The sequence below is a fragment of the Cervus elaphus genome, chromosome 17, assembly GCF_910594005.1.
Source record: "Cervus elaphus chromosome 17, mCerEla1.1, whole genome shotgun sequence".
Taxonomy (NCBI): domain Eukaryota; kingdom Metazoa; phylum Chordata; class Mammalia; order Artiodactyla; family Cervidae; genus Cervus; species Cervus elaphus.
In genome coordinates this window covers 61,914,982-61,987,070 of record NC_057831.1, presented here as the reverse complement: position 1 = coordinate 61,987,070, position 72,089 = coordinate 61,914,982, and the positions used below count along the sequence as shown (strand labels likewise).

The following is a 72,089-nucleotide window of genomic DNA, read 5'->3' as shown; positions in this document are numbered from 1 at the left end:
CTCAATGGACATGAGTTTGAGTAATCTCTGGGAGTTAGTGATGGACAGGGAGGCCTGGCGTGCTGTGATTAATGGGGTCGCAAAGAGTCGGACACGACTGAGCGACTGCACTGAACTGAACTGATACACTTGCTATGTGCCAGGTGCTAGGCTGGGTGCTGAGTTCACATGTGTGGACAAGACTTATAAGGTCCCTATCCTCAAAGAGATTATTTAGAACTTTAATTATAATAAAATTTTACATCCCATTTGAAAATCTCTGTATGAAGATTAAGCACTTCCTTACATAGTACAAATAGTTTTATCAGCTTAAATAATATATATTGCCAAAATATATATATATATATATATATATTGCCATTAATTTCTTTAGTCTACAATCTCAAATCACTGATTCATCTTACACCTAAACTTTTGTCCTTAACTTCTAGTGGTAAAAATTTCATAATACACTGATTTAGTTTTATACCTATTATTTACAAAGATATAACCTTCAACACAATGATGCTATGATGTTTAATTCTAAAGCTCTTATTTCATCTCAGTGTTGTTGTCATTGAGAAGCCTCTGAAGCTATAATTTCATAGTTTATGATCCCAGAACAATTTTCCCTATTAAATTATAGACAAGAGTGCTTTAGTCTATGTTATTAAAATTGAAATTCCCTAAATCTTATTATATATTCTTACATCTGCAATTTTATGATTCTTATCTAAAGAAATCTGAAAATCTCAGAGCTCACATACATTTATCAAATCATACAGCTTAGTTTTTGTGGTTTTCAGACAGAAGTTGTTTTAATTTCAAGAAACAGGAACTTGACCGTGATTGCTGCAGACAGATGAGAAATCTTAAGGCGCAGAATGAAACCTTCTATAATAAAAGTAAATAAGAAAAGATATATACCATAGTAGGCAGATGTTGGAGAGTTTGATTTCAATGAAACATTTAAATAGACGATCACCCATACTAGCATTTTAATCTTTTACACAGAGACCACTGTTTCACCCTTAACCATTAAATCACCATATCTCTGTATCAGGAGGCTGTTTAAGTGTGATAACCATTGTGCATTTCTCATTCAACCAATTGCCCAAAGCCTTTAATTTTTATTCTAAGAGTATTCTCTTATTCTTTCTCAGTGTCTGGCAGTTGGGAACCTTCAATTAAAGTTAGTCTTATGCATGGTGACTTTAACCCCTCCTCCAAGTATATCAAATTCCAAGCAATCATAAATAAACCTAAAATTTGATTTAAAACAAACAGCCTGCTATGCAAAGGTAGCTTCAGGTTTCCCAGTCTTTCTCTACAGCCAAATGACTGACTGAAAACCTCACCTATATTAAAAATTTAACCCCCCCCGAACTGTCTCCTCAGACTATGTAAAAAAATGAAATTAGAATACTCCCTAACATTATAAAAATAAAAATGGATTAAACACCTAAACATAAGGCCAGAGATCATAAAACTCATAGAGGAAAACATAAGCAGAACACTCTGACACAAATCACAGCAAGATCTTTTTTGATCCACCTCTTAGAGTAATGAGGATAAAAACAAAAATAAGCAAATGGGACCTAGTTAAACTTAAAAACTTTTGCACAGCGAAGGAGACCATAAATAAAATGAAAAGATCTATGCCCAACCCACAGAATTTGAGAAAATATTTGCAAATGAAACAACCAACAAGGGATTGATCTCCAAAACATATAAACAGCTAACACAAAGCTAGTGGAGGTGATGGAATTCCCATTGAGCTATTTCAAATCCTGAAAGATGACACTCTGAAAGTGCTGCACTCAATATGCCAGCAAATTTAGAAACCTGAGCAGTAGCCACAGGACTGGAAAAGGTCAGTTTTCATTCCAATCCCAAAGAAAGGCAATCCCAAAGAATGCTCAAACTACCACACAGTTGCAGTCATCTCACACACTAGCAAAGTAATGCTCAGAATTCTCCAAGCCATGCTTCAATGGTATGTGAACCATAAACTTCCAGATGTTCAAGCTGGATTTAGAAAAGGCAGAGGAACCAGAGATCAAATTGCTAACATCCTCTGGATCATAGAAAAAGCAAGAGAGTTCCAGAAAAATATCTACTTCTGCTTTATTGACTACACCAAAGCCTTTGACTATGTGGATCACAAAAAACTATGGAAAATACTGAAAGAGACAGGAATACCAGACCACCTGACCTGCGTCCTGAGAAACCTGTATGTAGGTCAAGAAGTAACAGTTAAAACTGGACATGGAACAACAGACTGGTTCCAAATCAGGAAAGGAGTATGTCAAGGCTGCATACTGTCACCCTGCTTCTTTAACTTATATGCAGAGTGCATCATGAGAAATGCCAGAATGAAGCACAAGCTGGAATCAAGATTGCAGGGAGAAATATCAATAACTTCAGATATACATATGACACCACCCTTATGGCAGAAAGCAAAGAAGAACTAAAGAGCCTCTTGATGAAAGTGAAAGAGGCGAGTGAAAATGTTGGCTTAAAGCTCAATATTCAGAAAAGTAAAATCGTGGAATCTGGTCCCATCACTTCATGGCAAACAGATGGTGAAACAATGGAAACAGTGAGAGATGTCATTTGTTTGGGCTCCAAAATAACTGCAGATGGTGACTGCAGCCATGAAATTAAAAGACGCTTGTTCCTTGGAAGAACAGTTATGACCAACCTAGATAGCATATTAAAAAGCAGAGACATTACCTTGCCAACAAAGGTCTGTTTGGTCAAGGCCATGGTTTTTCCAGTGGTCATGTATGAATGTGAGAGTTGGAATATAAAGAAAGCTGAGCGCCTAAGAATTGATGCTTTTGAACTGTGGTGTTGGAGAAGACTCTTGAGAATCTCTTGGACTGCAAGGAGATCCAACCAACCCATCCTGAAGGAGACCAGTCCTGGGTGTTCATTGAAAGGACTGATGCTGAAGCTGAAACTCCAATACTTTGGCCACCTGATGCAAAGAACGGACTCACTGGAAAAGAACCTGACCCTGGGAAAGATTGAAGGCGAGAGGAGAAGGGGATGACAGAGGATGAGATGGTTGGATGGCATCACCGATTTGATGGACACAAGTTTGAGTAAGCTCCAGGAGTTGGTGATGGACAAGGAAGCCTGGTGTGCTGCAGTCCATGGGGTCACAAAGAGTTGGACACGACTGAGTGACTAAACTGAACTGAATGCAACTCAATATAAAAAAAAAAAATCAAAACATGTGCAGAAGATCCAAATATTATTTCTCCAAAGAAGGATACAGATAGCTAAAAAACACATGAAAAGATATTCAACATCACTATAAGAGATATGCAAATCAAAACCACAGTGAGGTATCACCTCACACATATCAGAATTTCCATCATTAAAAAATCTACAAAGAATGCTGGAGAGGGTATGGAGAAAAGGAAATTCTCCCACACTATTGGTGGGAAGGTAAAGTGGTACAAGCATTGTGGAGAACAGTATGGAGGTACCTTAAAAAACTAAATATAGAACTACTGTATGATCCAGCAAGCCCACTCCTGGGCGTGTATTTGGAGAAAACCACAATTCAAAAAAATGCATGCACTCCTTTGTTCTCTGCAGTACTATCGACAATAGCCAAGACATGGAAGAAACCTAAATGTCCATCAACAGAAACAGAGGAGTGGATAAAGATGCAGTATATGTATATATATACACATGCATACACACACACACATATATACACAAGCATGGTGGAATATTACTCAGCCATAAAAAAAACTGAGATCATGCTATCTGCAGCAACGTGGATGGATCTAGAGATTGTCTTATTGATTAAAGTAAGTCAGACAGAGAGAGACAAATATCATATATCACTTATATTCAGAATCTAAAAAATGGTACAAAATCAACTTATTTACAAAACAGAAATAGAGTCACAGAAGCAGAAAACACACAGGTTATCTAGGGGGTCGGTGGGGGAGGGATAAACCGTGAGGCTGGGACTGATACACACACGCGGCCGTGCATCAAACAGATAATTAACGATAACCTGCTGTGAACCCCAGGGAACTTCACTCAGGCACTGTAACGGCGCACGTGGGGAAAGACTGTTCTAAAGAACAGCAGTGAAGTCACAGGTGCAGAAAACAAGCGTGTGGTCAGCAGGGGCCGGGCTGGGGTGGGACAAATTCGCAGACTGAGACCGACGTATACACAGGGCGATGTATAAAGGAGATGACTCGTCCGGACCTTGGAAGGCAGGAGGAGCGGAGACGACAGAGGATGAGACGGTGGGATGGCCTCACCAACGCGATGGGCCTGAGTTTTAGCAAACAGGACAGGGAAGCCTGGCATACTACAGTCCACGGGTCACAAGGAGTTGGACATGATTTTGTGACTAAAAAACAAGAACCCACTGCGTGGCACAGGAACGCTCCTCAGTAATCTGTAAGGACCTACATGGGGAAAAAATCTAATAAAGGGTGGATATTTGTGTATGTGTGACAGATTCACTTTGATGTATACCTGGAAACAACACAAAATTGTAAATCTATGCCAATAAAAAATATCTTTAAAAGTTTATTAAAAGCAAGACCCAAGAGGGCATACTGTTTCTCAGTAGCTTAGCCATGTCCCAGAACAAAACCCAAATATTTTTAGAAAATAAGAATATCCAACACACGAAAAGGTAAAATATATGATGTGAAAATAAATAAAAAATTATCAGAAATGCAAATGAGCAGAAAAATATGAACCAGAATAAGGAGAAAAATCAATCAATTGAAAGAGAACCAGAAATAACACAAGTAAGAGACTTAGTAGACAAGAACATTAAAAAGTTTTCTTATCTGTATTCTATATGTTCAAGATGTTAAAGGAAAGAATGAAGGTATTAAGTAAAAATATAGAATCAAAAAACTCCAATCAAATTTTTGAAGGTGAAAACTATAGTGTTTGAGATGGAATATATCCTGTATTTGTATTAGGTCACAAAATATATTTTAACAAATTTAAGAAGAATAAAGTCATATCAAATATCATTTCTGACTCCATGGAGTGAAACTGGAAGTTATAGCAGAAGGAAATCCACAAATATGTAAGAATTAAACAACACTCCTAGCTCAAAATTAGGTCAAACAAGAGATAAAAAGGGAAATTATGAAATATATTGAAGCAAATATAAATGAAAATACAACAAAATTTAAAGGTTGAGAAAAACTCAGTTCTAAGAAGGAAGCTTTTAATGATAAATGCCCTCATTATAAAAAGAAAAGAGCTCAAATAAACAACCTAACTTTACAGCTCAAAGAACTGGACAAAGAGGAATAAAACAAACCCAAAGTCAGCAGAGAAAGAAATAATAAATATTAGAGTGTGAATAAACATAGGAGAAAACAAAAAGGTACAGGTCACTATTCCTGATGAACTACACACAAGAAAAACCTCAGCAAAATACTAGTAAACAATTCAACAGCATACTAAAAATCATGTCATGACCAAGTGGATTTATCCTTGAGATTCAAAGATGGTGCAGCATATGCCAATTAATTAACATAATACACTACAGTAACAGAATAAAGGATAATAATCACATGATTATCATCACAGATATAGAAAATACATTTAACAAAATTCGACACCTTTTCATGATGAAAAATTCTGAACAAAAAAGGTATAGAAAGAATTTACCTGCTGAGTCATCAAGAAAGCCAGAAATAATCTACCTCAATATAATAAAGACCATATATAACAAAACCCAAAGCTAACATCATATTAAATGGTGAAAAACAACAGCTTTTTTCCTAAAATCATAAACAGAGCAAGGATGTCTACCCTCGCCACTTCTAAACATAATATTAGAAGTTCCAGTGAGAGTAATGAGGTAAGAAAAAGAAATAAAGACGCACTGAGAATATCAAGAAAAAAGTAAATTATCGCTATTTGCTGATGATCTAATCCTATATGTAGTCTAAAGACTCCACAAACTGTTAGAACTAATAAATGAATTCACTGCAGTTGCAAGACATAAAATCAACATATAAAATAAAATAAAATCAATATGCAAAAATCAGTTGCATTTCACTACACTAACAAAGACCTCTCCTTACAGGGAAATTAAGAAAACAATCCCATTCACAATAGTACCAAAAAGAAAAAAATACTGAAGAATAAACTTAACCAAGCAGATGAAAGATGTAAACATTGAAAATTATAGAACACAGGTGAAAGAAATGAAAGAACACACAAATAAATGGAAAGACATCCCATGTTAATGGATTGAAAACTTGTTAACACATCTACACTGCTCAAAGCAATCTACAGATTTAATGCTATCCCCATCAAAATCTCCATGGTATTTTTAATAATATATATAGAAAAAACAATCCTAAAATTCATATTAAGCCAGAAAGACCCCAAATAGCAAAAGCAATCTGGAGGAAAAACAACAAAACTGGAGGCATCCTACCTCCCAATTTCAAAATATAATGTAAAACATAAAAATTAAAACAGTACGGAACTGGCATAGGCATACAGGCCAATGGAACAGAACAGAGAGCCCAGAGATAAACCCAAGCACAAGTAGTCAGCTGATCTTTGACAAGGGAGTCAAGCGTACACAATGGAGAAAGAACTGTCTTTTCAACAAGCCGATTTCCACACGTAAAATGATGAAACTGGACCCAAAAATCAATTCAAAATACATTGAAGACTTGAACAAAGGACCTGAAACTGTAAAACTCCTAGAAGAAACATATAGGAGAAGATTCTTGACCTTGCTTTAGCCGTGATTTCTTGAAGATAACACCAAGAGCCAGCACAGGCAGCAAAGGCAAAACAACAACAACAACAAAAATAAAAATAAGCAATTTGACATTAAAGGCAAGCTACAGAATGGGGGAAAATATTTGCAGACCATATGCCTGGTGAGGGACTACTATCCAAAATATATTAAGAATACCGACAACTCAATAGCAAAGTGACAAATGATGTACTTAAATAACTGGTAAAGGCCTTGAATAGATATTTTTCTCCAAAGAAGAGATAAAAATGACCAAAACGAACAGGTGCTCAACATCACTAACCAAGTGTGCGTGCTCACTTGCTCATTGTGTCTGACTCTTTGCGACTCCATTGACTCTGAGCAGCCCACCAGGCTCCCCTGTCCATGGGATTCTCCAGGCAAGAATACGGGAGTGGGTTGCCATTTCCTTCTCCACTCATCAAGAGGGAAATCCATAACAAAACCACAATGGATATTTGGTTGCACCAGTTAGGATGGCTATTATCCCCTTCAATTCCCCCAAAAAGATAACAAATATTGGTAAGAATGTGGAGAAACTGGAAACCTTGGACATTGCTGGTATGAATATAAAATGGTGTAACCACTATGTAAAACAGTATCAAAAGTCCTCAAAAAATTAAAATATAACTACTATACGATCCAGCAATCTCTCATCTGGGTATATATCCAGAAGAACTGGAATGAGATCTAGAGAAACCTGTACTCCCATGCTCAGTGAACTACTATTCACAATATCCAACATATGGAAACAATCCAAATGTTTGTCAACAGATGAATGGATTTTAAAAATGTGCTATGCTGGAGAGGCTGTGGAGAAAAGGGAACCCTCTTACACTGTTGGTGGGAATGCAAACTAGTACAGCCACTATGGAAGACAGTGTGGAGATTCCTTAAAAAACTGGAAATAGAACTGCCATATGACCCAGCAATACCACTTCTGGGCATACACACTGAGGAAACCAGATCTGAAAGAGACACGTGCACCCCAATGTTCATCGCAGCACTGTTTATAATAGCCAGGACATGGAAGCAACCTAGATGCCCATCAGCAGATGAATGGATAAGGAAGCTGTGGTACATATACACCATGGAATTTTACTCAGCCATCAAAAGGAATTCATTTGAACCAGTCCTAATGAGATGGATGAAACTGGAGCCCCTTATACAGAGTGAAGTAAGCCAGAAAGATAAAGAACATTACAGCATACTAACACATATATATGGAATTTAGAAAGATGGTAACGATAACCCTATATGCAAAACAGAAAAAGAGACACAGAAATACAGAACAGACTTTTGAACTCTGTGGGAGAAGGTGAGGGTGGGATGTTTCAAAAGAACAGCATGTATACTATCTATGGTGAAACAGATCACCAGCCCAGGTGGGATGCATGAGACAAGTGCTCCGGCCTGGTGCACTGGGAAGACCCAGAGGAATCGGGTGGAGAGGGAGGTGGGAGGGGGGATCGGGATGGGGAATAAGTGTAAATCTATGGCTGATTCATACCAATATATGACAAAACCCACTGAAATGTTGTGAAGTAATTAGCCTCCAACTAATAAAAAAATTTAAAAAAATAAAAAATAAAAAAAAATAAAACTACCATAAAAATGTGCTATGCACATACCGTAAAAGATTTTTTAAACTGTGCTATACATATACAGTAAAATATCACTGAACCTTAAATAAAGGAAATTCTGCCATATGAAACAACATGAATGAACCAGGAGCACATCATGCTAACTTGGACTAAGTCAGTCATAGAAGGACAAACAATGCATGATTCTACATATATGAGGCATCTCAAATTGCTGTTTAGTCACTAAGTCTTGTCCAACTCTTTGCGACCCCAGAGGCTGTAGCCCACCAGGCTCCTCTGTCCATGAGATTTCCCAGGCACGAATGCTGGAGTGGGTTGCCATTTCCTTCTCCAGGGGATCTTCCTGACCCAGGGATTGAACCCACGTCTCCTGCGTTGGCAGGCAGATTCCCCTGAGCCACCGTGGAAGCAGGATGTATCTAAAACAGACAAACTCACAGAAGCAGAGCATAGATTGCTGGTTGCCAGAGGTAAGGTGCAGGGAAAAATGGGGATTGCTATTCAATGTATATGAAGTTAAGTTCCAGAGATTTCCTAGGTAACACGGTGCCTATTACATTAACAATACTGTACTGTGCACTCAAAATTTTTGTTAAGAGGGTATATCTCATGTTAACTAAGGGCAGGGGTGGGGAACATATGGAAACTTTTGGAGGTGATAGGTATGTTTATTTCCTGGATTGTGATGATGGTTTCATAGGTGTATGCATATGCCCTAATTCATCAACTTGTACACATTAAATATATGCAATTTTGTTTATCAATCATACCTCAATATAACTGCTTTCAAAAAAAAACAATTTTAAGCATAAAAACATGAATAAACTAAGAGGAAAATAATAGAAAATTATTCCATTTAAACACTAATCAAAAATGTTTGAATGATGGTATCAATATCAAAGAAGACTGCAGAACAAAGAATACTACTAAGGATAAAGAAGATCCTTTCATAATGATAAAATGATTAATTCATCATAAGTAGGAAACAAACCTAAATGTTTATGTACCTAATAAGAGAACACCAGAAGCCATGAAATTAAAAGATGCTTACTCCTTGGAAAGAAAGTTATGACCAACTAGATAGCATATTAAAAAGCAAAGACATTACTTTGCCAACAAAGGTCTGTCTAGTCAAGGCTATGGTTTTTTCTGTGGTCATGTATGGATGTGAGAGTTGGACCATAAAGAAAGCTGAACACTGAAGAATTGATGCTTTTGAACTGTGGTGTTGGAGAAGACTCTTGAGAGTCCCTTGGACTGCAAGGAGATCCAACCAGTCCATCCTAAAGGAAGTCAGTCCTGGGTGTTCATTGGAAGGACTGATGCTGAAGCTGAAATTCCAGTACCTTGGCCACCTCATGTGAAGAGCTGACTCATTGGAAAAGACCCTGATGCTGGAAGGGATTGGGGGCAGGAGGAGAAGGGGACGACAGAGGATGAGATGGCTGGATGGCACCACTGACTCGATGGACATGAGCTTGAGTAAACTCCGGGAGCTGGTAATGGACAGGGAGGCCTGGCGTGCTGCGATTCATGGGGTCCCAACAAGTCGGACACAACTGAGTGACTGAACTGAACTGAACTGAAGAAGACATCAACCAAATATTTATAAAATGGCAACAAAAATAAAACCACAATAATTGTCTAATTTCAACACTACTATCTCATTAATTTATAAAATAATTAACATGAAATCAGTAAAGATATGAGACTTGAATACCATCAACCAACTTTATCTAATAGACAACCTAGGCCAAAATAGAAATCCCATTTTTTTCAAGTGCACATAAATATATACCATATTTTGGGCCACAAACAAGTCTTAACATATTTTAAAAGAATCAAGTCATACAAAGGATGTTCTTTGATCAAAAAAGAAGTAAAATAGAAATAAAAAACAGACAGCTTCTGGAAAATATGCAAATAAAAATATACTTGTAAATGACCTATAGGCCAAAAAGAAACAAACAAAAAAAAAAAATTAGAAAGAATTTTCTGCTGAAATAAAATGAAAAAAGAAGATATAAAAAATTATGGGATGTCACTAAAGCAGTTTTAAGAAGGGAAATACATAGAACTACAAGTTTATATGAGAAAGTAACAAAGGTTGCAAAACAGTGATTTCAACTTCCACCTAAAGAAACTAGGGGGAACAAAAGAGGGGGGGATTCAATCCTGAGTGAGTAGACCTTGGGAAATAATATAGATGGAAATAATAAAGATTAGAGTAGAAATCAATGATACAGAAATAAGAAAGCAATGCAAAACCCAATTAATCCAAAATTTAGTTCTTTGAAAAGATCAGTTAAACTAATAAACATCTAACCACAGTGATTAGAAAGAAAAAAAAATGAAGGTATAATTTACAGTATCAGATATGAGGGAGCTGAAATCACTATGGAATGCAGAGATAACAAGGTAATATTACAATCAACGCTATGCCAATAATTTTGGCAACATAAAATTTAAAATTCCTTGTAAGAGAAACCAACAATGCTCACTCAAAAAGTAATCAAGTGAGGATATCAGCAAAAATAGCAGGGTAAATATATCAAAAACTCTGCCCCTCCATATAAGCAAAAAAAAACCTGACAAACCATCAAAACCAACTTTCTGAGAACTTTGGAAACCAGTGACAGATTTTCAGTAACATGGGGAGGGCTTTTTTTTATGACAGGTAGCTGACTGTCAGGAAGAACAGTCGGTTTTGTGTGTTTTAATTTACCCTCATCCCATTCCCTGCTCTCAGATCAGTGACAGCCTTTGGAAAAACAAAAACAAAATCCTACATTCCCAGTACTATATGGAGCAAAAAGCAGACTGAAGCACTTTTATATCTCATTCCCAAGGAACAGCCACTATTATGTAATCTATTTAAGGTAGGACTTCCCTGGTGGCTCAGAAGGTAAAGAATCTGCTTGCAATGCAGAAGACCTGAGTTCGATCCCTGAGACAAGAAGATCCCCTGGAGAAGTCCATGGAAAGAGGAGACGATCCCAAAGAGTTGCACAAAACTGGGCAACAAATGCTTACTTTCACTTTCTGTTTAAGGCCGATGACTTCGGAAGAAGCCTCTGAAAGGCTTGTTTATTTTGTCCAACTCAAAAGTTTTTACCTAGTGCTAAAGCCACCACAGATCATGGTGGAGAGGTCTGACAGAATGTGGTCCACTGGAGAAGGGAATGGCAAACCACTTCAGTATTCTTGCCTTGAGAACCCCATGAACAGTATGAAAAGGCAGAAAGATAGGACACTGAGAGATGAACTCCACAGGTCGGTAGGTGCCCGATATGCTACTGGAGATCAGTGGAGAAATAACTCCAGAAAGAATGAAGAGATGGAGTCAAAGTAACAACAGCCAGTGATGGATGACTGGTGATGGAAGTAAAGTCCGATGCTATAAAGAGCAGTATTGCATAGGAACCTGGAATGTCAGGTCCCTGAATCAAGGCAAACTGTAAGTGGTCAAATAGGAGATGGCAGAAGTGAACATTGACATTTTAGGAATCAGCGAACTAAAATGGACTAGAATGGGTGAATTTAACTAAGATGACCATTATATCTAATACTGTGGGCAAGAATCCCTTAGAAGAAATGGGATAGCAATCACAGTCAACAAGAGTCCAAAATGCAGTACTTGGATGCAATCTCAAAAATGACAGAATGATCTCTGTTTGTTTCCAAGGCAAACCATTCAATATCATGGTAATCCAAGTCTATGCCCCAACCAGTAATGCTGAAGAAGCTGAAGTTGAACAATTCTATGAAGACCTACAAGATCTTCTAGAACTAACACCCAAAAAGGATGTCCTTTTCATTACAGGGGACTGGAAGGCAAAAGTAGGAAGCCAAGAAACACCTGGAGTAACAGGCAAATTTGGCCCTGGAGTACGGAATGAAGCAGGGCAAAGGCTAATAGAGTTTTGCCAAGAGAACGCACTGGTCATAGCAAACACCCGCTTCCAACAACACAAGAGAAGACTCTACACATGAATATCATCAGATTATCAATACCGAAATCATATTGACTATATTCTTTGCAGCCAAAGATGGAAAAGCTCTATACAGTCAGCAAAAACAAGACTGGGAGCTGACAGTGGCTCAGATCATAAAACCCTTATTGCCAAATTCAGACTTAAATTGAAGAAAGTAGGGAAAAAACTTCTAGGCCATTCAGGTATGACCTAAATCAAATTCCTTATGATTATACAGCGGAAGTGACAAATAGATTCAAGGGATTAGATCTGATAGAGTGCCTGAAGAACTATGGATGGAGGTTTGTGACATTATACAGGAGGCAGGGATCAAGACCATCTCCCAGCAAAAGAAATGCAAAAAGGTAAAATGATTATCTGAGGAGGCCTTACAAATATCTGGGAAAAGAAGAGAAGTGAAAGGCAAAGGAGAAAAGGAAAGACATACCTACTTGAATGCAGAGTTCCAAAGAATAGCAAAGAGAGACAAGAAAGCCTTCCTCAGTGATCAGTGCAAAGAAATAGAGGAAAACAATAGAATGGGAAAGACTGGAGATCTCTTCAAGAAAATTAGAGATACCAAGGGAACATTTCATGCAAAGGTGGGCACAATGAATGACAGAAATGGAAGGGACCTAACAGAAGCAGAAGATATTAAGAAGAGGTGGCAAGAATACACAGAAGTACTGTACTTTTAAAAAACATCTTCATGACCCAGATAATCATGATAGTGTGATCACTCACCTAAAGCCAGACATCCAGGATTGCAAACTCAAGTGGCCCTTAGGAAGCATCACTATGAACAAAGCTAGTGGGGCTGATGGAATTCCAGTTGAACTATTTCAAATCCTGAAAGATGATGTTGTGAAAGTGCTGCGCTCCATATACCAGCATATTTGGAAAACTCAGCAATGGCCATAGAACTGGAAAAGGTCAGTTTTCATTCCAATCCCAAAGAAAGGCAATGCCAAAGAATGTTCAAACTACCATACAATTGCATTCATCTCACACTCTAGCAAAGTAATGCTCAAAATTCTCCAAACCAGGCTTCAATAGAACGTGAACAGTGAACTTCCAGATGTTCAGGCTGGTTTTAGAAAAGGCAGAGGAACCAAAGATCAAATTGTCAACATCACTGGATCATGGAAAAGCAAGAGAGTTCCAGAAAAATATCTATTTCTGCTTTACTGACTACGCCAAAGCCTTTGACTGTATGGATCACAATAAACTGTGGAAAATTCTGAAAGAGATGGGGATACCAGACCACCTGACCTGCATCCTGAGGAATCTGTATGCAGGTCAGGAAGCAACAGTTAGAACTGGACTTGGAACAACAGGCTGGTTCCAAATCAGGAAAGGCTGTATATTGTCACCTGCCTCTTTAACTTATATGCAGAGTACAGCATGCAAAATGCCAGGCTGGATGAAGCACAAGCTGAAATCAAGATTGCAGGGAGAAATATCAATAACTGCAGATATGCAGATGACACCACCCTTATGGCAGAAAGAGAAGAACTAAAGAGCGTCTTGAAGAAAGTGAAAGAGGAGAGTGAAAAAGTTGGCTTAAAGCTCAAAATTCAGAAAACTAAGATCATGGCATCTGGGCCCATCACTTCCTGGGAAATAGATGGGGAAACAGTGGAAACAGTGACAGACTTTATTTTCTTGGGCTCCAAAATCACTGCAGATGATTGCTGCAGCCATGAAGTTAAAAGACACTTGCTCCTTGGAAGAAAAGTTATGACCAACCTAGACAGCATATTTAAAAGCAAAGACATTCCTTTGCCAACAAAGGTCCGTCTAGTCAAGGCTATGGTATTTCCAGTGGTCATGTATGGATGTGAGAGTTGGACTGTGAAGAAAGCTGAGCACCAAAGAATTGATGCTTTTGAACTCTGGTGTTGGAGAAGACTTTTGAGAGTCCCTTGGACTGCAAGGAGATCCAACCAGTCCACCCTAAAGGAGGTCAGTCCTGGGTGTACATTGGAAGGACTGATGCTGAAGCTGAAACTCCAATACTTTGGCCATCTCATGCGAAGAGCTGACTCATTGGAAAAGACTCTGATGCTGAGAAAGATTGGGGGCAGGAGGAGAAGGGGACGACAGAGGATGAGATGGCTGGATGGCATCACCGACTCAACGGGCATGAGTTTGAGTAAACCCCAGGAGCTGGTGATGGACAGGGAGGCCTGGCGTACTGTAGTCCATGGGGTTGCAATGATTTGGACATGGCTGAGCAACTGACCTTTTGTGGGGAAAGAGGCATTTGTTAAAAAAATCTTCACAGGTAAAAATTCAGCTGCTTCCATGACCGGGACCAAGAAAAGCCATGCCTGGTCCCGTTTATCTCAGCAATGCATGGTATATTTAACATTAACAAGTCAATCACCATAATTTACTAGCAGAGTAAAATGGTAAACCAAACTGTCATTTTAATAGATTCAGGTAGTGTCTGGCAAATATTATATTCTTGATAAAATAGCAAAACAAACAAAACTAAAAAGTATCAGTCATTATTGAAATGCCTAGTACCAGTGCCAGGGCAAAGAAAATACAAAAGGAGCCTAGAGTCTTTTTTGTGTCTGGATTTTTATGACTAAAATAGGATCCCCACCCATTCTATTTCCTTCTTCCTAACACACAATATTCTAGTCTCCTGTTACATTTCATAAAGCTTCAGTTGTTCTCCACTGCTTACAATATGAAGTCCAATTTCCATGCATAGCCTACAAGATACTTCATTTGTCTTCCATCTCTCTTTCCAGATTCATTTTTCTCTCGTGTTTGAAATACATCCTACTCTCAGCTACATGGAAGTTATTCGGAATTCCATATGCATGCCTTTTACTTTCCTGCCTGCAGACCTTTGTACAAATTATTTTCCGAGATTACAGGGTCCTTTTCTCTATGCTTCCTGGAAAAATCCAGATTTCCCTGATCTATTTCTGACCCAACTTTAAGCTGTTCTTTACAGGCATACAGGGTGACTGTTGTTTCACATACAAATCCGATCAGGGTACACACTGCTAAAACATTCTTTAGAATATAAAAATTTCATAGGCCATAAATTCCAATGTGCCATTTCTTATTTTTCTGTGATAAACCTATATAATATACAGTTTCAATCTATTAAATGACTTTTTTTTTATTAAATGGCTTTTACTTAAAACTTTCCCTCAGTCTCATTCTCATGAGAGTGAGCAACTTAAAAGTTATTTTCAGGTTCATTTAATTGTCTTAGTGTTTCCTTGTTGAGCCATTATAAGTGTAAATTCTGTCACTTCGGAATATCCATCTTCCCCACCTTTGACTCGGAAGGACATCTAAGGTGGGGGGACTCCTGGTGTCTACGTCCACAGAGTTCTGGGGCTATTTTCTCTTCTCTGACACCAACCACAGTGGATAGGCATCTCTGCCTGTGTGTTTTTGTCTAAAGTATATATCCCAATTGGTGCCTCCCAAAGCAGCTTCTGTCCATTGCCCTCCAATGGTGCATGTTGAAACCCTATTTCCGGTCCATGTCAGCTGCTCACGATCACGGGGTGTGACTGCTGTCTGATGCTTCTTTCTGTAACCTGGAGGAGACCAGGGCTGTCATCAGGCATTTTTTCCTGCCACCCACATAGTCACCTTTATAGTCAGCTCCTATGCACTGGAAGTCTGTCACTTTTGCTGGGTGACAACCTGTGAGAACTTTCCTACCAAACTTTTCATCCAAAACCTTGGTTCAGGGTACCTTTCTCTTAATCTTGTCATTTGGGACTTTATGTGGAGGACAAGACACAGGTCCTTTCTATGACCAAGTCATCCCCAAACACAAAGGAGCATCCCCAAGAAAGTCCATGGCTGCTCAGTACTCTCAGACTACTTCCCCTTATTAGGATTTGCTGGTGATGTCTGTACCCCCACAAGGCTCTTAGTTCACAAAAAGCAAGGACTGTATGCCTGTCCTTCTCATGCTGGTATCTGGCACAAAACCACATAATCAGTAAATATTTGTTGAATGGACAAATGTACCTGTCTTTGCCAAAAACAATTTCTCTGTTTAGTTTTACATATTTTGCTTTTAATGGCAGTAACATTGTTTTAATCTTATACAATGAAATGGCATATGCCTTGCAAGAGGTTAGAAATACCTACTTGAAAACGAAGACAGGACATGATATTGTGCAATCAAAGCAGAAGTAACCATTGTCAGGCACTAATAGCAGAGACAGAACTTTTTTCTAGTGTTAGAAAAGCATGAAGAAGTAAAACCACTAAGAAAGAAAACATTTCAGTTACCCGTTTATGCTCCAATAATATTTTCTGCAAGCCTCTTTTTATTATTTGCAGATTTTTTTTTTTACTACAGTGGATACAAAATTGATTTTTGTTAGATGATAAATTATAATACTGGGGAGGTGTTAACAACAGCTTTTGTAAGCTAACTCAAGACTACAGTGCTAAAAATCCGTGTCCCTTGGTATATGTTTGTGAGGAACTTTGCTATTTGAAGCTGTGTCTGAGAACAGAACAATCTACTCTTTGCCCTGGTGGCTCAGTAGGGAAAGAATTCACCTGCAGTAGAGGAGACCCAGGTTCAATCCCTGAGAGAAGATCCCCTGAAGCAGGAAAAGGCAACCCGCTCCAGGATTCTTGCCCAGAAAAATCCCTTGGACAGAGGCGCCTGGCAGGCAGCAGCCCATGGAGTCAGAGAGCTGGACAGGACTAAGAGACTAAGCCACCACCACCCCTCTTGCCTTAAAAATGTGAGCCGGGGGATTCATTTGACCCAGAGGAGCAGGTTGGACTCACAACTCAGGTGCAGAAGTTCAGATAAGGAATCTGGGAACACAGCGTTACACATTTGTCTTAACTTCGCGGCGTCCAAGGAAACTCAGGTCTGTCTGTCAGCCCGTGCTGACAATGGTGATCAGATTTTGGTTCCTAACATAACTCTAAGCCCTGTTTGTAATGGGTCCTAGTGAAGCCACAAGACCTTTCCTTTGAGTGTTGGTTGATTTCTTAACAACAACTGCCCCAGCCCCGCTTCCTTCCATCCCCCTCATGAACAAAGATCCAGGATACTGAGCTCAAATCAGACTCTGCTTCCTCTACCCCTTTACTAGAAACTTAGAAGTCTGTCCTTCATCACAGTCTCCTTTTGAAGTTCAGGCGTACTGCGCCGCTCCAAGGCTTGCCTTTCTGCAGCATATCCAGTTTAACTTTGATGAGCTTACTGGTAATAAGCGCTCAGATGTCCCTTTGCTTGTCAAGTACACACTCAATAGCCTGGGGTAAGAGGCATGAATTCATACTGCTGTTTATTATAAATGCTTATGCATGAGTACCGCGGTCCTATGTGCTAAATCTCGTGAACCCAAAGAACCTACTGCCATTCAACCCTTGAGAGATGAAAAAAACGAGCACCGTCTGGGCGATGCCGCAGGAACCGGCGACTCACGTAAGCAAAGGCTTCCTGTCTGGCGCCACTCACAGGGACCTCGAGTCGGCTCATCCCTGGCAGGCCCGAGGCGCGCGCATGCGCAGGATTCGCGGGACGCGCCGCGGGCTCCTGCGCGCCGGGGTTTACATCCGGGTCCTGCGGCTCCGCGCTCCACGCGCCGGCCGGGGTCGCGCCGGGCTGCTGGGTGCTGGTCGTTCCGGCTGCTCCCGCGTCGGAGGAGCCCGTGGGTTCACAGGTGAGCCCACGCGGAGGGACCAAGAAGGGGAGTCGGGCGGGGACCTGCCTCGCCGCTGCCTCCACCGGTGGGCTGTGTGCGGAGACGGGGACGCCGGGCGGACGGGGTTCCCGGGAGCCCCGAGGCGAGGCCCGTCGTGTTCCGCGGCGTTGTCTCCCTCTAACTTAGCAGGTTGTCCTCTTCGGAGCTGAGCCTCCGCGAGGGGCCCTCCCTGGGGGCCCCCTCCTGACACTTGTTACAATTGCGCGGTAGTCATCCTCATTTGCATTCACTGTGTGCGGAGGGACGGGCCCAGCAGCCAGGCAGGTGAGGTTGGGTTTGCAGCCTTCGCCTTCCCGGGCAGGGACCACAGCCCTCGCTGCTTCTTCAGCCCCTCGTCGGGACCAGACCCCCCCCTTCCCAGAGGGCCTCCTTCCAGGCCGGGCTTCAGAGGTTCTTTGAGGTCAGGTGTAGTGTGTTGTAGCGGGAAGGCGCATAGCAGGGATTCTGGAAGCTTAGATTCCCGATTCTAGCATAGATTCTAAAATAGCTGTTAACCCAAGCTGTCCAGAAGTTCCCACCCCCATTACAGTTCTGAGGTTTGTGTCTGGCAGCTCTTTGTCAAGGGATGCACACCCAAAGTGAATCAGCGCCTAAGAAAGACGAGGACAGGGGCGCTGTGTCATTTTTTGAGTGCTGTAGAGTCAAGATGCTAGGGAATGGTCGAGGACCGCATCCGTTTGGATCTCTGAGGATTGGCGAAAGCTGGGAAAAGAGATTTTAAAATCTGAACACATGTGGCAAAAACATTCAGCTTTTCTCAGGTGATTTATTTGGGACTTTGGGAAGTGAACTCTGGGCAAAAGAGTTTAAGAAAACAATGTACTTGGTCTGAAGGGCTTACTTGAACCTCTGTACCATGAACTCATCGTGTATGATGTTCTTTTCCAAGTTTATCCTGATTGTGAGAATCGCCTGTGATATTTGTGTAAGTGCAGATTCCCTGGATCCCGTTCCAGATCTTTTGCAACACTATGTCCAGGGAAAGGTCCTGGGAATCTTTCTAACAGGGATCCTAAGTGATTCTTCTTATAAGACATTTTTGCAGAGCATGTGTCTTTCAGTCAGATAGACCTCCACCACTTAATAGCTTTATAACTTAAGTAATAAACTTCTGAGTTGCAGTTTTCTATATCTGAAGAATGAGGATGATCAGTTCTTTTAATACACCAGAGACTTTTAAGTGAGCCTAAGCCCTTTGATACGAGGATCTTTATCTTAGTCATTTATATGTCTACAGAGCTTAGTGCTTAGTATTTAATAGGCCCTCCCTCTTCCGTGTGTTGAACTGAGAAAAGAAATAGCATGCACCCAAAACTCTCATGACATTTCCTCCTCCTCACCTTACTGGGTTTTTTTCTCTCTTTTTATCAGTAGTCATTTTGCTGAATATTCTTATTATAAATAATGATATTTCTTGACGGTGAAAACAGCTTGGAAGTGTTTCTGATTCCTTGGTGTAACTTTGAAGTAGTTTCTGCTACTAGATTATTAATGAGTTTAAATAGAGGCCAAGTCCATTTGTTGGACTTACTATGTGAATTATTGTTTGAATTATTGTTTGTAAATGTTGTTTATCTCTTGTTACTGTGCCAGAATTCTAGATCATGTTGATTGTAAGTTTTTGTTATGCCAGATTTCTAAATCATATGTTCCTAAGGACATATTTAGGTTCAGTGTATTCATTATTATGAGACCTCCTATTCCTACTAATGTAAAGAATTTGATATACTACTGTATGTAAAGTTTGTGGGTACAGAATTCAGGACTGCTGAAGCCGTTTGTGAAAGAATTGGTGTAACATCCATTTAAATACAAAGCTAAGAGTTAAAATCTGGAAATTATGGTTGTAAAGCACAGTGTAAATGTTATAAATCTTGACAATATAAAAGTAACACATCTTAAATCAGGGGGTGGGCGAAAGTAGAAGAAAGCAATTTTCACATATTTCATGGTAGCAGGTCAAGCGATGTTGTCCAAAATGGAATCATACAGTTTTAAAGTGACTCCTCTCTCTTAATATTTGTATAATATTTTTTTCTTAACCTTATAATATTCTTTTAGGAACTGAAATTGCTTTTTGTGAAGAATTCTTTTGCCTGGAGATCTGCCGTTTTTTTAGTTCACTTTATTTTTTTTTTTTGTTTCTGTTGAAGGCAGAAAATTAAGTGCTTTCTGTTAAATAGAATGTCTAGTATGATACCATGGTTAGAAATTATTTCTATGCATCCCATTTGTATATGTGCATTATATAGATGTATGGAATGATGTATACCTAATAGTAATGAGCTTTATTTCAGAGTGGCAGGATTTGGGTCTTTGTTTTGTTTTGTTTTTTTAATTCTTTGTACCTTTCTGTATTGATTGAAACTTTTGTTTTGTTTTGTTTTTTTAATTCTTTGTACCTTTCTGTATTGATTGAAACTTTTTAAAGTGCAGGTGTTACTTTTATAAAAACACTATTTACCAGAAGAGAGGCTTGGGTCTTGCCTCACTCACAGGGAGAACTCTGGATTTAGTAAGTAACCACAGGGGCTGAGTGATCATTACTGCCGTTAACCTGCAGTCAGTGAATGAGCGCCGCTGCGTTTGCCGTTAGACTTGTTTTAGGTTGCTTTATATAGTATCCCTGTGGAGACAATGCAGTGTGATGTCTTTACAGTCAATTTGCCTTGATAAAAATTTTGACTTTGTCACTTAAGAACTATGTGAACTCAAATTGTGTCAGTCCCTCTACTGACATTGTCTTTACCTTAGAAGCTTGTCGTAAGGATTAATATTTGTACCTAACTGACCTAGCCCACTGCCCGGCACCTGAAGTCTGTTCAATAGAGAGCAGCTATTAGAGCTTTTTAAAAGTACAGATTGTATTTGTGTACATGCATGTCTTTCTTAAGTAATATCCTTTTTAAAGTCATCAGTGTATTATGCTTCTGTTTGACTATCTGCTGATCACTTAAAGTGCTCTACAATGACATTTTCTCAGGTTTGAACTTCTTGTCCTGGAAGCTGTGCGTCACCATAATGAGGCTTGTAATCCTTGATAACTATGACCTGGCTAGTGAATGGGCAGCCAAATACATCTGTAACCGCATCATTCAGTTCAGACCTGGACAGGACAGATATTTTACACTGGGTTTGCCAACAGGTAATATACCATTTATTCCACACCCGAATTTTTGTTTTCCTTACCTAACGAAAGGAAGGAAATTAATAGCTTACAATGTTGTTTTGCAGCTCAAATAAGAGCAAGTCCTTTATATGCTGTAAACACTATATAACTTTAAGATTCTCATAAATGTGATTTATTTGAACAGTATTTTCTCCTTTTCCTCCTTCCCCCATACATGTCAACGCATAAAAGCTACAATCATAATTTTTTTCACTTGCATAATTTCCATGAAAGGTTCTCTGACTCACCAAGCTGTTTTTTTTGTTGTTGTTTTGTTTTTTGGTCCATGGCAGTAGTTCTTGGTGAGAATGGCAAAGAGGGATTTGCTTTTGATTGTGTTCACTGGAAATGGGCCCCTCAGCACCCACAGCTTTGATGTCTGAGCTGCAGTGATTGAACGAGACCTCTGTATCAGTTTGCCTCGTATGAGCCTAGGCCATGCTCAGACCAGCTGCCTTAATCATTCTGTGTTAATTGTGAAGAAGTAGACAGTAATTTGAGTGTGGGGGCAGAAAGACTTCGGAGTCATATACGCCAGCAATGCTAACCATTTTCTGTGTGTATTTAAATGTACAACCCTTTTGCTCTATTTCGGATGGTATAACTGCTTAGTAATACACCTGCCAAGGGCTGATCCCTGAAAAACTTCTGTTGGCATTTTTCTCTCTTCTCCTTCATTGACCAGTGACAGCGTTAATCACGCCCCATCCTCACCCGTGTGCTTTTGAATGTGAACATACATTTCTGTAATTGTCAGTAACATGCTGTATTATAATCATGCTGCACCACGCCCAGTTCTGGGGCTTCCCAGGAGGCACGGTGGTAAAGAATCTCTGCCTGCCAACGCAGGAGACACAGGAGACTCGGGCTTGATCCCTTGGTGGAGAAGATCCCCTGGAGTAGGAAATGGCAACCCACTCCAGTCCTCTTGCCTGGAAAACGCCATGGACAGAGTGGCCTCGCAGACCACAACCCGTGGGGTCGCAGAGTCGGACACAGCTGTGCGTGCACACCCACACGAGGGCAGTCAAGCACAGCTCTGGGGATCATCTCTTCAGTATTTATTTACTGAAGTGCCGTTGACCAGCGTGACATGTAAGGGCTGCATGCTGTGGGCCTGACCTGCCTCCCGGGTTTAACGCCCACCATTCCCCTACGCCGAGTCACGGAGGCGAGTTAGGCTGCTTGTCGGTGAAAGGACAGGCCTGAACTTGCTGGCTTTCCCTACACTAGTGTTGCTCATGTGCTGTGTAATAAAAACTTTATGAGCTCCAGAAGCAGGCAGAACCTCTTAAGTCTCTAACTTCACTGCCATGTGTATGATATTTCACACATTGCTGAGTTTTTTTGACCCAGTTCTTCACCTTCAAAATGGGAAACATAATGCGAGTTTGCAGACTTGTGAGATTTACAGCAGCTGACATACAATGTATACATATGTTATAACATACACCAGCACAGCATCCAGCACATCGTAGGCATACAGATGGCATCTCGGAACCTTCTCCCCCATCTTTTTTCTATATTTAGTCAAGACTTACCCCATTCTTTGATTGTGGGAATTTTACCTCTTTCTTCAAAGACTCTGTTGAAATGCCATTTTTGATCCTCCTTTCAACAGCCAAGACTGTAGTCTTCCCTTCTTTGATGCGTTATGCTTCTCCAGACCTCTTATAGTTTATAATATTTTTCCTTGTGTTGTGGCCATTTAGTACTTGTCTATCTGTATCTTGTGAGTTCTTCTGTGGTAGAGAGTCCTCATCTGAAACCTAGTAAACACGTACTGAATTAATTATGTTAGTAAATGAGTATTGCAAAGCAAATATATTAAAATGAAGTTTCTTTCACCAGTTCACCCTGTATCATATCTTCCATTGTTTTTTTTCTATTCAGTCACTTTGATTAAAAAGTAGAAAATGAATGTATTTTTGTCATCACTATTGTGACAACTTCTTACATTTTTCTTCATATGCTCTTAAATTATAGAGGGAGTCCTATAACTCTTCTCTTGACCTCAAAAGATAGACCCAGAAAATTTTTTATGTTCCTAGAAAGGAAGAAAGAAAAGTATACTTGTCCATCTTTTATCCTGGTCTCATGTTAGTGGGCTGTAGTTCTTTGATAAGGAATTATAAAGTTTGACAATATAAATTTTAAATTATTAATGACAATTTAAAACAATTTGTGGTTTTAACTTTAAGAACACCTGTTAGTCTTCTGTTCTCTGAACCTGTCTGTGTGATAATATTTAGCCACTTCTATTATCCTATCATCTTAAATGAGAGGCAGTTTTTTTTACTACCCCAGATTTCTTCTGTATTTATTGTTGTTGGTTTTTTTTGGTTGGTTGTTTTGTTTCGCCAGATGCTGTTCAGTTCTGCCATACTTCTCCCTGCTTTTTGAATAGAAACTTTATGTGTCTGTGTTTTATTTCGCTTTGTGATGGTAGGTGGATTAAAAATCAATACTCTGACCAGGATTGTGTGGGCCAAGTTGTTTGTTGTAAGAATGATGTTAAGAATTCAGTCAATTTAGTCTTTGAATTTGTAGTTTAAAAAAATGAAGTAATTTTGAAAAACATCCGCAGGTGCTGAATTCACTTATCTTTATTGTGTCATTTCATGGAGCTCTTGTCAATCAGATCTTAGTTTTGTAAAAACATATGAAAGAATCACATTTATAAAACAATAACATTAAGAGCTCAGATGAAGTATCCAAAGCCAAGATCCCATTTCCTAGAAACCATTTTACTTTATACATTTTAGCTGATGTATGTTGACAGTAACACAAAATGAGCAGGAATTCTAGTTAAAAAAAGACAAGATTCCTCACTCAATCCTTGCCACTTTCTATTTTGAAAGTAGAGGCAATATTTAAACTCCCCTCTGGTTTCCCCTTTGATTTCATTAAATGGTCACCACTTGACCTATTTACATATCGTTTGTGCTACAAATCCCTCCCTAAATAAATAGTTTTTCTCTATCAGTGGGATGTTTATTTTTATTTTAATTCAAATGCCTGCTCTCTAGAAGTTTCTTGTCTTAGAATATACACCATTAATTCCAGATATCTAACAATATAAGAATTTTCCAAGCTGTAATTTAAGCTGACAGATTCTCAGCTTTATTCAGCAAATTCTGATTTCCTAAAATTTTAGGGTATCCTGTAAAGAGACTAATTCAACGTATGTTCATTAATTGAATACGTCTTTAAGTTAATAATCGTTGGCCTAATGAGATGTATAAAATGCCATTAAGTAAGATGAGAATAAAGTTAATATATACTTTTTTAAAAATTAGACTGTTAGAAAACGGAATCTTTATCTGTTTTAGGGAGTACACCTTTAGGATGTTATAAAAAACTTATAGAATATCACAAGAATGGAGACCTTTCTTTTAAATATGTGAAGACCTTTAACATGGATGAATATGTAGGTAAGCTATATTGTTTGAATATATTATTTGGACATGTTATATTATAAATTGAATATACTTTGAGAATATTAACATTATTTAAATTTGTTTTGAGTGAATATATTTCTAGAGTATGATGTCCCACCTTGTAGTGGGTTGGAAGGTTATTTATTTCTATATTTATGTAATGACAGCATGGCACGGTGGAAGGACCACGGGGCTGGGAGCTAGAAGATCTGCGCTCATCTTCCGCCGTGCTACTTGCCAGTCCTGGCTCCATCAACTTGGAGCCAATTCTTTGACGTTTCTCATTCTTTTTTCCTCACAGCAAAGTTAAAACCAGTGTGGGGATAAATTAATTAATATATATGTAAAGTAATTAGTAAATTTTTTTTCAAATATAAGGCTATTTATATTTGTAGCCTTGAAGCTTTTATAATTTATTGATCGTTAACTTGCTTGTGCTTCCTTGATGGCTCAGTGGGTAAAGAATCTGCCTACAGTGCAGGAGACACAGGAGACGCTGATTCGATCCCTGGGTTGGGAAGATCCCCTGGAGAAGGAAATAGCAACCCACTCCAGTACTCTTGCCTGGAGAATCCCATAGAGAAGAAGCCTGGCGGGCTACAGTCCATGGGGTCACAAAAAGTCGGACACGACTGAGCAACCCAGCACAACTTGCTGAACTGGAAACATATGAACTGTGTTGACATTTACATTTTATAGGTGTATATTTTTAATGGTAGCATGATTGCCAAAGAACTGTCGTAGTTAAGTATACCTTACGTGCAAATAGAAATAACAGAAGAGGAAAATGGACAAAGATTTCAGTTGTGTAGCCACTTAATTTGGAGAAGGAAATGGCAAGTCACCCCAGTATTCTTGCCTGGAGAATCCCGTGGACAGAGGAGCCTGATGGGCTGCCGTCCATAGGGTCGCATAGAGTCGAACATGACTGAAGCGACTTGGCATGCATGCATGTATTGGAGAAGGAAATGGCAACCCACTCCAGTGTTCTTGCCTGGAGAATTCCAGGGACGGAGGAGCCTCCTGGGCTGCCGTCTGTGGGGTCACACAGAGTCAGACACGACTGCAGCGACTTCGCAGCAGCAGCCGCTTAATTTATATTGAATTTAAGGCATAAATCAGTCTTACTGGTTAAATTTTATATTTGAGAAGTGGAATATAGTGATTAAATGCACATGAACTAGACTTCTATGTTCCAGCCCCTCCATTAGCTCCTTGACCCTGGGAAAGTGACTTAACTTTTCAGTGTTTCTGTTCATCTATAAAGTGAGATTGATACTGGTATTTCCACAGATGTCATACACATTGATTGAGTTAATACATACATTTACAGTGGTTAAAATAATGCCTGACATAATAAGCATTTATTCCATATAAAAATGCTTTTAAATTGAATATAGCACAGGAAGATTATATATTTTAAATAGCATTTGTGGCTTAATCAGAAAAGTCAACTTTCGATTTAATTCTGAAAATAGTTATGTTTTTATTCATTAACTTTGTGTTTAGGACTTCCCAGAAATCATCCTGAAAGCTACCACTCTTATATGTGGAATAACTTTTTTAAGCATATTGATATAGATCCTAATAATGCTCATATCCTTGATGGGAATGCTACAGATTTGCAAGCAGAATGTGATGCATTTGAAAAGAAAATAAAAGAAGCTGGAGGAATTGATCTTTTTGTTGGAGGTACGTAAAACATTTTTTCAGTAGTCATTTGTTAGAACTTGGATTAGGTGCTTTAAATTAAAAAAAAAAAAACTTACCTTTGTGTAATGTAAAGTACATCTGTGACTGCCTGTAATACAGATTTATTTAGCTATTGATTTCTGTTTTACTTTATATTCATCAAAAAATAATCTTAATGCTGCAGGGGGGAATTGTTTAAATTGTGGCTTGAGAAATAGCTCCTAATTCCTGCTGAAGTCTTCTAATTACCTCTTTAGAACTGACTCTTTACCACATCTTAAAAAAGGAGTGATGTGTTTCTTTTTCTAAATGATACTCTTATTCTTTTACTGTGTCTTTAAAATTCCAACCCAGGTTTCTTATTAGATTACACCATTAAATCTCTAAAAGTTTGCATATGGTACAGGTGGATTTTAATATTTTTGTATTGACCATTAAATTGCTTCATTTCACCAAGAAATGTGTCAAGAATGTCAGATTTTGTTTATCATCAGCCTTTAGCTAGTATGAATTGAGCTTTATAATTGCCTTAAGAAGATCTAAATAAATGTTTAATTAAGTTCCACTTAAAATTTCTGTGTACATTTGCGCCCACACACCCACGTATACATACGTGTGTGTATATTGTGTCTTCCTGACCTACCATTGAAGAGAGGTGAAAGAGTCTCTACCTTTGCAATGACAGTTTGATTTTCCGTCATCACAGTGAAGCATCTGAATTCAGTTTACAGCATCATGTAAACTGAAACCAAAATTGTTTTTTTGCCAGATTCTTTAGTATTCACCTAGACATACTCAAAGCTCTAAATTAACACTGGATATCTAGAGGTAGACATATCTGTTAGATCTTATGATTTATTAGAAGATGCTCAAAATTCTATGAATTAGACCTGTATTGAGGTTAACTTATGGTTAAGGTGGTCGTGTATTTTGGGGGTGTTTGGTTGCCTTTGAGGAAAATTGGATTTTATAGTTAGACAAAAACTAACATCCAGTTTTGGCCACCTACTATCTGTAAGATCTTGGGAGATTTATTGACTTCAGTAAATTAGTTCAGTATTAAAATAGGATTAATATTAACCATTTCAAAATTGATGAGAATTAACCATCTTATAATGTGTAAAATGCCTTGTGAAGTGCTTGGTATATAGTTGGCATTCCATTGAGTGTTACTTTACTCTTTGTCTCTGAGGTATAGTTTGTAATTTTTTCTTAATGTATTGGATGTCCTGCTGTTTTACTGATTTACCTCTAAGGATATCTGGCAAGAATGAAGTTTTTCTCTTTGAGGAAATTGTTATCTACCCAGCAGAACTATTATCAATTACTGCCTTAAATATAGGGAATGGTTTTTATTTGAGCAAGAATTCAAGTTAGACTCTTGCTTTTCAAAATAGGAAATATCTATGTTTTAAATAAAACTTACTAATATTACTTCAGTATTCCTGGAAAATACTTGCATTCTAGTTTTGTCCATATGGATAATTATCATTTGAACCTACCAATACCACAGCAAGGCAGTAGACATTTGAAATGTTTGCGTGCACTACTGATGTATTCTTTAGATTTTATAAACTCTATACCAAAATAAGGTAAAATTACTATAAAATAATATACCTAACTTGTGCATCTTAGTTATGTCAAGAAGCATTTTCACTCATTTACCATTATAAGAGAAGAGAATGGCTACCCACTCCAGTATTCTGGCCTGGAGAATTCCATGGACTGTATAGTCCATGGGGTCACAAAGAGTCGGACATGACTTAGTGACTTTTCACTCATACCGTTATACAGAAAGATACAACAGTTATTAAAATTTCAGTATTAAAAAATGACTACATGGATAACATAAATAGTATCTTTTTACTTTAATTGAGGGCTTATTTTTTCCTGTTAATTTATTGATCTTACATAAGGCTTCTTGTGACAAATCCTTTGGGATCTTATTGTCAGGAAATAGAATTTACTGGGGGGAAAAAACTTGATAAGAACTCTGTAACTCCATTTTTTCCCTTTGCCTACTTTCCAGAAAATATTTTATCTAATGTAATGTTTAGCGTTTAGCCTTGCTTTTCAGATACTTCTAGTGGAACTTTCTTTTTCCCTCATAGCTTTAGCCACTTCTTGTTTCTTTTTAGCTAAATTTTTTGATGCATTTCCTCAAATAACCCACCTTAGTTCTCCCTTTGAAACTAATGGCTCCTAATCGTAATTATTTATGTTTATTAATGACTCTTACTACTAAAAATAACTTAATATTTTGTTTTTTAACCAATTTTTGTCTTAAACTTACTCTAGTTCTCCCCTTGCAAAAGAAAAGAAAAAAGCAAATCTAAGATTTCCTTTCCTTTTCCATTAACACCTTCACTGTAGTCATGGGCCAATCCAGGGTCTGGCAGTTCATATTTATCATCCAAGGGACATATAATATTATGTAGAGAATGAAGGGTTGGCTTGTTACATGTTCTTTGGGCTTCTCCCTGTTTGGAATACCCTATTACTGGATGTGTCTCATGAAAGAATCTCATTTGATTCTTTGCCTTTGTTGATCTAGGTTGTTATCATTGGATTTTCAAGATGAGGCTTGGTATCTGGGTCTTACCACTTACCCTTCTTTTGTTCCAGGGTTTGGTTAATAAAAACACTAAGAACTGAGCCAAATGGGATCAAAATATCAGCCTTATTGAAGGTAAAGTTGAATTAAGAGATGGCAGGTTGGGCTTGAGGCTAGAATGGGGTTGCCTACTTCTCCCCTCTGAATGAGAAATAGTAAAACCAGACAAGAGCTCCAGAGTAACCCACCATTGCTCACTCCTAGGAAATGGAGCCAGAGTTCCCATCCTTCTACAGATAGGAGAAAGGAGGAAATACACTCTCAGAAATTCTTCCTCTGATGAGAGTGTGTTGGGAGAAAGAATAAGGTGTATCATGCAATTTCTGATCCAACAATAAAATATACAAACATGGAAATCTATAAATAGATTCTAAATGCATTATTAACTTTAAAATGATCTTAAGGTAATTTGTGCTTAAAAGGAAAAAATAGAAGATGCTGGGAAGATTTTAACCCTCTACTTTGGTTACATGATTAGATTCTTTGATTTGCAAGTAACTGTAATCTACTAATGGTACCAAAAGTGAATTTATTGGAATGATTCTGGAGTAATTCACATAATTGATATTAGAGTTGAAAAAACACGTCTTTAGAAGAACAAGAACCACGAGCCTCAGGTCCCCGAAGCAGGGACTCACCTGAGCCTCTCCTGCAGTGTTATCAGATGCCTCAGCTCTAGATGACTTCTTTCCTTTTGTATCCCTTGGTCAAATTTCAGATTTCTAGAGAGAAATTCTGATTGTTTCAGCTTAGCACAAGTACTTATCTCTAGACCACAACAGTTGTGCCTAAAAGAGATGAGATATAGGGTGTTATAATTGATCTAGGCCCTGTTGTGAGGGGATCAGAGCAGGGAAGGAGGAGGGAAAAACTATACTGAACGTACCAAAGAATACCAGCCTCCTTTCATTTATTCATCTGTTACTTACTGAGGGCCTCCTATGTGTCATGTGTTCTAAATATCAGGATATAGTAGTGAAAAAAGTCTTTGCTTTCATGAAGTTTACCTTCTAGCCCACAGAACTACAGACACAGGGAAGACACACCACTGGGACTCAGGTTTTAGGGGTGTTTCATAAGGGTGTTGGTATCTTAGTATAGACTTACAGACTGAATAAGGATTAAGCATGGTTTTTAGAGTTGATGCTTATTTTAAAGAAAATTTGATAAAGCTTTGTAAAAAAAAAATTCTGAACATTTAAAAAATACAATTTTATATCCGGAAGTTCAATTTTTGATAATTACTCATGGTCAGTAAGGGAATGTATTGACCCCTCTCCATCATGAGCCTTTGTGGTTAATTTGCTCTGCACTTCTGTATGACTCAAGTCACCAGTGAGACCACTAGAATTGATCTTTGAGGACTTCCTGTTTTTTTCTGGAACTCTTGTTTTCCTGTTTCTATCCTTTCCTCTATAGAGAAAAATAAATAAAAGTGTCTGGGCAGATATATACTGAAGAGGAAAGGCAGAACAGTTTTACAAATCTAGAGAGAGATACACATCTATGGTTTAAAATTCTCAAGTACATACATACGTAATAGTGGAAACAGAGCATGCATATTAACCACATAGAGGTCTGGGCTTTATGTACTAGATTAAAAGTTAATCCTATATTATTAAAGATTTCCTTAGACTAAGGGCTTCACAGCTGGTCCTAGTGGTAAAGCACCTTCCTGCCAATGCAGGAGACATAAGAGACCGGGTTCGATCCCTGGGTCGGGAAGATCCCCTGGAGGAGGAAATGGCAACCCACTCCAGTATTCTTGCCTGGAGAATCCCACGGACAGAGGAGCCTGGCGGGCTACAGTCTGTGGGTTTGCAAACAGTCGCTCACGACTGAAGCAACTTAGCACATACTGTGCTTTGGTAGTTTGTATCTTGGGCTTCCCTGGTAGTTCAGTAGTAAAAAACTTGCCTGCCAATGCAGGAGGTGTAGGTTCCATCCCTGGACTGGGAAGATCCCCTGGGGAAGGAATTGGCAACCCTCTCCAGTATTCGTGCCTGGGAAATCCCACAGACAGAAGATCCTGGCTTGTTGCAGTCCATGGGGTTGCAAAGGGCTGGACATGACTTAGCGACTAAATAAGTTGATACCTGCTTCCTAAGGTTTTCATTTCTTTCTTCCTTCAAAACCAGGTTATTCTTTGTCATATTTTACCTTGTTGTAGCCTGGGGGAAAGTTTTTAGAATTATGTATTAAAAATCAATAAGATATACCTATATATCATTAAATATGCAGAATATAAGTGTGACAGATATTTTGACCCAGAGAACTTGTGGGTTTATTCTTTTTTATTGAAGTTGCCAGAAATCTGACTAGCAACTTAGGGTCCATGTATGTAAAACTTGATTTAGTAATAACCTCACAGAAAGATTCTTGATTTTATAAAATGATTTACCTCCAATTTCCTTCAAATAAGAAATGTCATATTCTTACCTATATTTTAGAGACAGTCCTATTAGAGCTGGTAGTAGATCTCCTTAAAGTAGTGTTTTCAAATTGTGGTTGTCACACATTATTAACTTATGAAATCAGCATGGTCAGTCACATTCAGCATTTCCCTTTTGTAAATGAAATGGAATGTAATCAAAAGTAGCTGGAATGACTCCTAGTAAGGGTAAGTATTATTTCATGTGGTTCTGATTTTAATTGCATTTATATGTGTATTAGATTGCAATGTCAAATGTATTTCTTGCTATAGGTTACAGTCAAAAAAAGTTTGAAGAAAACTATTGCCTTAGATAATAACTTATCCAATGTAGACATTTTTATAAGTGAGGAAACTATCCTACAGAGAGGTCCTGTAGTTAACTGCCCCATCTAGACTAAGAACCAAGCAAGTTAAAGTGTGACTGTAAAGACTACTAGGTTAGGAATCAGAGGATTTAGACTGAGTTTTGTCTTAGTTATCTACTAAATTATTACCTTGAACAAGTCATATATTATCCTTGGGCATCAAAGTTTCCTTTGATTTTAAATAAATATGCCTAATCTGACTGTATTACAAGATTGTTAAATATGTCTGATGTTGAGATGATGCATGTGAAAATGCTTTATAAAAGTCTTATTCTAATATAAAGTGATACTTAATTTTGCTGCTGTTAGAATCATGCTAGCTCAATGCTAAGCATATGGAAAACATTGAAATACTTGTTGAATCAAATATAGGAACAAATATCTTACTGCAGCATTAGAAATTCAGCTATCAGATAAAACAAGGTAAGTGTGTTTATGACTGTTTCTTTGGTCTTAAAATCATGTTTAACTTTGAGAAAACATATTTACTTTATGTAAGAAACCTTATTTACTTATGTGTATATGTTGTATGTATGTATTTCTTTTGAAAGGAATTGGTCCAGATGGTCATATTGCTTTCAATGAGCCAGGATCCAGTTTAGTATCAAGGACAAGATTAAAGACGCTAGCAATGGACACCATTTTGGCAAATGCTAAATATTTTGACGGAGATTTATCAAAAGTGCCAACTATGGCTCTAACAGTTGGTGTGGGGACAGTGATGGATGCTAGAGAAGTAAGAATTAAATGTTCTTTGATGTTTTTCCTTTGATGTCTGTAGATTTTGGAGAAATTATGGTGTCAAATAGTGATGTTTTGATTTAATCATATTTGCAATATAAATTGTTGTCTAGCTTTCAGCAATTTCTGTCAGGCTCATTGCCATGTTTAGAATTCAAGTAAATTAAGTCTTTGGAGCTGGAAATTAAAAATTAGGCACCACCTCTTTTCAGGTACTGCTTCACTTGCCTCTTCTGTTTCACAGTTTGCGGTCCTAACATCACACTTATATATAGTTTTGGGAAAGGACTTGTTAGAGCAAAGCTGCAGTTCTGATTAACATTAAACTGCTTTTGGAGGCTGAAGGTAGCTTAGTGTCATGTGCTTCTTGACTGTTGGTTTCCAGTAGGTAAAGAACCCCTCCAAGACCTGATCTGTTCTAAGTTTGGTATGTTTAAGACGGTAAGAGTTCTGAACAGTAGACTCTTAGATTTTTTAGTTTTTAATTCATCTTTTATTTCCTGCCTTGAGAATAACAGACCAAATTATAATCAGCTCATGATTATAAGTAGTTAAATTACATGGAAACCCCAAAACTCCATCCCTTTCTGGCAACAGGACTGGATAGGTTCAGGGGAAAGAGTATAGACAATGTATGGTGAATAAGTAACTGATCTTGATATAAATATATCTAGGCTTGAATACATAAACAGAACTGTCATTCAGAATGTAGGAGTTTTTCATGTGAAAATCATAATTGGTTTATGAAAAAGACCTTTTTCATGGTAAATAAATTGAAAATAATTCAGAGCAATCTTAGTTCTAAAATACAAAACCCAAAGTTATGGAAAAAGATTCTTATATTTAGCAAGATTTAAGTTATAATTGCAATTCTTACACTAATTCTTAGAGTTATTTCAGACATTTGATTTTTTCTTTTGTTCAGGTTTTGCAACAAAATTACATGATGCCATTCACTTCATAGTATTTATTCCCAGCATGATTATAGAGAAAATTGCAGCAGAACCACTAGGGCTTCATCATTTTCCTGAGGGCTTTAATGCTTTGTCATAGATCATTCTTTGTTTTTATACTGAAGTATAGTTGACCTACAATATTGTACTAGTTTCCAGTGTGCAGCAAAGTGATTCATATTTTCAGATCATTTCCATATAGAGTAAGTCCTTGTTACCCACCTGTTTTACATAGTTTGTATCTTTTAATTTCATATTTCTAATTTATCCCCCTTTCCCTTTGGTAGCCATAAATTTGTTTTCTGTGTCTGTGAATCTGTTTCTGTTTTATATAGATTCACTTGTATTATTTTTTAGGTGCCACATATGAGTGATATCATATATCTGTCTTTCTCTGTATGACTTACTTAGTATGATATTCTCTAGGTTCATCCATGTTACTGCAAATGGCACCATTTCATCTTTTTTTTTTGTAGCTGAGTAATATTTGTGTGTGTGTGTGTGTGTGTGTGTGTGTACACTCAAGCCACATCTTAAACCAGCCCTTTGCTGAAGCACACCTGGGTTGTTCCTCTTGTCTTGGCTATTGTAAATAATGCTGCTGGATTTTTCATAACATTCTTTTGAAAGAAGTATCACATGATTATACTTAATGATTTGCTTATCTTCAATTTTAATGGGCTTAATGTGTACAGATTTTCATCTGCTAGTAGTTTTAACTCTGATGTGAGTTATTCTTCAGTGTCATTTCCAATAACTGCAAGGTCACATAAAATGTGGGTCCATGTGTGGGGCAGATGCCTCTGTTGAGTGGAAAGTAGATCTGACTGGGAGATGAAGTCTTCACATTTGGGCAGCTCAGATAATGAGGACCTTCCGTACACGTGTTAGAAGTGACACCTGTCAGTTATTACAGATTTCTTAGGAAGTAGGAATTATCTACTAGATCGTAAACCACACAGGTCACTGCCTGGAGTTTTCACTCCTTTCTCGCCTTGAGGTCTTACACTGGTGTTAATTGGGAAATGTTAGACTTTTTCTAGTCCTTGCTTAGCTAAAATAGCACCATTCACTTTTCAGCTTTCAGAGCTCCCTCTTCTGACCATAATCCTGATAATCAAAATTACTGTCTTTTATTCTGTTTTACTGTGCTGTTCTTTTTCTTTATAGCACTTTTTGCAGTTTATAATTGTTTTTTGTGTTTAGTTGTTTAATATCTTTTCCTCACTAATTTATAATCGCCAAGCGTTATTGGGTTATGTATATCTAACACAGTACACTGCCTGTCACATACATATTCAGTTACTGTTAGAAACAGTTTAAATGAGTTATTTTTGCCTATAATTCATCTTAGATAGGTTGGTTCTATCCACAGCTTGGCTATCTCCGTAAACTATCAGATCTGATTTTTACTAACTTTTGGCTGTTTGACAAAAGCCGAATTTACCCTCAAAGCATTAAAATTTGTTTTTACTGAGATATATTTAAAGATAATGCTTATATGTTTAAGGTAATTTCAAAAGAAAAACACAAAATTGTTTTTAACTGTTGTAGCATCTTTAAAATTGTTATATATAATAATTTAAGTATTTATTTTTGTGATGACCATTAAAACTTAAAAATCCACTTTTGATTTTGTTGACTTACTGAATATGAGACGTCACCAATGATTTCTTAACTGTTAAAACCATCATCCTTTTACAGGTCTTATCCTACTGGGCCTCTTTTTCATCATCCATTCCTGTTTCTTCTGTCATAAAATTGCTGTTATTCTTCTTTCTGACCCTTCTTTCCCAGTCAGTTCTCCATCTGCCTTGGGCCCTCACCCTAGCACTGTGTGTTCATTCTGCACGCTTTTGGGCAGTCTTCTCAGTGACCGCTTTGTGTGCATGTTTTTGTTTGTTTAATTAACACGTCAGTAGCAGTCTCACTTTATAATACTGTTCTCAGGAGATTTAGTACTATTCTAAAAGGATCAACTGTGCTCAATACAGTGATAACTACCAGTCTTTAGCCAGTTCTTTTTCTGAAGCTGCAGAATTCATATTTTCTTTTTTTTTATATGAAACTTTTAGTATTTTATTCATTTTCGTAGTTTTACAGTATTAGTAAAAATAATGGCCATTATAAATAAGTATAAAATGGAAGTTGATGAAAAAATAACCCCAAGTCTTCCTTGACTCCCACCCTCCCACCAAAAAACTAGCTAGTATATGGCAAATATCCTTTTCACACATTATCTTTAGGCATATATTCACTTTGTAGTGGTGGATGGTCTAGTCGCTAAGTCGTGTCTGACGCTTGTGATCCCACGGACTGTAACCTGCCAGGCTCCTCTGTCCATGGGTTTTTCCAGGCAAGATTAGTGGAGTGGGTTGCCATTTCCTTCTCCACAGAATTCATACTTTCAAGTGACTCCTTAAATTGTTCAAAATTCACCTTTCTGCCAAAACTGCCTCTGCCTCCCTTGGTGAACAGCAGCCTCTCCATGAACATTCTCTGAGCCTGGAGCTCTCAGCTCCTTCACACCTTTCAGTCCCCACATTTCACCATTTACCTTAGAGGAAATTAAGGGGCCAGCTCTCATCAGAACTGCCTTACTTCTGGTCTGTATCAGTTTTTATTCTTGAGGATTATTGCAAACCCATCCTAAACTTCATGCCTATCTCCTTTCTTTACCTATCCCGTTCTCTATTTACAGCCCAATTTTTTAAAAAAACATAATTTAGTTATTACTTGTGTAATGAGTCTCTGATTCCCTGCTACTTCACCACAAGATGGTATCAAGCCCCTTTGTTTGGCATGAAAAGGCTCATATATCAAATTTCAGTCAGTTTTTAGCCACTTCCATTCGTTACCCTGTGGTCCAGCCTTACCAAATTTCTAGCTTTTTATTGACCACCCTATAATTGTCTGAAATGCCCCCTTTTCTGCTTATCCTTAAAGACTTGGTTTCAGACAGGAGCTACTCTTAAATCTTGTTCACATTTATTCTCTTATTCCTTGAAAATAGTGGAACAGATAGAGTAGAAATGATCACATTAGCAACATCAAATTAATTATGAGAACAGTGCTTTTCAATTCCTGATTGTCCAGATATGCCTTCATAATTTTCAATTAAAGGTTATATGTCTTACTGTAGTTGTTAAGGATGTGGTTGCTGGAATCAGACCTCTTGTTTTATATAGTAGCCTTACCAAGACCTTCAGCAAGGTCCCAAATATCTGTGCCTCAGTTTATCTATAAAATAGGAAAATAAGGAGTTAAAGAGATGATTCATAGAAAGTGCTAAGTTCAGTGTTTAACTTTGAACCACCAAATCATCTTAAAACTCCTGAAATAAATTATGTCCATTTCAATAAATATCTATCATGCAGTTATCACTACATATTCCCATTTAATGTAGTGTGTGTTAAGTTGCTTTAAAGAGACTTTTCAAATGATAGTATAAGGATTTATGCCAGATTGCATAATAATCACTTAAGGGACCCTGATTCTTGGGTTCTAATTCCAAAGATTCTGAATAGAAGACAGAGCAAAGAACTTGAATATTTTATTACTGTTGTTTTTTTTTTTTAATTCCTGTGTCTTTCATTTCCAGTAAGGAAAACTAATTAATAAAGCCACTAATCAAGTGTTGTGCTTACCTTATTATGTCAAGCATTGTTAATGTTTAAAAGAATGCTTTTAATTATAGGTGCTTTTAATTAAAAAATGCCTTTAATTATAGGCATATTAATTCTTCACTGAACTGAGATTTCTGTACTTAAGAACAAGAAGTATCAATAAAAAACAGTAGAAATTCATACACATTTTAAATGCATTTTTGGGCTTTGATATTTTTTAAGATATAGCTCCAAAATGAAAATTAGCGAATCTTGATAAAAGAAATACAATAATATCTGGTTTATTAATCTTTAATCTCCTCCACGTTTTAGAGGGTCTGGTGATAAAGTACAAAATACAGAATCTTTACGTTGTTGTAGATATTTTAGAATTACAACCACCGTAACATTCATTTTTTAGTTAACGATTGTAATGAGAAAAAGTGTTTAACGATTTATTTCATAAACTTTTAACTTGTAAAATAGGATTGAGTTACTGCTAATAATGGTAAATTATTCTTTCAGACATCTATACACTTACTCATTTTTGCACATGTTCTTTGAATTATCTCATAGGCTATTAGGGATTTGGGACCAAGAGCTTGGATTTTCTGTACCTAAGGATAGGTCTCAATTATGTAACACATACGAGTCTTAAGAGAAAAAAAGGATAGTTCCTTTATTTAAGTAGATTCTGAATCCTTCTTTAAACCTAGTTTTGTTCCAAAATAGCTTTATATAGCACCTATTCAGTGGACAGTCTTCAGACTCTATAGATCACTTTTAAAATAGCTACTGTTTCAGAGTCCTTTGCTTTTCCAAAGTAATATCTACTACTTGCCCAGAGCACTTTGGTAAATCTTTCCTGGTTATGTGATTTATGTGGCTCTGCTTTTACAGAGCAGCCTTTCTGTTTCTTTTCCTTTATGCACCACTGTGGTAAGTGTTCAATACCAGAGGCACTGTGGTGCATTTAGTAACGCTCCATTACAAGATGCTGTTTACTTTGTCTCCTTTGTGCTTGCCTGTTACCTTAAAGAGCAGGAATAAATATCTTGGACTATCAAGAAATATGGAGCTATTTCTTTTTATTTCAAGCCTCAGAAAAATATTGGTGCTCAGTTCTTTGTTTTAAAAAACAGCTTCTTAGTCATTTGAACGTGCTTTAAGAATTGTTCATGATTTTTCAGGTGATGATCCTCATTACAGGCGCACACAAGGCATTTGCTCTCTACAAAGCAATAGAAGAAGGAGTCAATCACATGTGGACTGTCTCAGCTTTCCAGCAGCATCCCCGAACTATTTTTGTATGTGATGAAGATGCTACTTTAGAATTAAGAGTTAAAACTGTGAAATACTTTAAAGGTGAGCATTGAAGTTTCAAAAGTAGATTGAGTGAATGTTCCATTGTAGATAACAATTAAAACTTAATGTAATTAGTGATATATATATAGGTCAGTAATTCATAAAGTATGTAGTAAGTGTACTGGTGATATTATATGAATAAAAATCCTTTTTAATCTTTTTACTCTAATAACTAGGTGTTTAATATATATTAGAAAAAATATATACTGAACCAACCAAACTTGTATTTCATGGATATCATTGCTTTGACAAGGTTAAAGAGGTTACTGTACTTTATTAGCTCTAAGACACTGCCTTTTTCACATTTATCTAATTTGAAATTGGGCTGTTTAAAGTTGATTTCATATAGTTTATCTGGTAGCAGGTTTTCCTTAGAGGTACATAAAATAATAGCATGTCTTATACTTTTTCAGCATCTCATATTCATGAAATATAGTAATAACTTGAAAATTCAATTTAAAGGAAATCAGTAACTCATGGTTCATGGGAGAGTGTGAATGTCAAAAAATCTTGACTGTAATACAAATGAAGTTTGGCAAGCAGGGAAAATAGTCTCATTTTTAACATGAAATTTTGATCATATATATAGAGCTTAGTATCAGCACTTACCTGTTGTGAGAATTTTCTTGTTCTACTAAATATTCTTCAAAACTATTAATGGCTATATGATAGATGTCATAGTTTACTTAAATGTTTCCCTATTGTTAAACACTTAGATTACTTTCAGTCATTTATATTTTTATCAGTTAAATTACCAGCTTTTTACCAAGTCACAAATATACCAAACTAAACTGAAAATTGTAATTAGTAATTTGACAGATAAAAACAAAGAATAGCTCAGTTATGGGTTATGAATAAGATAGAGCTCTTGATAGCATCTTACCCATATATTTCCATGTAGTCCAGGTTTCATCACAATTACTAGATTCCTTAACAAAGTTAACAGAAGCAGTCTTCAGTATCCACATACTTTAATGCCAGTTCAGAGGAGATTCATTTAACATTGCCATTTTCTAACATGAGTAATTTCCAAATAAACTCCCTATACTTGTCTGATTTTGTCAGTCTGATTTTTATCAGAAAATAGTAATAGCCAATACTTATATTACCAGGCACTATTTTAAACATAATATACTTACTGATTTACTTAATTCTCAAAATTCTATCACATGGCTACTCTTATAATCCCATTTATAGGTGAATTAACAGGCTTAGTAGGGATGTTAAGTCACTTACAAATTATGAAGCTGAATATATTTCTGAAGAGATTCAGGACATCAGCCTCTGTCAGGATGCCTCCTTCAGTATGGAGAAAAATAGATTTGAGATATTGTTCTGGGCTACGTATATAGACCTCATTTTATAGTAAAGGATTTTGATACAAGGTAGAATGTTTGACTTCATAAATTTATACATGTTATAAATATAATTTTGTATACTTGTCATGTCCTCATTATTATATTGCTAGATAAACTGGAGGAAATGAATCCCCTAGTTATCTGTAACTCTTCAAATACCATTCATACCACTATTCTTTCTTCTACCATCCCTTTAAAAGTGTCAACAGGAATTGTAAAGGGTTCTAATTATTAGCTCCTAAAGAAATCTTAAGTTAACTACATCTAAAACAATAAAAATCATTAGCAAATGGAAGTTAATTTCAGTATGTATCTTTTGAAAGATATAAGTAGATCACAGGAAAACATTTTAATTATTTTATTCCAGTTTTTTTTTAAATACAACCTATGTGTTATATCCCTGAAGTAGTATATTTTCAAGACACTATCATCATGGTGAACATTTTGCTTTGTTTTATCCGTCTTAGACCCTACTCCATAGCTTGATAGACCTTGAATGGGTTCAGATTGAACCAGACCATAAAATCTATATTTAGCTTTTCTTCTTCAGGCAACATGTCAGAAGTCTATGCATTTTTATCATTCTTATTAGAATTTACTTATTTCTATTTACGATTTAAGTGGCAGTTATTTATGTTTATCACATTCTTGTGTAGGAAGTTGCTTTATCTTATGTACAAGTCATAGCTAGTGTTTAGTTTAAAAAAAAAAAAAACTTTATGAATGAGTTGGATTTGTAACGTTTATCCTAATGTTTTAAATTGTGCATTTTTAAGCTCTGATGTATTCTTACCATGGTCAAAGCTTTAAGCAAATGGTAGATGAATTATACCAAGAAGAATGATCCTCTGAGAGCTCATACTCTAGAAGACCTGTACCTTCTAAACTCCACGGCCGTGATTGCCATGGTCTCTGCCATCTCCTCTCAGGCCTCTCCGGTCTCCACCTTGCTGCTGTTTACATACTGTTTGTAAACTTCTCAGTTAAATCTTGTTTTAAATAAGATTGGTTCTATTTAGAGATAATTATCTGGTCAATTTTTTTCATAAGCAGATAACTTTTGCAATATAAAAAATTACCCTTCAATGTTCATTTTTGTGAAATGTAAATTATATTTTCCAGTTAATGTCATCAGCCAGGAAACATGAGTTACAGTGCCTTCAAATATATTGTCTCCTGTGGTATTACTCAAAGGAAGTATAGGTTTCCTTGCCTGAAAGTAGTTGGCATTCTTCATAAAAACTGGCTCATTATGTGATTTGAGAAAATATCAATAAAATGTAGTTCCATAAAGGTAGGGACTTTAGTTTTGGTTCACTGCATTAGTTCAGCATCTCAAAGGATACCTAGTACACTGGAGACACCTGGTAGATTCTAGGAAGTTGGGCAGGTAGATGGATAAACACGTGACGCTGATACCATTTCAGTTTAAGAACTAAATTATGTGAATCACTGTGAAATCCAAGGTACATTAAGGAGATTTTTATATTTATATAGTCCTGGAAGACAACTTTAATTGAGCTGATGGGACTGAGAGCTCTTGAAGATGCCTAGCATTTAGTTTTCAAGAAAATGGCATAATCAATGGCACAGGTGCAAGGATGAACTAACACAGTAGCAGGAAAAAGTTCCTCTTAGCAGAATAGAAAACAAAGTATATTGTTTTAAAAGTGCAAGCTAAAATGGGACTTGCTTATACTTTAAAAATTTAGTGAAAAGGCAAATGAGGGCTGACATGTCAGTGGCCTTTCAAAAGAATATTGGAGGAGAGGAGTTATCAGCCCTGAGAAAAATATTATGTATTAACATTTTTGGAGCAAATAACATATGCCAATAAATAAATAATTTAAAATCTAGCTTCAGAGATAGTTTGCATGAAACAGTGGAAAGAATGAAGTACTTGTTGGTTTGTCCACATTCTCATGGATTTTATCATAGGCTTTTTATCTTCAAAGCACTGGTAAGCGTGGAAGGGAAGGTCACTGTAGAAACATTCAAGTATTAGAGATTACATCATCTGAGACATAGAAGCCAAACGTCACTGCAGGACTTTTATGCGCTATGCTAAGTACCTTGCTTTCCATTTTGAACTTTTGAGCAGAGTTTACTTCATTTTATATATAAGGCCAGATAGCTAAATAGCTGTCATATTCCTGAGTGGAGGCAGAACCAGTCAAGGACCTGTATGCTTAGTTTAGTTCTTGTTATACAGAATTCTTTCATTTCTTGGGTTAATTCTGCTCCTTGCTTTGCTGTCTTCAAACTCTTCCCATTACTCACTTTAACCTTCTGACCCTTCTCTCTCCAGCTGCGTGGAATACTTTAACTTCCGTCCCTCCAGTCTTACCTGCAAGATTCTAAATTTATCCTTAATGATTAAGCATCCGTCCATGTCTAGCCATTCTGCCACTGCTCGATACTTTTCAGCCTTAAGGACCTTGAGTTACAGAATCTTGGTCTCCACACTCTCCCTTTCTCCTTTTTAACAATGTATGTTCTAAATTCATTTTGTTTATAAAAAAAAAAGCTTCCCAGAAGCCATCTCACTGAACCTTCATAGATTTTTTTAAAGTAAATGTTTACTGAGCTCCCACCGTGTATCATGATCTTTATAAACCCAGAATTTAGAGCAGAAAATTTAAGGTCCTGAACCTCAATTTATTTTCTGAGAGTGCAAATTGTTCTAAAGAAAGTGAAATAGTAGTTCATTATAAGGTGACATTTAGGCTGAGACCCAGTAGGCCTAAAGGAGAAAACCATGCTCTGCTCAGGGAGAAGAGCATCCCCAGCTAAATGAGACAGCAAACAGAAAGACCCCGCTGTGACCAAGCTTCGCCTTTCTGAGGTAACAGCAACCAAGCCAGGGTTGAGTGTAACACAGAAGGGGGAAAGTGGAAGGACATGGGATCAGAGGATAAACAAAGACAACAGATTAAAATCTAAGTTATTTTCTAAGTGACCATAGCAATAGGAGAATTTTAAGTAGGGGAATGGTATCATCTAGTTTCTTTTCTTTTTTTTTTAATTAAACAAGGAAAAATTATGCAAATAGGGTGTTGAGCTGGTCATAAGATTAGAGAGGAAAGTGGCTTCAACCAGCTGTAGAGATGAAGAAATGTAGCTAATTTGCGATGTATTTTGAAAGGAATGTCAACCAGTCTTGCTCCTGAGTTTAAAGGAAAAACATCACCAGTGAATTTCAGTTGTCTGGTGTTAGCAGCTCAGCAAATGATAGATAATACCATCATTATAGATAGATAATACCAATATTAGTAGATACTAATATTTTAAAGAAATGGTACAGAAGGGGAAAATGGATCTGGACTTTGTCAACAAGTCTGAGGTGCTCATGAGACACTGAAGTAAGCTGTTGAGTAATTAACATTCTTTCAACTGCACTAGTGAATATTTCTCTCAGGACTGTTCCACTCCTGGCTTTTCTCCTACTACATGTAGTAGGACTTTAGTGTTCTTTACATGTCTCTTTACTTACCTCTTAAAAATGGGTCTTCACAGTTTGAATTTTAGAGTGATTCTGCAGTCTTTTGATAAAGAACACTTTCTTACTAGCAAGTACCCTGTGTCCTCAGTCCTGTAATTCCATTTCTTAACAAAACCACATTAGTCCCTTTCCCCAGTCTCCATGTTCTTAACAGCATGGTAAAATTTAACTGATTTCTCTGACCTCCAAATAAATCTTTAGTTGATTAATTGGGGCCATTTATTTCCCCAAAGACATGAGTAACTGGAAGATTTCCCCAAGAAGCTTTAATAATTAAGGAGAGTTTACAAGCATGCCAATTATAAGATGAAATCTAAATTTACTTGGAAATTAATATTTAATGTAGGTTATCTTCTACATTGTTTTAGTAAACTTATCTGAGTGACTCGTCATCAACCCCTTTTGTAAACACGCATGTCAAAATAGTGAAAAATAATTTGCCAGTTGAGTGGATAGGGTAATACATTGGAGAACTAACGTACAACAGTTCTGAGCTCCTCAGCAGAGTTTGACTAGTTTGACTCTGAGCTCCTCAGAGAGTTAAACTCAATAGACTTTAGATGTAATTAATATTCAAATGTTATTTTGTCATACTGAAATTCTAAAGACAAAACTGCTCTTACTTTTGCTTACTTAAAGAACCTGTACCCCATTCTAGATCTACGATTTCATAACCATAAATTGATACTTGCTAGGTAGTTTAAACATTCCGAAACATTTCTGTTTGCATCTTTCCAATAAATACAACCATTATGTACTGGGGGCTTCCCTGGCGTCTCAGACGGTAAAGAATCTGCCTACAATGCAGGAGACCCAGGTTCGATGCCTGGGTCAGGAAGATCCTCTGGAGAAGGGAAAACTAAACAGTCTGAAACATTTCTGTTTGCATCTTTCCAATAAATACAACTATTTTGTATTAGGTGGGAGCTAATATATGTTGTATTTTATTAAATCTTTCTTTTTCTAAAGTAAATGAGGTACAGTTCAAATTAGAAATAAAACTAGAAATGTGCTTTTTTTCTTTAAGGTTTAATGCATGTGCACAATAAACTTGTGGATCCACTGTACAGTATGAAAGAAGGAAATTGAAGGAGATTGGATCAAAATTCTGCTTGAATGAACAGAACACTTTTATACATATATGAATTTTCAGCTATGCAATATGAATTAAAACTTGGGGGATTTTTGAATATTGTCATTTTTGAAGTCTAATATCTATGTTAAACATTCCATATTTACAATGTGTCCATTTTATACTAAGGTTTAGGAGAAATAATTGGCTTTCATGGTTGATCAGCTACTTGTTACAGAAGCCACACTGTCAATGTACCACCACAGAAATGTCTGCCTATTTACAAATTTTAAATCGTTTTAAAGGTGACTTCTGTACATCAAGTATTCATATGACTCCAGTGGCATTATTAGACTTTAATTTTTTAATAACGGGACGACACTCCAAGCCTTTCAGGTATCATACAACTATCACTGCAAGCCTTTACTTCCAAATGCTATCTTTATTTTCTCTGCATTACACACAAGCTTTCTGCACGTGGTTGCCTTGGTCATCTTTCTACAGTAGCATCTGGACATCAGAAGTCCTGTTAAATATTGTTGGTACAGAAAATTTGAAGAGATGGCAGTGCCTAAAACTACAGTTATGTCCTTTTGGAAAGTATGTATTAAGTGCATGTTTTTTGTGCACCGTCGTCTAGCACTTTTTTTTCTTTTTTTTACAAATGTGACCTTAGTTTTATTTAATGACTTGGGTTCAGGCACTTAATATAAGTATTTTGGCAATTATGAGCTTTATACCTAGAAACACACTGAAGAAAAATTTTTTTAAGAAAAATTATTATTAAACCTCTTAAACGATTAGCTTTATTCCTTATATATATATATACTGTATAAAAGGATATGATAAAATATAAAAGGAATTACTGTAAACTATTTTAGATTGCATAACCATTTGCATCATTAAATTGCAAATAAAAGTATATTGTTTTCTATCTTTAACTCAAATAAAGCTTGTAATAAACAAATACTAAGTTATCTAAATTTTATTTCCAGAAGTGAAATTGAACACATGCATCTGAAATATTCTAACAATTAATAGTAGCTATGAGATTGCATTTATTAATACTTTTTATTTGTTGTCACCATGCAGTTAGATTTAAGTTAAGAGACAGTGCCTCTGGCTATACAACTTCTTAATTCTGCTTCTTAGGGAGTAAAAAATACTTCCTTTTCACTCTGCATATTTTGCTTTTTATAAGCCCACCTAGTAGAAGCATCACTTATATACCTGCTTAATCGCCTATGTGATTGAAATATATCCTTAAAAATATTTAAATAGCAAATTAAAAAATAAATAGGACTGTTAGGATAAAATATGCTGCTGTAATTCTAGATAATGAAGTTTTAATAGACGAGTATTATAAATGATTTTTGAATAATTGGTGAAATCAGTATTATGTCCCAGTCCCATACCTGGTAGTTAAGTCTCTTGAAGATATTTCCACAAGAGGCAATAAAGCACAATAGCTAAGCATTGTGGTCTGAAGAAAGAAACCACTGTTTTTATGTTGTTGGGGAATGCATGGGTCTGAGCTTCTTCCCCTATGAAACAGGGTAACAGTGCCTCTGCCTCCATTGTTGTGTGGATTGAATGAGGGAATGTCTAGAGCTCAGCACAGTGGCTGTCAACATACTAAACCCAATAAGTGGTGGCTATTATAATACTAATGGTTTATGATATTTTAATGTACAGAAAAATCTTAGTAATATAATTACAGTCTTCTGGGGCAGTGTCCCCAACTTCTGGGATCTAATGCCTGATGATCTGAGGTAGAGCTGATGTAATAATAGAAAGAGTGCACAATAAGTGAGGGCTTCCCTGGCGGCTCAGCGGTAGAGTCTGCCTCCCAGTGCAGAAGAGACAGATGGAATCCCTGATCCAGGAAGGTCAACATACCGCAGAGCCCAGGAGCCACAACTACTGAACCCCTGGAGCCTGCATGCTACAACACGAGAAGCCACTGAAATGAGAGGCCTGCGCAATGCAATAGAGAAAAGCCCATGAGCAACGAAGACCCAACACAGCCCCCAAAAACAATAAATAAAATTTTATTAAAAACGTAGTGCGCTTCAATCATCCCCAAATCACCCCCCAGCAGTGGGAAAACCTTCCAGGAACTCTGTTCCTGGTGCCAAAAAGGTTGGGGACTGCTACTCTGGGGGAATACATAGCTCTAAACCATGTTTTATCAAAGTGTCGGGGGAGAGAAGAGTGTGCTAAAAAAAAATCTGAAAAATACTTTTTATACAACTTTACTAAAAGTAAAACTGTTTCCTAAAAAGTCAGAGGTTAAAGGGAAAAGAAAAAGTGCCAAGCTGTACAAATACTTTTGCTGTTCAGTTGCTCAGTTGTCTCTGACTGCGACACCATGGACTGCAGCACGCCAGGCTTCCCTGTCCTTTATTATCTCTCAGAGTTTTGCGCAAACTCATGTCCATTGAGTGATGATGCCATGCAGCCATCTCATCCTCTGTCTTTCCCAGTGTCAAGGTCTTTTACAGTAACATACAAGTAGGGCACAAATATTAAATAGCAAACACAGTCCATACTATGTGCCAGGTTACCAACTTCTAACTTTCCCCTGGCCATAACTGTATGACAGAACATCTCAGAAATTATATTAAAACAATACTGTCATGAGATCTCATAATCCATCTGATCTACCAGAGCTAGAAGACATGAAGATGATGGTTGATTAATTTATGTAACTAGGACTAAGCCACATGTTACTTAACCTCTATACACAATTTTAAGGAAGTCGCCACTATCTGAATTTATTAACTATAACAACCTTGTATAAAATTTATCACTGACAGTCTTATCTTCATTCAGTTCATTCAAGGTAAAGGACAAAAATCAATGGCTAAATTATCTTTACTATAATACACTATGCCCTCTTATTTACTAAGACATGTTTTGAAGTAAGACAGCCATTTACTGACTGTGTGACCTCAACTAAGTTATTTAAAGCTTCAGTCAGTCTCAATTAGTCTCAATTATGAAATCTAGACAATAATTATGAGACTGTCATTAATGACAGTTGCTATTAATATCAAACATCTGTCCCTTTACATAAATGCATTTTAATTCTCAGAATAAGGCAGCTCATATCCTTAATTTATATGTAAACTGGTTCAAAATAACATTTGTAAAAAGTTTATGAAAAACTAGATCACAGGTCTAAATATATGTTATTTGACTTTAATAACAGTTTCATATATATCATCTAAATATATCCATCTAACAAGCTTATTGTGGAATTGGAATGAGATCAAATATTTAAGTATGAGGCCTTTCAGTGTAAAGAATATGCTTGAAAACTAGTAAGATTCACTTAACATTGACTATGTGTCATGTAGTCTTCTGAACATTTTAAATATACTATTTAATACTCCCAGCCTATGAAGTAATAGTATAATCCTGATTTTACTAAAGAATAAAGAAAGGGTAAGTTGGTCAAGGTCACCTTGCCTAGTGAGTGGTGGAACAGAAATGTGAAACCAGGCAATATGGTTTCAGAATCTATGTTCTTATCCACCCATTACTGTCTTCCAAAGAAAAGCCAAGAGGTTATTTAAAATTGAAAACCTTGAAGGTAACAAGAAAATTTTATAATTTTTCCTTCTGTTGTGTTCAACATAATTACTAAGGAAAATTAAAAGATACACAATCTTTAATTTATGAAAATTCCTTATATTTTCCCACCAATTATTTATCAGTTTGTGTTTTCAGAACTTTTATAAAAGCATCTTTTGGAACTTCAACATTGCCAACTTTCCTGAGTTTTTTCTTTCCTTCTGCTTGTCTCTTCAAAAGCTTCATTTTTCGGGTAATATCACCACCATACTGAAAAACATTTTAAAAAATTGGAAGTCCAAATCACTCCATAGAAAAATAATCCTACAATTAACTAGAGATATCAATACAATTACAACTTTATAGTCATTATCCATGAAGTAGACACTTGGTAAGTTACCTCTAAGACCCTTCCTAGCAGATCCTAAATTTACTATTAATATCTTCTCAAAGAATGATACGTGCTTTGTTTGTTTTTGAAGGAGATGAAGATTCTCAAGGAAGCCCAATACCATATTGCCATCAATCTCCTTACTGATTCGAGGCCTTGAAATTTTGGATTATATAGCTTTAGTCTAATACAGAAACCTGCATAGGCTTAAATGTGTCAGTCCCAGTGTTAAAGATTTAGAAAAAGCATTTATCATTTAATTCTCATATTAACTGAGTTAAGAATCTTTTTTTAACAGAAGAAACAGCAAACTTTGCAAATTAATGTAGGAGAAATGGATTTCAATTTTAACTCCACTGTAAGACAGTCATTGTCTTCAAATGCTTCCTTAAAAATCAAAACATTATCCTGATCGTAAGTGTTATAAAAACATCCTTAGGTAGTTGCACATAAGGAAATTTTTAAAAATAAGATAGGAAAAGACTTCAGAATGTGAGCAAAATGAATATGCAATCATTAAAGTCAAGCTGACATTTACTTATTTAAAAAGAAAACAGATGAGATAAAAGGTACTATAAAAACCAACAGTGGAAACCCACTGTATAAATACCCTCTCTGATTTTAAACTTACAAAATAGATAAAGAACACATGCAGATACATACACATTTTGCCAAAACATTTTTCCTATAGGCTTTCACACTGTAAAAGAGAAAATTTTCCTTAAGTACACAATTATACTAATTAAAAGTACTTATTTTCAAAAACAATTCCCCCTTTACTAAAGATACTAAGATCGGGTCATACTTAGGTAAAATTGCCAAAAGACAATCATTAGATAGCTTACATGCTCTTGTATTTCATGTATTTGGAATAAAATAGACAATTCAAAATGAATATAAACACAGATTTTATTAAGAATTAAAAAAAAGGTTTGTGGATAGTCGCGAAGAGGCCAAAATAAAGACTGGTGTGACCTTGATGATGAAAATTATATAAGGGAATTTCTAGTTCAATTTAAAACTACTACTTTCAAAAATACTAAAATGGTTATTATCTCATTACTGACTACCAAATGTGGGTCAAGACTGACTAGGAATATGAAGAACAATGTATTTTATAAAACCCATTTCAGGGGAAATGAAATAATTTTAATACAGCCATTCAAGCAGCTATAAACTAATCTACTTCCATAATGTATCTGAAAAATATGGAGGATCAAAAATTTGAAAATAACTCCACTTTTTTTGTATTCCATATGAAGATATAAAAGTCTTATTCTTTTTCTTTAAGGTTTTCTCTACCTCAGCACATTTATGCTTGAATGATTATTTGCTATTTTAAATGGCATTTTCCTGGAAGTTCCCTGATTATAAACTCCACTCTGCCTAATCTGAGTACTTATGAAACACAAAATAACTAACACAAAATAGTATTAGGAAATGAAAGTCATTGCAAATACCTGCACACAACTCACCCCATGACTGCTGCAAACCCTGAAGACTAACACGGTGTCAGTGGTCCTCCCTCCCCTCTACACACTGACTAGCTCTAAGGAAGTGGTATTAAGTGCTTTAAGCAAAAATCAATTTAGTTTTCTCTTGTGGAAGAATATCTCCAAAACCTTTTTAATTCCAGTTCCTATATACTTGAAGAGATAAAACAAACCATAAAAACTTTGCAGAAATTCCTTAACCAGAAAATTGAGTGGGGTCACTGAATAAAATGAGTGGAAATAAAATTCCTTAAACCATATACATTAGAGTAATAACTATAAATAATTATCACCCAAAAGTGTCATATAAGTAATTCAAAGTAACAGTCATCACTTAAATTAGTGGAATTAAGAGATTAACATTTCTATAAGTAGGAATAAAGTTTAGCACAATGTTAAGTTTTTTAATATTCTTTCATTTTTTATGTATATCATCACTAAAACCAACCAAGGAACAAAAATGAATTTCAACTCACGTTTCTCTTGCAATGATTTTACTTCCAAGAGCAGCTTGAATTGCTATCTCAAACAGCTGCCTAGGAAGAGAATCCTTCAGACGTTCACATATGGCTTTGCCAACAGAGTATGCTTTATCTCTGAGACAGAAAAAAATGCAGTTATTCATATATCCTAAATAAAAGTAGTTTTCTATTTAATATGCATAACCAATGTAAAGGTTATTAAGGAGGTACAAAGAGAACTTGTTTATCATGTTGTTGTTGTTTAATCGCTAAGTTATGTCCAACTCTGCGATCCCATGAACTGTAGCCCACCAGGCTCCTCTGTCCATGGAACTTCCCAGGCAAGAATACTGGAGTGGGTTCCCATTTCCTTCTCTAGGGGATCTTCCCAACCCAGGGATTGAACCCACATCTCCTGCATTAGCAGGTGGATTCTTTAATAAACACCATTTAATCTCTGAATCATATGTGATCTCTGACAGAAAAAATAACATGATCTCTTACAGAAAATCTAGAAAAACATAGAGAATAAAAACCATTCTTAATGCCCTTCCCTCACCCACAGAATACCACTGTTAAACATTCTAGAATATTTTTTAAACATATATCCATACTTATTTTTCTGCATACATATTTATGTTTGTTTTTTACAGTTTGGATCAGTGTTTGTGATATAGTCTACCTTTTTATTTAACAGACATTTTTACACCACTAAATATTGCTCGACAATATACTTTTAATGGCTTAAAATAATAGATTATTATGTGGGTGTTCCATACTTTATTTTACCTAATCCACTATTTCTTGAAATGGAAATTTTTTTAAAAAATTTATTTCTCAATTCTAAATCTACCATAGTTTAGAATACATTTACTTTGTTTTATATGGTAAAGAAACCATTTCTTTCCACGACACTATGCTTTTTGGCTATTTTAATTCTATTCTCCTGTCAACAGTTTGGTAAGAAGCATGGAAAAAGAAGGAAAAACTAGTACATGGATATTAATTACACCTTTAAATTTTCAAAATGTAGCTGTCAAATAAAAATGAGCAACCAATAATAAATGAAGAGTAAAACAGCTACTTTCACATTCTGTAATTAGTTACTATTCAACTTACTTGTGTACAACAGTTACTAGCTCTTCTACAATATTTCCATTCAGTAGAATATCCATTTTTACAAGTTCTGCAGTCTGGTAGCCTGCATCTTCGTAATCAAAACTAACAAAGAAAAATATCCAAGTTATAGATAAACACTGTATTTCCCAAGAGATTACATTTTTTTTTTTTCTTTTCAAAATATCTTTTTTCTACCTCCTCTGGTATCACTCCCCAAAGATCTAACTTTCAAACGAATTACATATAAATTTCAGATAAAAGGGCCAACCTGATCACAGTAAAAAACAAACTTCCTTATCTTTTTACATTTATGAAATCAGGTACAAAAATCATCATGCTCCACTGAGGGAAGGGGAAAAAAAACGTTAAACTAGGCTAGGAAAGTACATCATTGAAAGAAATGTCACCTTCCCAATGTTCCTTCCTAGAAGCTGGCTGGCTATAGACAATGTATATACTAGTGAATGTATACAGTGTCAGACTCATGAGTTGGGTTTCTGTTAAATTTTCTATTACCAGTTAAATAAATGCTAGGGCATGCTAAGTAGCCATTAATATACGGCTCTTCAGTATAAACCTTCACAGAGCATTTAATGAGTTAATACATGAACCTAGAACATAAGAAGTGTTAAGAACAGAGCCTATCTAAGCACAATAAGCATTTAATAAGTGCTATTTCTAACTATTTCTAACAATATGGTCAAAGCTTACAGTAATAATCAAAACAAACAGGTTTTATAAAACTAATGTCTGATGAGAAAGAAAATTTCAATTATGCTCTCGTGTCTTTGCAGTTATGGATGATAACATGTGTATTCTACTGCCATAATTCTAAAACAAACCAGTGCCTACAGTTGCAAATGTGTAGCTTCGAAAGGTTTTCAGCAGGAAGGTCGCAAGGTGACACTAACAGTCTCTAAAACCTGACTACTGTCTGAAGTGTTCCCCAAACCCTTTCTTTTTTCAATGAACACTAATCACATACATAAAGGTACCATGTTAAGTACTAAAGAGATAAGACATAGACATAATCCTGAGATTTTCACTGTTTGCAGCTTTAAATTTTTCTATGCTCCCAAATTTTATAATTTAAATTTTTTTAGAATATGAAAAAATATCCTCGTGTATTCCTGAACATAAGGACTACTTAATTTTGGAAGTTGGAATTATTTTTAAATAGTTCAAAATAAGCCATGTTCTCTCAATGTGAAAGTTGTTCCCCAGCTAAAAGATTTTAAGACCACTTAACTCAGAAAGCTAGAATTCAGACTGTTGTTAACTGTTATAAACACTTAGTAATTATCCTTTTAATTATAGTAATTATTTAACAACATGCTGCCTCAATTCATTTTAAATTACATCGCTACTTACTTGTTCAAGGTCTTGTATGAAAGAAGACATAAAAAAAATTTGGTGACCAATTAGAAAAAATAACTTTGTATCATGAGTTATGCTGACTCGCTTCACTGAAAAGCTCATTTCACAAAGTAAATGTCCAGGTCACTGCAACATATTCTTCAAAATGCTGGGATTTTTCTTTGAATGTTAATTTTAAGTATGCATGCACATACATGTATGCATGTGTTTTACCAGATGTGAACATTCACTTTTCTGTCAACTTCCCCATTATATATTTCCTTTATATCCTAGTATATGCCATCCAGTAATGTAAGATTTTAGGACACTAAGGGCATCTAGTTATTTGTCCTTACAAAAAACACTCCCACAATGCTATACTTTTCCTTTAATTTTAACAGGCTATTCCTCCATGTACTTTTATGGGATAAGATAATGGGTTTCATGATGCAGACTACTTACTCCTAGGAAGACCAAGTTATTGAAGTGTTCACAAATATAGGGGCACGCCTAGCATTTCTCTAAACAAGTACTTCTATTTTCCAAATGTACACAGATACTCCTAGGATTACTTAACATTCAAATACATTTTAAAAGTGCCCCTTAGGTCACAGTAGCTTTTTCAAATGACATGCAATTTTTAATCAACTTACAAGAGTACATCTCTTCTCATGAAGAGGGCACTAAAATTTCTGTCACTAGATGACCAAGATTAAGTAAGTGGAATATTAGTAAACACCTGCTGGTCAATACTTAAAAAAGACTGTCCAGATATTTGAGTTTCCCATTAAATTTTTACCTAGCATATCCTGAAGACAGAGATTTCAAAGAATCATAAAAATCCACCACAATTTCATTCAAAGGGAAGAGATATTTAAGCATTACTCTATTTTGATCAATAAACATCATATTCTTCTGAACTGCTCTTCGAGCCTGAATAGAGAAGGAAAAATGGCTTGAATGATAACTTATTCACATAATGATTGATTTAATAAAAATAGACAGATGTCAATTATCAACTTTAAAGAGTGCGCAAAATGAAGGAGTATTTCTTTAATGGTCCAATAAAAACAGCTGACCAATATTTATAATACAGGGAGTACCATTTTGTATTTCAATTATAATATACTTCCTACCAAAACTTTAATCTTTTGTTTTTAATCAAATAAGTCTCTTTTTTAATTATACAATATTTCACTTAACAATAAATCAAATTAGCTACAGGTGGAGTCAAGTTCTGATTTCTTATTTTACAAATAAAAGAAATTTAGATCCAGAGAAATTAAGCAACTGAAATTAAATCTGCTTTGGGACAAGACAATAAAAATTCAAGTCCAGTAGTTATCACTTGAGAGTTCTTTCCAATATGTCAGAATATTTTAAATATGTACTTTCTGATGACTTGTGATTATATCAAATTTGTAGATTAAATCGTTTATTACAATGTGGCAAGAACTAAAGCAAAATGAGGAATACCTTTCAATCAAAGGTCTCTAAAGTATTGTAATTATCTTTCAAATAATACCCAATTTCAAATAGTCAAAAAAGGTGAAAGGAAACTATATTTTTAGCTACTCAAGGTGAAAAAAAGCCATGAAAGTTCTTTGCTTTAAGCTAAAATATAAATTCAAGATGATCAAAAATTCTGGCTCTGTTTTCTTATTTAAAAGTCAAAATACTGTAATTATGTGTATGTATATCTAAATATATAAACAGGTAAAATATATAAAGATCTTTATGAAAATTTCTTTTGTTCAATTCGACAGGCTCCATAGAGACAGAAACCATTCTAAAGCTAAGCTGGGTACCACGGTTTGAGAAGACTAAAATGTACTTTTATATCAAACTGTATTACATTTATACCTGGCAAAGCATCATTATTTTCCCAGTATATTCATCTGGTGTGATAATGGTGCCCAAAACAACTGGCTCCAAATATTCTGTTACTTTTGACTTATCAGGGAACTGTGCAGGATTGATTATTGTAATTTCCTTTTCTCTGTATTCCTAAAAAATAAGAAAAGTCACCAATAGTTAAAAAGAAATCTTAGTAGTTACCATGTTTTTAAATTTTCTACTAACATAGGTTAGAATTTTTGTTATTAAAATTATTGGAATTAATAAAAAACAAAAGAATTCCTAAAGGTTAGCATATTATCTTAACACACTTTCGATTAAAAAGAGAAAAACTCTCCAAAATATTTCATAATAATTATTAATATTTTCTGATTATTGATATTTACTAAAATCATTTTATACAAGGGCTTCCCTGGTGGCTCAGACAGTACAGCATGTGCCTGCAATGCGGGAGACCCGGGTTCGATCCCTGGGTTGGGAAGATCCCCTGGAGAAGGAAATGGCAACACACTCCGGTACTCTTGCCTGGAAAATTCCATGGACTGAGGAGCCTGGTAGGCTACAGTCCACGGGGTTGCAAAGAGTCGGACACGACTGAGCAACTTCACTTTACTAGAAAAAATACGATGTTAAGAATACATATCAATCTGTCCCATGTACGTCACTGTAATTAGTTTCCTAAGTTAATTTTGTTGGAAAATATTTACAGATGCCAAAGTTAATATTTGTTTAAAACAAATATGTTGTAACTTAGATTGAATACAATATTGTTTCTACTGTTAACCTGAAATCTAAAATTTCCCACAACCATATAGGAAAGAATGCTTTACTAATCATAAGATGAATTACTTATGACCAAAATCATACTCTTATTTTTTCTGCTGAATTTAGAACAGTATTCTCAGAACTAATTCTACTTTTTACTCTTAGTAACAGACTAGTATTGATAATGTGGAGATTTCATCAGGTTGAGAAAAGTATGCATAATTAGCTCTGAAGAAACTTGTCCATCATAAGGTAATTCAACTTTTATTATTACTAATCAAGAAATATTTAGTTTTAATAGCTAGTCAGCTACTGGTATACTAAAATGTTCCTCATATTCTGCATATACATACACACACATATATTTATTTAGTTTTCTTATGTATGCTAGCTCACAACAGTACCTTTATCAATTTTGCTGATGAAAGAACAGCCTTATATGGAACAGTAGGGGTTGTCAAAATAACAGAAGCATGATATTCCTGTTCTAGTCGCTGGTTGAAAACTTCCATATGCAAAAGTCCAAGAAATCCTAACCTGAGGGAGAAAAAGCCAAACTCCAAAATGTTTATGTACCATGGGCTCTATTTTCTTTGATTTGATATTACTATTTTGTCGGGGAGGGGTGGAATCAAAAGTCATTCAATCAATTCACATCATAATTAAAAGCTAGCATAAATTCATTAAATAAGATAAAATCTTCCATTGGGATTCTATTTAAAGTAGCTATAAAACTGATCCATACAATAGGCATCCACAGTGAGAAATAGGCAGACATGTTTTAGTTCATTTTACACTAGTATGAACTGATCTTCAGAAATGGTCAAGCCCAGTAAGCCATTTAAATTTTATTTTTCAATAAAAGTGGAATCCTACAACATACGTGAATCTTACCTCCAGCCAGCACCTAGAGCAAGGCTACTATCCCGATGAACCGTCACACTGGAATCATTTAGTGTCAGTTTTTCTATGGCACTCTTCAGGTTATTATATTCAGATTGGTCTATAGGGTACACTCCTGGGGACACAATGATTTCTAATCATTACATGTGACACTCTGCCCAGAAAACCTAATATGCATTGCTGCAAAGTTCAAAATTAATCAGTTAGCTTTTAAATTACTTTCTGTATTTCACTGACCAAAATATTAGTTTGCGAAGAAAACTATGACTATTAAATTAAATTGGCTTCAAAGTATTTTGCAAGTGAATTTACCACTAGATTCATATTCAAAGTGATGTTTTTGCTTTTGCAGAAAGTATAGGGAAAACAAAAAAGAACAATGGGAATTACACCTATCAAGACAATACATCATGTTTATTTTAAGAAACAAAAGTGCAAGATATCCCACAACCACAAAGAAAATCCCATTAGCATATAAATAACAGGAAGAAATGAAAACAAAAACTGATTCATTAGTTTCTCTTTCACATCAAACCCAAGTCCTCACCACTTAAGTCCTTCAAACTCTAAATAACTGACTGACTTTGTCTTTGTCAGTGCTGACTTTGTCAGCACACAGTAATCTGATAACCTTCAATCAGGTCTTCCTTTTACAAATGTCTGTAATATCACACAGAAGTCAGGTTCTGAAGTCATGTATACATGAGGTGACACTCTTCTCTGCTATGTCAACACTAGTGCAATAGTACAGAATTAAAGAAAGGCCAGCTAAGGGGAAGGCACTCAGTAAATGTCCACTGATAATTAGTAATGAAAACACCCTATGTAGAAGTAGTAGTATTTCAAATATAATGACCTACTCCTTAGTGAAACAAGAAGGAAATTCATATTACTGTGCTCCTCTAATTTATCAGAGGGCTTGTTTCAAGAGGTTATTTTTTTAAGAAGTCCTTAAATTTAGGAGGAAATGATCTCCCATATAAAGTTGTATCATACATATGTAATTAACTGGCATATAAATATCACACCCACAAAAAAATTTTTTAAAACACAGTAGCTGTCATTTAAACAGGAATTGATTGTTATTTAAAATGAGTATTCCTAATAATTATTATTTCAGCTTGGAATAAATTGGCCCTTATCCTTTGAATATGTGAGCGCCTCACCTGCAAATACCATTGGCTTCGCTGATTTAAACCCAGGCAAGGGTTCCACTGGTTGTTTATGTAAATATAATGTATCTCCTATTTGTGCTTCAGTGACATCTTTCATCCCAGCAATCAGATAGCCCACCTGTCCTGCATATCTAAATAAAATTATTACATGGAAATATTTACTGTTTTAATGTTTCAATGTTTCATGTGCATACTCACAATTAGCTCTCCTTCTCCAAGAAATGATTGCACTTTCCAAACAAAACCTCACCAAGCTGAAACTAGGTGCTGCATTCCAGTTAATTCTCTAATTCTCAGCTCTAAGAGCTGTCAGCAAAAGAACATCCCAAGTCTTACAATCCATGATCAAGCACCTCTGCAACACAAGCCTAGGGGCCTTCTGCATGACTCTGCCCATCTCTGCATATAAAACAATAGTGAAACTGGTAGACACAGAAACATAAAACACTCCCTGTGATATTTAGTAGTGAATTATTTTACAAACGTCCTTTAAAAAAGGAAGAAAAAGAAAAAACAATGTTTTTAACCTAGCAAATAAAAATGTGAACTTTCTACAAATCTCATACCTATTTGATGTGCCTCTTGCAGGAAAAGAGCAAATTCAAAGATTTCAGAGTTTTAGCTTTATTTTTTTTTAAGCAAATTTCCTATATGATAATTTCCATTTAGGATGAGATACAAAATCATACTGAAGATGCAATAATGATCAATATATGCGACAGAATATAGACAGACTGTATAGCACAGGAAATTACAGCTATTATCTGTAATAACTTTTGATGATGTATAATCTATAAAAATACCAAATCACAATGCTGTATACCTGAAATTAATGTGATACTGTAATGATCAACTATACTTAAGCAAATAAGAATATAGACAAACTTTAGAAATAGTTGAGTAAAATTACAATAAACCTTATGACTTTAAATTACATAAAAAAAGACAAAGTAGTGGTAGTTTTAGACATACAACATTAAGCTATCAAGTGAGACCCGGTTCAATCTTAAATTTGACAAAGGAGAAAATAAAGACCTTAGAAAACTATGTGCCCAAGGTAATCAATGTTATTAGTATCTAGAGTACTGATGGAATAGGCACTCAATATTTTATAAGTGAACTCAGAACTCAGTTTTATAATGTACACTACTATGCTAATCTCACATCATAAATTCTAGTTAATCAAAGTTTTACCATGAATTACACACTAAACAAAATAATTAATGGATTTTCTTCACTATTCTATGCTGAAGATCTAACTACAAAAAAATTAAATATTAAAAACTGATACCAAATACGGATATGCATGAGAGAACTATCTCTTTCACTGTCTAATCAAATACATCAATGTTGGACCCAGTTGCAACTAGAAAAAAATCAGTTATGGCCAAAAAGAATTAAAAACACATCAAATTCCTACTGACCCTCACCCATGAGATTCTGAAAGAGCATTCACTATGTAGTTGCACTGAACAATCAAGTTTTGTTTTTTGTTTTTTTCCTAAATTACCAAATTAGGATCTTACTAAGCACACCAAATTAAGAAAAGCAGCAACAGAAACACATACCGAGTGTCTTTTAATTACTAATGCAGATTACTTACAGTTTATGAGTTGGCTGCTCATTAGGATTCAGGACTCCTACTTCATTAACTTCATATGTCTTTTGAGTGTGTGCAGATACAATTTTATCTCCTTTCGAAACCACTCCATCAAATAATGCTACATTGGCAATCACACCCCTATACTGGTCAAAGGTGGAGTCAAATACCAAAGCTCTCAGGGGATTTCTGCAATGTGCTTTAGGACTATTAAAAATAAGTAAAGAACAAATACTAATAATTTAAAATTAAATAATAAATTAAAATCTCAACAAAATGCCTAACTCAAATATTATGCTTAATTTGCTCTAGTACGTGAGAAAGATTAACTGACAGCCCAAATAAAAGGACCTTTCTGTAAGGTATAATGCCTATATTTATATTCATTTTAACTCACCCTTGAGTTTTAAATACATTTTATTAGTGTTAGTTGCTCAGTTATGTCCAACTCTTTGCAACCCCATGGACTATAGCCCATCAGGCTCCTCTATCTATTGAATTCTCCAGGCAAGAATACTGGAGTGGGTAGCCATTTCCTTCTCCAGGGGATCTTACTGACCCAGGGATGGAAGCCGGGTCTCCTGCATTGAAGGCAGATTCTTTACCATCTGGGCCACCAGGAAAACCCTAAATACATTTTAAATAACCATTTTTAAACTATTTATGAAATGGATGAAATATATTTGTTCAGGATTAAAACAGTAATTACCAATGTATTCAAGTCCATTACAATAATTAAGAGATCCCTATCATCTTTTTTTTTCTATCTGTATTTGCCTTCTATGTGTTACTAAATATAAATTAAAAATGTATTCTCACTGACCACAAAGAGTATATTTGTCATAACAACTAAGTTAAAGTAACAGATCAAACTGATGGACTTTTACTATTAAAGATAAATAGTATACAAAGAGCAGTAGAATACTTACAAGGGTATCCTTTTGATGACTGCATCAAGAACACTTTCAACATTCGTTCCAAGTTTAGCAGAAATCTGAAAAAATGTATGTGAAACAAACACTTAAAAGTTAAGACTTTACTTTTCTATCCTGTGACTGAGCTGTATGATTAGAAAAAAGAAACAACTCTAAAAGTCATCAATTTGCTTGAAAAGCTTGGTAAAAGGAAGCACACACCACATTATCTATTGACAACTGCCCTTCCATTACGGCTAGGTGGTTTGCTGGTATTAAATTACAAAAGCATTCTGATTATGGTCCTGAAAGAGCACTGGACTAAGAGTTCAAAATATCTGGGTTATAACCATGACTCTACGTGTCATACACGACGTTAGCCAATACATGTCTTCTTCAAGCTTCAAGTTCTTCATCAACAAGTAAAGTGATTATTCATATTTTACATAAACTTCAAGGCTGCTGTGTGAATTAACAGTATGTGTGGATGGCACACAGCTGAGGCTAACTGAAAGGTACAGTGCCACCATTGTTCTTACACTGAGAAGGCAGCCAGAACACTCAAAACACGCTCATCTGACTGACTCACCTTTGCCATTACCGGTAACTGAACCCTCTCTGAAATCTTTATTCAAACTCAGTTCCCTGAATTCCTCCTCTTGCCCTTCAGAGTCCTTCTAGATCAGAGTTTCTCACCTCAGCGCTAAGGACACTTTGACCTGGATAACTCTGTTTGGGGGGCTGTTCTACGCGCACACTGCAAGATGCGTAAAAGCATCCATGGCTTCTCATCCGCTCCCAAGATGCCAGGAGTACCTATTCCCCAGCGTGACAACAAAGAAGGTCTTCAAACATTGCCAAATGCTTCCTGAGAGGCAGAACTACCTCCTAAGAAGAACGAGGCTTTAGACTCTAGTACACTCTTTGCAACAATCCTTTAAGATCACAATTTCTAATTTACTGAATGGACTTTTTTTTTCATTATCTATTTAGCCCCCTGCCTCTTTTCCCAGCTGAGACTCCAAGGGCCCACTATTTGTAATCATTCCATTCAACTACTTTCTATTCTCTATCATAAGCACTTGGTATTAATAAAACCTTAACTGAGACTGCATCCAACTATGTGCCTTTCCTATGCTTATAATCAGAGCAGCTCAACATTAGTGGAGAACAGTCAAATAACTGCTCTGGTTGGTTTCTGTAAGTTCATGACACAGATCTCAATGTGCAGTTAAGATTTGCTGGACACATCTACTAAATTCACATTAACACTAACAATTCACACCACCTTCCTTTTCAATCTACACACTTTCCCTGTGGCCAATTCACTCTCATTTGATACCTTTGCCTCTTACTTCATTCAAGGAAAGAGAAGACATCAAAAACTCCTTTATTCAAATACACAAATCCATCTGCACTGTATCCATAACCTCTTTGCCTTCTCTCCTGCTGCAATCTGTTTTCCCACCTCTCTGAAAACTCAATCCTCACACCCTTGTCTTCTGAATCCTACTCTAATCCTTTTCAAATTCTTATTCATGACACTCTACAAATTGAGAATAATGTAGAATGGCTTCTAGGATCTCTTGTCTACTTACACTTTTTCCCTAGGAAATGACATCCATTCCAATGGCATCAGTGCCACATACACACTATATCATAAATATCTCTGACTTAAATATTTCAGACTCAGTACTTTCCACAAATGCGAGAATTGTGTAGATTTATGTAATATCCTACTTGGATGTCTATTAGACATTTCAAACACACTATTTCCAAAACAGAGCTTTTTATTTTCCCACTATCCCTGTTCCTCCTCAAGCCCTCTATGCATTAACAGAGTACCAGTATTCAACCAGTTGCTCAAACCCAAACTCATCATGATCCTTTATTTCACTTCCTTACATATATAAAAAAGCCTTCCTCAATGATCAGTGCAAAGAAATAGAGAAAAACAATAGAATGGGAAAGACGAGATCTCTTCAAGAAAATTAGAGATACCAAGGGAATATTTCATACAAAGATGGGCTCCATAAAGGACAGAAATGGTATGGACCTAACAGAACCAGAAGATATTAAGAAGAGGTGGCAAGAATACACAGAAGAACTATGCAAAAAAGATCTTCACAACCCAGATAATCACGATGGTGTGATCACTCACCAAGAGCCAGACATCCTGGAATGTGAAGTCAACTGGGCCTTAGGAAGCATCACTATGAACAAAGCTAGAGGATGTGATGGAATTCCAGTTGAGCTATTTCAAATCTTAAAAGATGATGCTGTGAAAGTGCTGTACTCAATATGCCAGCAAATTTGGAAAACTCAGCAGTGGCCACAGGACTGGAAAAGGTCAGTTTTCATTCCAATCCAAAAGAAAGGCAATGCCAAAGAATGCTCAGACTACCTAACAATTGCATTCATCCCACACGCTAGTAAAGTAATGCTCAAAATTTTCCAAGCCAGGCTTCAACAGTACGTGAATCATGAATTTCCATATGTTCAAGCTGGATTTAGAAAAGGCAGAGGAACAAGAAATCAAATTGTCAACATCCACTGGATTATTGAAAAAGCAAGAGAGTTCTAGTACAACATCTACTTTTGCTTTATTGACTACACCAAAGCCTTTGACTGTGTGAATCACAACAAACTGTGTAAAATTCTAAAAGAGATGGGAATACCAGACCACCTGACCTGCCTCTTGAGAAATCTGTATGCAGATCAGGAAGAAACAGTTAGAACTGGACATGGAACAATAGACTGGTTCCAAATAGGAAAAGGAGTACGTCAAGGCTGTATACTGTCACCCTGCTTATTTAACTTATATAGAGTACATCATGAGAAACGCTGGGCTGGAGAAAGCACAAGCTGGAATCAAGATTGCCAGGAGTAATATCAATAACCTCAGATATGCAAATGACACCACCCTTACGGCAGAAAGTGAAGAAGAACTAAAGAGCCTCTTGATGAAAGTGAAAGAGGAGAGTGAAAAAGTTGGCTTAACGCTCAACATTCAGAAAACTAAGATTATAGTATCTGGTCCCATCACTTCATGGCAAATAGATGTGGAAACACTGGAAACAGTGGCAGACTTTATTTTGGGGGGGCTCCAAAATCACTGCAGATGGTGACTGCAGCCATGCAATTAAAAGACACTTGCTCCTTGGAAGAAAAGTTATGGCCAACCTAGACAGCATATTAAAAAGCAGACATTAATTACTTTGCCAACAAAGGTCCATCTAGTCAAGGCTATGGTTTTTCCAGTAGTCATGTGGGTATGAGAGCTGGACTCTAAAGCTGAGCCCCGAAGAACTGATTCTGTTGGAGAAGACTCGAGAGTCCCTTGGTGTTGGAGAAGACTCGAGAGTCCCTTGGACTGCAAGGAGATCCAACCAGTCCATCCTAAAGGAGATTAATCCTGGGTGTTCACTGGAAGGACTGATATTGAAGCTGAAACTCTAATACTTTGGCCACCTCATGCGAAGAAATGACTCACTGGAAAAGACCCTGATGCTGGGAAGGATTGAAGGCAGGAGGAGAAGGGGACGACAGAGGATGAGATGGCTGGACGGCATTACCGACTTGATGGACGTGAGTTGGAGCAAGCTCTGGGAGTTGGTGATGGACAGGGAAGGCTGGTGTGCTGCAGTCCATGGGGTCGGAAAGAGTCGGACACGACTGAGAGACTGAACTGAACTGATTTAACAATCAACTATCATTTAAAAGGTAAATTTAAAAATCTTAATTTAAAATATTATGAACTTTGATTTACATTAAATATAGTTCTAAGAATGGTATCTACAATGCCTTGAAATTAGTCTGACCCTACTCTTCAAGGAGAATATTTCCACAGAGGCAAAATGGCATATAAGAAATAATATTACAAAGAGTTGCAAAAGACCTACATTTTGGTCCTGGCACATTAGCAAACTAGATCTATAATCTTAAAGTGATAAAATCTTTCAGTTTTCGTCCTTTCAACTGTATCATAAGAGAAATTTCTATCTATTTTAACCATGTAGTAAGGATTTTTGGCAAAGATCAAATGAAATATCAGTAAAAAGAACTTTGTAAAACTATAATAATTACACAATGTAATAGTGATGTGCTATCAAATACTATGAAATTTTACTTAAGCCAATTACCTGAGATTTTGGAAAGTAAAATCAAGTCTTCTAAAAAAAAAATTTACCTTAATACATTCATCACCTGGAATATCAAACACCTTCTCAATTTGCTTTTCAACCCTTTCAGGATCAGCATTCTTCAGATCTATCTTAAAAAGAAAATTCACCACGTCTTAATATAACGAAATTAAAATGTACTACATATTATTTGGAGATAGACGCATACTTGAACTAACTGACCCCTTAATAATTTTATTTTCAAAAGTATTGAAAGAAAAATAATGACAAAAAGGTAATAAAATTTTAACGCTCATGGCCACTGAAATGAGAAGGCAGACAGCAAAGCAAGCAAGCTATTGAGGTCATTAGCTATTCAGAGCAGAAGAGATCAATGACAACATCATGTACACTGATTTTATGTGTTATATATAACTTATAAGAACAAACTGTCTTTCTTTGCTTCCTTTAAACCTTTCTTCAATATCAAAAAATAAAACAATGCAATGCAGATTTTTAATTTATTAATCTTAAAATATAAAAGCTAAGCTTTATCAACACTGTCCTCAGTTTAGCACTTCACTGTTAAGCGCCCTGTGTTACACTGTTTAATCCTACTTCATAAGGCCCTTTTCTTTTCCTTTACAGTTTAGTTTAACAGACTCTTTGGCCTGCCCTGCCCTTTCCTACAGAAACACCCCCCATCGCTCCATGTAATCCAGGGAGACTATCTTCTCCACTACATGCCAGGGTAGAGGAGATTGAGTTGAAATTTTATCATATGCAATCCAAAGAAATCTCAATACACAACTGACCTTGAAAATAAAGAGTTTCAACTGCATGGGCCCACTTAAATGCAGATTTTTTTCAATAAACATGTAAAACTATACTTGTAGAATATCAAGTGCAAGACTTGTACTGAGATGGATAGTTTATCCCTAACAAAGGCATAAATGATATTTAACATAAAATTAATAATGTGTTGGCTTTCTGTTTTATAACTCTGCTTTCAAAGAATTATATTACCATACAGTATGCCTCTCATAATTAGAGAAACTACATATCAGCCTATAATTACAGATAAAATTTTTTTTACTGCAACAATGTTGTTACAGTTATGAATGTGACTATAATACTGTTTACTATAAAAACTTTAATGAATCTTTCCTTAGTGTATACACTAGGTTACCATGAAGCAATCACATAATGTCATAGCATAAAGCAATATTTCTGCTTCATCGTTATCAATGCATCAATCATTTACCTGTAAATAAATGTGAAGTTCCTTTTCACATTATCTTTTCATTGTTGACATTTAGTGTCAGTAATACATATAACATCTATGGTGTTTTGTTATTACATAAGACAACACTGATATAAGTACTGAGAGATGATTCACTTTATAAAAGATGATGTAAACTCAGGGTATTGATAAACAGAGCACTGTAAATGTATTTTCTCCTCTTTATGATTTGATTAGCATTTTCTCTATCTTACTATAAGAACACGATATACAATACATATAATATACAAAGTATGTGTTAACAGACTGTTTAAGTTATTGGTAAGATTTTAGTCAATAAGAGGATATTAGTAGTTAAGTCTGTGTGAAGTTAAAAGTTACATGCAGATTTTTGAGTGCACAGGGGTTTTGCCTCCTTCACCTCCATGATGTTCAATAGTCAATTCCATTTAATAAATACCTAAAGATTCCTCATATAAAAAATAGTACAAGTGATATTCAAACACCAAATTTACCTTTAGAAAGTAAAATAATCAATGGCACTGTTGTGCTAAAAAATTACCTTGTTTATAACTGGAATTATTGATAGCTGTGCTTCAAAGGCAAGAAAGAAGTTGGCTACCGTTTGGGCTTGAATACCCTGTGAAGAAAAGCAGACAAGAACACACAAGACACTAAGATAATCATTCTATTATCTATCACAAAGGCTGAAATTCCAGACCATTCCACACATCTTCATCAAAAGCAAAGGTACAAGGCAAACTGTGGTGTCTATACTTTCAAGCATCTGGATCATTCCCTGTGAAAATTCCTTTCAGTTCTAGAAACATTTTTTAGAGGGTACTGTGTTAAGCTTTGGAAACAAAACAGTAATACATGGATCCTTAAGGACCTCAAAGCCTCCTAAAGGACTATGAGACACATTTTATAAAGCCAAGTATATGTATGTTAAGGTAGAGACTGACTGTCCTTGACAGGATTAGGGAGGATTTAATACAACAAAAAAATCTTTGGGTTTTGAATGAAAAGTCCATGAAAATTGAAGTATGTCAAAAGCTTACTATAAATAGTATGTCATGGCTCTTATACTTCCATCTCAGTACGTTTTTTATGGTTATGTTCACAACAGAGAACTTGGTAATGTCACTGACATGTTTCTTTAAATCTAACACTTCTCAAATTATTACCTTAAAAACACCCAAAATGACCTCAAAGATAGATTTTCTAGTTCTGCTAAAAACTGAAACCACAGATTAAGAAGTGCTTAAAACTGGGTTTTTTTTTTTTTTGGTAGGATGTGTATATGACATACTTCAAAAATCTCTTGAACAGTTCCTCTGATCAGCTTAAAAATTTTAAAGGATGAATTAGGCAATTTCACAGGCCATTTTAGCATAATAAAACTTAAAATTAACAGGACCAAAACATAATTCTATTTCCAAACATCTTAAGAAAAATCTTGGAACAATGAAATAGCATATCACATCATATAAAATTAAATTTACCTACCTCATTTGCATCAACCACAAGTAAAACACCTTGGCAAGCAGAGAGTGACCTGGATACTTCATAACTAAAATCAACATGACCCTGAGAAACAAAAAATATTAAAACGTCTAAATGTTAAGAGTTTAAATGTTTCTTAGGGAGAGGCATTTTGGCAAATCTACTGACTCCACCGAATAAAAAGTTATTAAGCTTCTTTTTAGCCTGTTCTTGTGAAATAATTTCACTAATCTAAGAACACTGAGGAAAAAAATAGCAAAGTGAAGTGTTTAATATTCAGTTTAAAAACTGAAAAAAAAGGATTTGCTTGCACTATTAATACAAAGCTGACTTTAACAACAGAGACAAAATTGATATTAAAACTTACCGGTGTATCGATAAGATTTAAAAGATACTGCTTTCCTTCATGGTTATAGAAAAGAGATGCTGTCTGTGCTTTAACAGTGATTCCTCTTTCTCGTTCCACTTGCAATTTATCAAGAACTTGTTTATTATTTTTTGTTTTAGCAATTGCCCCTAAAAATAGAAATGTGTATTGATATTTCTATAAGCTTTTAAAAACAGACAATAGTGCATATAAACTTAAAACCAAAAATTTAAAAAGCATAGTAAAAGTATGCTAGTAAAAGTAACTATCAATTACTCATTGCCATTAATTAAGTGTAGACTATAAAATGAAAATACCTGTTAGTTCCAGGAGCCTGTCTGCTAAAGTACTTTTGCCATGATCCACATGTGCAACGATACTGAAATTTCTAATGTTTTCAACAGGAAAACAAGACATATCAATTTTTTCCTAGAAAAGGGGAGGGAAATATTATATTTATGAGTATAAATTGTCTACAACATGAAACAAGTACGCTAAAGAAAAGAATACTCTTTTAGTCTTCTTAAAACAACTTTATTTACAGCATTCATACTGTTTATATTATTTCTCTGACAGTAAAGAGATGTATGGTTAAAGTCATATTACAAGCAATGGATTACAACAGGGCCCATCAAATACATTAGTCTCAATGTCAAAGGCTATATGACCATATACAGGCCATATGGATAAATAAAAGTCCCTTATAATATTTCCACCATTTCAAAGGCCACTGAGGAGCTGAATGTATTTTCACAAATGGAGAACACAAGATACTTACAACTTCTCTACAGCCTTAGAGCACCTGGTGTAACAAAATTTCTTGAAATAAAAAAAGCTACAGAGCAGCTGAAAGAAAAGAAAAAATGTTTTTGCCCCCATCACGTATTTAATCAACAGAGTCAGGTCTACTGAAAAATTTGTACTCCTAACAGAGCCTTCAAAACTTTAATTTAGATGACTTTGTTACTTAACAACTTCTCTGGAGAGAGAGGGGGAAAAATTATATTATCAAGAAAAAAAGGCTCATTTTTCACTTAAATTTTTAAAATCCTTTAAAAAGTTAGTTTATGATTTTCATTTGCACATAGAATATGTCATTTTTTTGGACCCTGAACGCTTCATTTTTCCAATCAAATTTGGGCTCTCATAATGAGCCCAAAAAAGTGAAATTACAACGAGATATAATTTTCATGAGGTTGTTTTCTTTTTTTTTCCCAGTAAGCGCTTCAATACAAGTGCAACTATACCTGAAAGATATTCTGCAAAAATCTAAACCCGAATTGTCTGCCCTGTGATTTTTCCACCCATCATTCAAAAGGTACTGCACCATTTTTAGTCTTACAATTGCAACATAAATCCATTCCACAGGCATTTTAGAAAAGAGTAAAACTGAATAATTATAGTCTTTTTCTTTCTCCAGTTACTCATAACTTTCATTCAAGTACTTTATTTTACTGCCTAAACTGTTTCTCTTCACAGTTATAACAAAGTATAGTTTTAGGGTCGCTGATGCTTCCCAGGTGGCGCCAGCGGTAAAGAATCCGCCTGCCAGTGTAAGAGACACAAGAAACGCGGTTTCCATGCCTTGTTCAGCAAGATCCCATGGAGTAGGAAATGGCAACCCACTCCAGTAATCTTGCCAGGAAAATTCCGTGGACAGAAAAGCTGGCGGGCTACAGTCCATGGGACCGCAGAGTCGGTCGCGACTGAGGAGCAAAAAGCCCCAGCTCCTCCAACCACAGGGACAGAATGATCACGCGTCGGCTCTAGCTGAGGTAAGACGAAATAATCAAAGAAGCTAAGGCATACCCAGCACTTCTTAGATTCTAGGTATTAAACTAAAAGTTCTATGCCCCACTTCGCGCAAGTCTCACAGCCACTCAGCGTCTTTTTTATAAGCATCTCATTCAACAACTGAAGAAACAGAGAAAGGTCAGGTAACTTGCCTAGGTCACGTGGCTAAAAAGTCGCAAGAAAATGGAACTAACAGCTTTCTCAATACGCTTTTAAAACTACACACTGAGAACAATCCCTCGCATAAACAAAGATCCTGATATTACCAGTGAGGAAAGTGAGGACACGACTTGTCCAAGGTCACGCTGGTGAGCCCTGGAGTCCGCAGCCGAAGCGCAGCCCCGCGCTCCGAGCCCTGCCTCCCTCACAGGAGTGCAACCTGCGTCCCCAAGTAGTCAGTACTAAGAAGCCCTGGCAAATTCACCAGGAGCACCCTCCCTCGGTGTAAGACGTGAATGACTAGAGACTCAAGGCGGTCACCTTGCGGTCTGCAGAGCTGTACCACCGGTCCGGAGCCCTGGACGCGAGGTGCGGCCCGAGCAGCCCCATACGCGCCGCCTCGGTGACCCAGGCCGCGAGCGCGCGTCCGCGCCACCAACCCTGACCTGCAAGCGTCCACATTCCCCTGAGAACCGAGGCGTCAGGAGAAGGCCCCGGGACGCAACGGCGCCATCACCCCGGGCTCCGTGTTCTTTAAAACTGGCCCCCGCTAAGAGCTGGCAGACAGGATTCAAACACACTCCGGCCAGCGGCGGAAAAAACGTGAGGAAGAGACATCCCACATCTAGCCCCTGGGGCCAGACGACCGAGAACAGCGCCGCTCGCCGACGTTTGCACGACGCATTACGACATTACGTCGTGACGTCTGCATACGTCAGCGCGAAGCTGGAGGGAAGTCGGGTGAGCGAAGGTTTAGCGGGGCGCGAGTTTTCCTCCTACCAGGAGGTTGGTTTTCAACCGACTGCCAAATGGCAAAATACTAGAGTAATTTTTAAAATTACTGCTGCATTCTCCATGTTGCCTGCAACATCGCTAATGTTGAAGTGCATCTGAATGAAATCGGGCAGTAAAGTTGATAGCAATAATATGTCCTAGGGCCTCTCTGCTGGCTCATTGGAGAAGAATCTGCCTGCTAATGAATGGGAGGCGTGTTCCATCCCTGTGTTGGGAAGCTTCCCCAGAGAAGGAAATGCTAACCCACCCCATTATTCTTACCTGGGAAGTCCGTGGGACAGAGGAGCCTGGTGGGCTACAGTCCATGGGTTCGCAAAAGAGTCAGACATGACTTAGCAACTAAACAATAACCATGTATCCTAGGAAAATTTGGGCCGGAAGTGAAGGTGGAAAAAAGTTGCATCCTGAAAGTCCTGGAGTTTTCCTGACCTCTGGGTTACCAATTAAACAATGTTTACCTTGCTGGGGAGAAAGTTCTGGCTAAGGATAAAGATAAGAGATAATAAGACCACATCTAGTGTCGCCCATCCCCCCCCCCCCCGCCCCCATGCTCTTTTTTGCAATATTCAGGAGAAAAAGCGGCAGCTGTTGAGTTCACCATTGTATTGTTTCTAGTTCATTCAGGGGACTGCTGTATATTAAAACAGTAACTGTACATCACAATTTGCTACTCTCTTCTTTGTTAGAGAGTGAACTTAACCACCTGGAAATGTATTGCGCACAATCATTCCTAATATAGTTCATATAAGTTAGTTGCCCGAAACTTCAATAAGTTGCTTATTATCCTTAGTGATTTTCACCATATCCTCACACCTCTATTATATACATAACATTTTTCTTTCAATCAATTTACCTCTTACACTTATGAGTTTCTTTTAAAAGTTACCTCAGCAGCAGCAGCAGCATCTCCGACACCTATAAGAGGAGCTACGGCAGCAGCAGCTCCAACACCTGTCACAAGAGTTACGTCAGCAGCAGCATGGACGACGAGCTGGCTGAGCCTGGAGTTGTGGAGCACCTTGAGGACGTGGTCGCCAAGGTGCTGATCAAGCTGCAGAGTGTGCAGGCCATGTACCAGCTCAGCCAGGAGGAGCACGAGTTGCTGCAGCAGCGAATGAAGAAGCTGCTGGATGAGCAGAAGGAGCTCAAGGAGGAGCTGGATGCCTGCGAGAAGGAATTCAAGGAGTGCATGGAAGGCCTCGAGAAGCCCGTCGCCTCCCCAAGCGACAAGGACAAGACTGAGATCAAAGAACTGCAGGCCAAGCTGCGGGAGCTGCAGCTGCAGTACCAGGCCAGCATGGATGAGCAGGGGCGGCTCCTGGCCGTGCAAGAGCAGCTGGAGGGGCAGCTACAGTGCTGCCAGGAAGAGCTCCGCCAGCTCAAAGAGAAGAAGGCCTCTGTTACCAAGGAAACCAGGAGCAAGAACGGCAACAAGAACATGAACAAGAATGCCAATGGGGTGAAAAATAAAAAGGTGGCCAAGCAAAACCTAGAGAGTACTGAGAGCGGCCTTGAGACCACGAAGAGTCTGGAGGTGGTGCTGTACTATAAAGCCAGCCACACATCCTTGGATGGTATAACAAAGGAGAAGAAAGAGGAAACAGAAGAGGAAAAGAAGAAGGAAGCCAAGGAGGAAACAAAGGAGGAGTCCCAGGACGGAATGGTTTCTGAGCCATCAGGTCCTAAAGAGGTTAAGTTCAAAGACAATGAGGAGGAGAAAGACGAAGAGTTCCCCAGCCAGGAGGCTAAGGACGAAGACGACCAGGAGGAGGAGGATGATGAAGAAGCTTCAGAGGAAAGCAACCCCCTCACACTTTCTGAGAGCAAAAAGAACATGTTTGGGATGTGGAAGCCTGTGGTGTTCTTGGCTCTTGCAGCTGTGGCTCTGTATGTGTTACCCAACATGCGACCGCAAGAGACAGAGTTCTGCCTCATGGAGTGATGGCAGGCCTGGGCCAGCCGAGGGGGCAGACTACCAGTGGCCACTACCCTCATCTTTGGGCAGGACATACTGTGCCAGCAACCCCACCCCACCCATATGTTCCCCGTGTCCCCATCTCCTTAGCCTCCGCGATTCAGGCTTACAGGGAACTGCTGGCTCCCAT

General features: G+C 36.7%; 2 protein-coding genes across 4 annotated transcripts; one reads left to right on the top strand and one right to left on the bottom strand.

The window, feature by feature from the left end:
- The first annotated feature begins 17,889 nt into the window (after nucleotides 1-17,889).
- On the top strand, nucleotides 17,890-45,353 carry GNPDA2 (glucosamine-6-phosphate deaminase 2). 2 transcript variants are annotated; one of them, XM_043870933.1, is made up of 8 exons: nucleotides 17,932-18,034; nucleotides 20,513-20,591; nucleotides 21,060-21,221; nucleotides 24,578-24,679; nucleotides 26,195-26,377; nucleotides 32,342-32,526; nucleotides 38,280-38,454; nucleotides 44,342-45,353. In XM_043870933.1, exons 3-8 carry the CDS (start codon nucleotides 21,098-21,100, stop codon nucleotides 44,401-44,403), a joined length of 831 nt encoding a protein of 276 aa, XP_043726868.1. In that variant the 5' UTR covers nucleotides 17,932-18,034; nucleotides 20,513-20,591; nucleotides 21,060-21,097; the 3' UTR covers nucleotides 44,404-45,353. The 2 variants fall into 2 exon arrangements, with proteins under 2 accessions (XP_043726867.1, XP_043726868.1); XM_043870932.1 differs by lacking the exon at nucleotides 20,513-20,591 and having other exon boundaries at nucleotides 17,890-18,034.
- A 2,708-nt stretch (nucleotides 45,354-48,061) lies between these two features.
- On the bottom strand, nucleotides 48,062-69,872 carry GUF1 (GTP binding elongation factor GUF1). 2 transcript variants are annotated; one of them, XM_043871158.1, is made up of 18 exons: nucleotides 69,511-69,642; nucleotides 68,015-68,082; nucleotides 67,554-67,665; nucleotides 67,237-67,385; nucleotides 66,873-66,953; nucleotides 65,926-66,003; nucleotides 64,189-64,272; nucleotides 60,015-60,079; nucleotides 59,089-59,292; nucleotides 57,477-57,616; nucleotides 56,302-56,425; nucleotides 55,812-55,944; nucleotides 54,649-54,792; nucleotides 53,585-53,718; nucleotides 51,430-51,531; nucleotides 50,326-50,445; nucleotides 49,020-49,056; nucleotides 48,062-48,235 (listed from the first exon to the last, which is right to left on the bottom strand). In XM_043871158.1, exons 3-18 carry the CDS (start codon nucleotides 67,651-67,653, stop codon nucleotides 48,098-48,100), a joined length of 1,833 nt encoding a protein of 610 aa, XP_043727093.1. In that variant the 5' UTR covers nucleotides 67,654-67,665; nucleotides 68,015-68,082; nucleotides 69,511-69,642; the 3' UTR covers nucleotides 48,062-48,097. The 2 variants fall into 2 exon arrangements, with proteins under 2 accessions (XP_043727093.1, XP_043727092.1); XM_043871157.1 differs by lacking the exon at nucleotides 68,015-68,082 and having other exon boundaries at nucleotides 69,511-69,872.
- Nucleotides 69,873-72,089: the final 2,217 nt, after the last annotated feature.

Coding starts and splice junctions, on each gene's coding strand:
- GNPDA2 (XM_043870932.1), top strand. CDS start 21,098: ATGAGGCTTGTAATCCTTGATAACTATGACCTGGCTAGTGAATGGGCA. Junction 26,378..32,341: donor AATTGATCTTTTTGTTGGAG/GTACGTAAAACA, acceptor TTCTTTTGAAAG/GAATTGGTCCAGATGGTCAT. Junction 38,455..44,341: donor AACTGTGAAATACTTTAAAG/GTGAGCATTGAA, acceptor TTTTTCTTTAAG/GTTTAATGCATGTGCACAAT.
- GUF1 (XM_043871157.1), bottom strand. CDS start 69,651: ATGTGGACGCTTGCAGGTCAGGGTTGGTGGCGCGGACGCGCGCTCGCG. Junction 49,057..50,325: donor AAAATCATTGCAAGAGAAAC/GTGAGTTGAAAT, acceptor TCTCTTTTACAG/TGTGAAAGCCTATAGGAAAA. Junction 48,236..49,019: donor AAAATGTTTTGGCAAAATGT/GTATGTATCTGC, acceptor AATGTTTTTCAG/TATGGTGGTGATATTACCCG.